We start from the raw sequence: 68,421 nt of genomic DNA, 5'->3' as shown, positions 1-68,421 counted from the left end.
GGCCCCTGCCCCAGCCGCTCCCGAGCTACTTGGGCAGGAACAGGTCCGGGAAGCGGCTGTCAAGCTGTCTCTAGAATCTGCCCTTTCCATCTGGGTGCTGTACCTGAGGCTCCTTGGCCACTCCATCCTTTGCTGCTTCCCTGAGGGGGCTGCTTCTATCTGACCCGTGTCTGACCCCAGCTGAGGCAAGGGCTCACCCGTGTTGTACCCAGGTTGTTGTGACCCGTGGTTGTACCCAGGCAGCAGAAGGCTGAGTCCCACCCCATCTCACACACTTTATGTGTTCCAGTCTCAGATCTGGCCAGTCACGTCCTCAAGTACCAAAGAGAGGTCATGAAAGGAGGATTTCTTTTGGACTACGTGAAGCCCACTTGATTGTTTAATTAGAAGACAGACACTACACACACACCGAGGAAGCCATTGTTATAGAATGTGAGCTTCCCATGTGCGCTAGCGGCTTCCACAGCGGCTCCACAGGAGCCTTCCTCCTGGCGTCCATGCCCTTGGGCTCCCTCTCTCTGCCCCGTCTTGTACCAGGGTTGGTCTGCGTGACGAATAATATGTGAGAGAACTGGCTGGGTGCCCCTTCTACGATTTGGTTGCGAAGGATACTTCTGCATCTGTCCTGGTTACTTTTCTGCCTGTCTCAGATCATTGCCCTGGGAGGCCAACCTTTCTGTCAAGCACCCTTATGACGAGGCCCATGTGGGGAGAAGTTTCAAAGTCTCCTGCTAACTGCTGTCCAGAAATTACAGCCTCTATCCTGTGGGTAAGCCAGAGTGGGTGAGGCCTCAAGGAGACTGAACCCCTGGTTGACATTCTGACTGGCCCTTTGTCAAAGCCACCCAGAGAAACTTGCCGATTTCTAACCCTCAGAAACTGTGCAAGACAGTAAGTGCCATTTTAAACCACAAAGAGCTGGGGCTAATTTGTTACACAGCAAAAGTAACTAATGCTCCCTGTGATTATGTGCTAGTATCTGAGGTACCGACCACTTCCTCCTGCCTCAGTGCATAGTGGGAGCCTGGTGTACTGTGGGTAGCCCTCAGCTCCAGTACAGCTGATTGGACCAGGGGAGTCACCTGATGCCAGCTGAGCCTATTAAATTATTCCTTCTAGTAATTTTTTTCTTCCTCCTTTCATCCTTCCTCTTCTTTTCCTGCTTCTGTCATTTTCTTCCAACAGAAGAAGACTGAATCAAATCACAGTGTCACTGAGCAGGAATGGGAGGTCAGCTCTGGCAAGGAGCAGCCAGGCTGGTCTGCACAGAGAAAAGTTTCATTAGATAGAAGCTGGGACAAGGGGGCATAGGTGGCACTGAGGGCCAGGCAGGTTCTATGCTTGGGCTGTTGAATTCTGGGAAATTCCTTGGATGCTTAAAATAACCTCCTTTTGGTTTGACCTTCCTGAGGTGTCTGCTTTTTTTTTTCTTCCCTAATCAAATGATCTTATGGCAGATAACTTTGTAGGCACCATGTTTGAGCAAGTATAGAATGCCCTGCTGAGCAGGCTGCCCTGCCTTACTCGGTCTGCACCCCATGTCCTTCTGTTGGACGTTTGTTTCCAGTTTCTGTATTGTAAACAATGCCATGACGAACATCTTTGGTACTCAAAACCTTTTTCACATATTTGGTTTTTATTACTCAGGTATCTTCCTAGAAGTAGGATGAGTAGGCCAAAGAACACAGACCTCTTTGGGCTATAAAAATACCCCGCCAAATGACTTCTCAGAAAAATAGCACCAGTGCTTCCTTCCACCAGCGGTAGATGAAATCACTCCCCTCTCTCACCCGACTAGGTTGGGGTTATGGTCTCCTGCTGCTTTTCAGGCCGCAGTGACACGCCTGGGATGGGGCGGGGACCGAGGAGGCCCTGATGTCACACAGTTTAGGCGGCGGCCATGTGGTGCCAGGCCTCTGGGGGCTAAACAAGTCAGCAAAGATCTATGTCGCTTTATGTAAAATGAAGTGGATTCTAAACACCACTTAAAAGTACATTAATAATGGTGTTGGTGTGTTATTCATCTAGGAGAAGTGACAGATGTTTCCCTCCGCAAAATGCTGCAGTGAGGAATGTGAGAAGGAGTTGGAGATTGATTAGCCTCTGTCAGGGGCTCATTACCTCTTGCCTAGGCGACCTTCTTAGTGCCCCCCTGTCCCTGATCTGGCACCCACCCTCCCCTGGCCCAGGCGGTCCTCCAGGCAGATGTGGAGTGGTTGGGAAATTGGCATGGCGCTGGGCTTGGGGTCAGGAGGCTGGGTTTGGTTTGGGGTCTGCCACTAAGGATCTGGGGTCCCTTTCCTCGGAGCAGCCCTCTGGTTTTCATTTGGGTCACATCTGCTCCTTTCTCAGTCCTGGAGTGGCATATGGGGCTGACACAGCTCCCCTAGCCCCATCTCAGGGGCAGGCATGTTATACCCGGGAGCTGCCTCTGGGACTTCTGTAGGCCACCAGCCCAGCCATTGTTCAAAGGTGGTATTTGTTCCAAGTTGAGCCAGCCATCATGCGAAGCCTGGATCCAGCTATACCTGAGGTTTACCCCTCCATGTCCCAGTTATGTGAGCCAAATCCTTCTTTCTTTTAAGCAAGTCTGCTTGAATTGGGTGCTTGTCAGCTGTAAACAAAAGAGCTGTAAACGATACACAGGATGACCTTGAAGAAGTCCTTTCTCTTGCACGTCTCAGTTGCCCCACCTGAAAATGGATAGATCAGATTCTCTGAAATTCTTCCAGCTTAGGAGGTTCGTATGTCCCACCTGGGCAGCGGGATTTGAGCATTGTAGGTCACAGATGGAGGCTGGCTCCTGTGGGGACTCAGGGGCATGTTTTCTTGAGACCTCCAAAGGGCTGCCCTGGAGTTAAGGTAGTGGTGAAGCAGGGCCCCCCGGGTCAGAGAGAGGCCCAGGGACACACTGGCGTTCCACAGGACACAGCACTGTGACCAGCAACGACATGTGCTGCTCCTACTCTCTCAGGGGCTCCCTAGTACCTTCAGGATGAAGGCTCCTATTTTGACCCTGATGGAGAGTGCCCTACTTACATGGCACTCACATGGTGTCTTGGTTACTTTTCTCTCGTTGCTGGGACAAAATACCTGATGCCCAAAATTAAGGCAGGAAAGGTTTATTTTGCTTACAGTTTGTGGAGGTTTCAGTCTCATACTTGGCAGGTTACAAGGCAGAATGGCACATGGCAGAGGGCTACAGCTCATGGCGGCAGAACACAGCAAAAGCAACAAGCACTAAAAGGGAGGAATGGCTGCAAGCAGCCTCTTCCTCTCCCTCACATATGCAAACTATCCACCCCAGGGCGGGTGTAGCTCTCACACCCATAATCAATCAAACTCTAAAAGCCTGCCCCATGACCGCATGAGGCTTTGGGGGGACACACAGACATAAACCATAGCACATAGCCTGTGGGATATTGACTGGCCGAATGAATAAACTTCAAGGCCAAGCTCCTTGCCCGGCCCCCCAGCTCTGGCCTCAGGACTACCTCCTCCATCCTCCTCACACCACTGCTCTTGCCGTGTTCCCTGGCAGCCTTGAACTTCCCCTCCAGCATTCAGCCCAGGCTCATGGGCCACTGGGCCACTAGTAATTTGTGGAGCCCTACTGCGTGCTGGGCACTGAAGAGGGCAGGCGAGGCCTCACTCGCTCTTTGGTGCTTAGTCCTTGCAGGGCGAGGAGGTGCTGGTGGGGATAAACGCTGTGCAGAAAATGAAGCAGGGGAAGAGCCAGGGCGTGTTGGCAGTGGGTGCTTTTTCTTTCTTGCAGGTGGCCAGGGAGAGTTTCTCCAACATGATGACATTTCGGTGAAGACCCAGAAGATGGGAGGGTGTGAGCTGTATAGATCTGGAGGAAGGTGGTCAAGCAATGGGGATAGCAGCTGCAAAAGCCCAAGGTGGGCACCAGGCTGGAATGTTCTGGAATGTTCTGGAATATTCTAGACCCCAGTGGCTGCAGGGAAGGGCCAGGGGATGGGAGGAGGTCAGAGGGCAGCAGCAGCGGGCGGAGGGGCAGCTGTGCTGTTGTGGAGGCCACATCCTGGCCTCTGCCCTGCGGGAGGGGATGAGGCACAAGCAGGGAGACGGTTGGGAGGCCCTGCAGAAATCTGGAGTGGTGGTAATGGGGGTGGCAGGAAGGATCAGGCTCTGGATGCATTTTGAGGGTGCAGGCTGCAGGGAGAGAGGGGTGCCGGGGAGGCATCGTAGGTCTGGGAAGCGGACTGGAGTTGCACCTGACAGGAAGCTGCTAGAGGGCTTTGAGCTTGATTCAGTTATTTTTTAAAAAATGCCCTCTGGCTCCCGAGAGGGGCACTCCGGAGGCCTTTGATCCAAGCACCCTGCCACATCCCTTCCCTTACCCAGGCCCCTCTGGCCCCCAGCCAGACCTGGCCTCCGCCCCACTGCCTCTGCTCGCAGCCAGCTGCACAGGCCCTCGCCACCCTGGCAGCTGAAGCTGGGGACGGCGCGCATGCTGGTGGCATGAGGTCCTTTGTCCCAGGCCCCCGCTGCGGGTTCTAGTGGGGCCTGAAGTGTCCTCTGACACCCACCAGACAGGGATCAGGGAGTGACCAGCTGTGCTATCTGCCCAGGGGTTGCGAGACCACCCCAGGGCCAAAGATGGCAGAGCCCGGGGCTGTGCAGGTCTGTGCCTCCGGGGAACTCACAGAGCGTTCACTCACTGTGTGAAGACACAGCTGGTCTCTGGGCTGCCCCCAGGACTCGGTTCACCCTCACTGCCGCCCCTGTAGAGGAGACTGCTGCGCTGCTCCTCACACAGGTCAGGGGCCTACGGCGGGGCTGGGGCCGCACCCGCAGTCTCCTCCGCACTCACTTTCTTATGCTCCCTGCAGTGTCCCAGGGCTGGACTTGGCGGGGTCACTCGAGATTGAGTGTCGCAATTGCCACTATGTGCAGGGGGCCCGAGAGGGCAGAGGGACGCCCAGGTCACACAGCTGTCAGCAGCTGGGCATGTCTGCGCCGAGAGTGGGTTCCAACCCCAGCTCTGCCTTGTGACTCGTCTCTCTGGAGGACAGTGACCCCTGTTATGGGGTTGCGGGCTGACGGCTGGGGCAGGGACGCTTCCGTCAGCACAGTGTCCACCGCAAGGCGTGCTCTCGAGGGTGAGTCCCTTCCTTCCCCCTCCTGCTTCCGGCTCACGGCGACACGTTCCAGGCGCTTTGCCTTGACGGTGTTCTCTGGAACATCTCAAGACGCCGTGGTGTCCCAGCAGGGTGCCAGCCCCACGCCGGGGGAGCTCCTTCAAGCCTTCAGATCCAAAGGAATGCATCGCTGACAGTGACGTGCTCAGCCCTGGGCGGGTGGCAGAGGGGGTGAGGAAGGCTGGAGAGTGTGAGAGGTCCCCTCCCAGGTCCCCAGCGTGTCAGCCAGCCCTGGCGCTGGATGGGGCGACCCCTGGAGCGCACTGAGCTCCTCACTTACAGCGATAAGGGTGGGGGCACCTTGCACCCATCCGCCAGGTGCCGCTGCTGTTTTTCCACCAAGCTGGCTACCAAATGTCTTTTCCTGAAGGGGAGGTGTGCAGGGCCTCTGTTTCCCATCCTCCCTACCCTTTCCTGCCTTCCTGGGAGCTGCTGAGTCTCACACTGGCTCCGTCCTGGCTGCCTGTGGGACAGGTACAGGGTAGGTACGGCCTGCTTCAGTGCAGGCCCCTGGAGCACAGATGCACACGATCCAGTCACGCAGCTGCTGATGTGTGGGCTCTGACATCCGGGCTGCACCCTTAGCCTCTCCGTGCAGCCCTGGGTCTGATGGGGAAGCACATCTAGGCAGAGGGCAGCCCCCCGGGAAACGGCTAAAGCGCCGAGGGGACTGGAGTTAGCGCTCACACAGGAGAGCTCTGGGTGCCAGCAGCCGTTCCACAGCCTCTTCAGGGAACAGGGCCTTTGGCTCTGCTCTTCCTGACTGCTGGGTTTTGTCCTCACAGTTGCAAAGTGCCTGCAGTGCCTCCGGCACTCACACTTGCATTCTGGCTGAAAGGCAGTAGAAAGACCAAAGGCCTCTTTCTTCTTCCTTGTTTTTTTATTTGGGAAGTGAAACCCTTCCCGGCTAAACCCCATGATGTCTGACTAGAACGGACCCTGGTGACCCATGTTGGGGAGGTAGTGAGGACAGAGCCTCTGGAGGAAAGGCAGTGTGTGTGTGGGGGCTGGGAAACGTGCCAGGGGCGGGGCTGGGGGGCAGCGTGGCCCAGGCTGCTTCGGCCTCTCCCCGGGGTCTCTCCACCTGCTCCTTCCCAGAAGCCCCCTTCTCCTCAGACCCCAACCCCAGCCTCGCATTTCCTAATGTGCCTCTGCCCTCCTGTCCTGGCCAGGGCCCCAGGGAGTTTGCTCCGGGAGCCGTTCAACTTTGTCCATGGGGTAAGACTGTGGATTCACGGTCCCATCGCAGAAGAGGAAGTGCAGGACCCGGGGAGAGGCGGAGAGGTTCATTAGGCAGAGCGAGGAAGGCGGGAGACCACGGCAGGGGCTCGCTGGAGGCTCTCTGAGCACAGGGCCAGCCTTTAGGGGTCCGCTGAGGTGCGGCAGGGCCAGGCGATCATGGTCTCAGTTCCGCTTCCCGGTTCCAGGGACCCTTCTGGCCAGATGGGTGGTTTGGGCGGCAGTGAGGTCCCCTCGCCTCAGTTGTCCGGGGGTAGCAGCTCCTGCCTGGGCAGTCTTCTAGGCTGTGCTTCTCCCCGAACCCAGGTGATGATGGGTTTTAGGTAATAGCTGGAGATGGCTAGGCATGGCTCCACTGGGCCAGGAACTGGACACATGGTGGATGTCCCTGTAAATCCTGAAGACTAGTGACTCTTAGCTAGCTGTCCCCAGTCTCGAGGGGGATGGCACAGACGAGGTGATGCACCTCTCAATACCAGCGTCCCAGAGGCTGAGTGGAGGGGGGTCTGACCCAGGGAGTCAAGGTGATAAGGGAGACCTGGTTTTATTTCTTCTCTCCTATTTCAGTCTGAGATCTGGGCAGTGGCTGGAAGCTTGGAGTGTGGGCAGATGGCCCTGTGCTCTCTGGGCCTTCTTTTTCTCATCTGTAAAATGGGGCCTCCCGCCTGCCTGCATGGCAGGATGGCAGGGAGGAGCAACTGAGGCAGAGTGTGGAGAGAGCCGCGTGGTGAAGGGATCCAGGCCACGGGGTGGTCCCGGGGGCCACAGGAAATTATGCACCAAAGAGCTTCTGCGCTGTGTGCTCAGATCCTCTCTTGGGGATGGGTTCCAACAGGATTTGGCCCTGCAGAAGGAAGGTTCGAGGTCCATGTAGGGGTTGGGGGTGCTACTTCCAGCAGATCTGGAGAGGGAAGCAGGGCTGGGGGCTGGGGGTGGGAGCTCCCTCGCACCTCCTCTTTCGGCTCCAGCTGCCCCCAGAGAAGGCGGCAGGGACCCATCAGCTGGTCCTGCTTCAGCGGCCATTGGGCCGATCCCAGCTCCCTCCACGCCGCTCCTCCCATGCAGGGGCTCCCTGCTGGGCTTTGGGCTTTGACAGCGGAGGCCTGGACAAGCCCTGTGTCCCAGTGTGCGTCCTTGAGGAGCAGAGGGGCTCCTTGGGTTCCCTCCCGAGGGCTTTACCTGTTCAGAGAAGACAACCTCTGGCTCTCCCTTATGCGGTGCCTCAGTTTCCCTGTGAACACTGCAGCGCCTCCACACAGCTCTGTTTTGCTTGGCCCCAGTCTTCTCCGGAGTGCTCTGGAGAGAAGCAGAAGGTGTGCGTGTGCTGAGGACCTGTGGGCCATCAGACTTCTGCTCTGCTCTGCTCTGCGGTGCACGGTGGGCGGGCAGGCATCTCCAGTGGGCAGGTCCCTGATCCAAAGCCCTTTTCAACTGGGACAGCTCTGTCTGGTGAATGCACGAGCCCGGATGTCATGCACCCTGACCATGGGCAGCTTCCACTATGACCTTCGGGGCTCTGTTGAGGAAGGTGCTCTAGGTCTATTACCCTCATTTCTGTTACTTCTTTTTTGTTTGTTTGTTTTGAGATAGGGTCTCTTTCTGTAGTCCAGGCTGGCCTTGAACTCACTATGTACCTCAGGCTGGCCTCGAACTCACAGTGATCCTCCTGCCTCAGCCTCCTGAGTGCTAGAATTACAGATGTGCACCAGCTCACCCGGCTCTCTGTTCCTTCTTATCCAGAACAGGAGATTCGTTGGGTTCCTGGGTGCAGAGTGCCCCCTGGTGGCAACTAGGAAACACTGCTCTGTCCAGGCCCCAGCGGCCAAATTCTCTGCTGTGCAGTGGGAGGGCGGGATGCGGGGGTGGGGGGTGGGAGTAATGGTGGTGTGTGGGGAGGTGAGGCAGGGAAGGCAGTTTTCCTACCTTTTCGGGGGCGAGTGGAGGCCAGGCTGCTCCATTTCCTGGGACACGTGATGGCTCCCAAATGCATACCTGCCACCAACATCTGTCCTCAGAGAAACCCGGGCTGGCTGGGACCTCCCCCTTGTTTTTCAGGTCTCTGGTGAGTTGAGGCGGGCGTTTGTTCCTGCGCTCTGAGCGGCGCGGAACCCACTTTGTGGGCGAGGGGCCTGAGCGCGGGAGACCCCAGTGATGGACCCTGCAGCTGCCCAGGCCTCGGCCCTGACCCTCCCCTGGCCTCCCTGGGGACTCAGGCCTCCTGCTGGACCAAACGCCTGTCTCCCTTCTTTGGAGAAAGGTCCATCCTGCGAGTCTTCTCTCAGATGCCCTTTACATATTCTAATTTTAAACCATGGCAACATACGCACAACATAAAATCCACCATTTTAACTCTCCTCCATGTCCAGTCCAGCAGTGCGAGGTGTATTTCAGTCGATGGGGTAGCCATTGTTACTATCCATCTCCAGAATTTCTCGCCTTCCCAAACTCAGACTCTGTCCCCATCAAAGAACTCCCCTCTCTCCCTCCCGCTCCTGACAGCCACCACCCAACTTCTGTCTTTATAAATGTGGCTGTTGTAGGGGCTTCATATAAGTAGAATGATATATTTGTTCTTTGTTGTTGGCTTATTTCACTTAGCATCACATCCTCAAGACTCAGCTATAGGCCCGGTATGGTGGAGCGAGCCTGTGATCCCAGCAGTCAGGAAGCTGAGGCAGGAGGATTGCCATGAGTTTGAGGCCAGCCTGAGCTGTATAGTAAGTTTAAGAGTTCAAGGTCAGCCTGAACTACATAGCAAAAACTCATCTGAAAAAAAAAAAGACTCAACTCTAGTGAGAGTAGTGTGTGTTAGAATTTCGTTCATTTTTAAGGCTGGGTGATATTTTCTGTATGTCTGTACCACATTCTGCTGACCCCTTCATCCCTTGATGGATGTTTGAATTACTTCCGCCTTTTGGGCTATTGTAAACAATACTGCTGCTGTGTGTGCGGACTGAACAAATATCAGTTCAAGTTGCTATCTCCAGTTCTTCTCGGTACATCCTCAGGAGTGAGATTGCTTTGTCTTCCGGCACTTTTATGTTTGATTTTTGGAGGGATTGCCATACTGTTTCCCACGCAGGCTGCACCATCGTATATTCCTGCCAGCAGGGCACAGGCTTCCAGTTTCTCTGCAACATCACCAACATTTATTATTTTCTAGCTTCCTTTAAAATATATATATATATATATATATATATATGTATATGCGTGTGTATATGTATGTATTGGCCATCCTAATGTATGTGAAGTGGCATCTCATTGTGCTTTCATTTTCTTGTGTGTTTATTTGAGACAGGGTCTCACTATGTACCCCAGGCTGGCCTCAAACTCATGGGATCTTCCTGCCTCAGCCTCCCAAGTGCTGGGATTACAGCTGTGCACCACCATGCCCGGCTTCATTGCGTTTTTAAATATGCACTTCCCCAATTATTAGTGAAGTTGGATACCCTTTCATTTGCTTATTGGTCTGAGAACTTGTTAGAAATGCAGATTCTCAGGCCCTTCCAGGGGCTGACTGAATTGGAAACTCTGGAGCCAGATATCTGGGTTTTAAGCTGCCCTCCCTCCAGGCCTGCCTGATGCAGTCATGTTGGAGAACCACTGGTGTGGGCGTTGGGCCAGGCACTTTGCATTATTTCATTTATGACATTATCATTATCCCACTTGGCAGAGGAGAAAACCGAAGTTTAGAGAGGTAGAGTCACTTGCCCCAAGTCACAGGGCTAAGCCTCTCCTCCGTGTGGTCTCATCCCTGGGGTGCATCCCTGGGATGGGTTTTCCTGCATGGCCAGTAGAGGGAGCGCTTGACTCAGGACTCAGCTTGTGGAGCAGGGGTTGTGGTGTTCCATGCTGCAGGAAGTGTGGAGAGCAGAACGTGGACTCTAGAAGCTGGGCAGGCACTCAGGGCTTGAGCTCAGCCGGTCAGCCCCGTGCCTCTTACCCGACTCTCGTCTCTCCTTGCGCTTGTAGCTCCTGAGTGCAAAGAACTCTGGGCTGGGGACTGTGAACCACTTGATCAAAGTTTGTGAGGTCCCACTATCCAACTGTGTGGCCTGGAGCATGTTGCTGATCCATGCCGAGCCTCAGTTTTCCCATCTCTAAAATGGGGGCGAGGATCCACGGGAAGATGTTCCTGAAAGGGACTTAAAGTCGGGCGAACCTTCCCAAGGGTTGAGATGAATGATGCCTATTTTGGGGACTGGAAAATTGGATGTTTACTGGGTGCTATGTGTGTGCTGAGTGCTTTCACTGTGGGATTTTCTCATATGCCGACATAAAATAGGGGCATCATCCCATTTTACAGGCTAAGAAACTGGATTCAGAGAACACACTGCTGGCTCTAGGATCACATAGCCAGGAAGCGGCAGAGCTGGGGTCCAAAGCCGGGTCCTGCCTTCCTTGGGCCACTGTGCACAGTGAGGGCTGATGTGCGGTCCCGAGAGGGCAGGGAGGCAGGAGACAGGCTCGGTCTCTAAGGCCAGGCTGCTGCCTCTGGCTCCTCTGCTGCCGGCTCTGCGCCCCCGGGCAGATCACTCTGCCTCTGAGCCTCCGTTTTCTCACGTGCACCAGAGATCATGCACCTTGGGTTGCTCAGGATTTTAGCAATGAAAGGGAATGTCCTGGCTCACTGCGCAGGAAGCCCGAGGACAGAGCTGGTGTCGGGGATGGCAGTGATGGCGGAGCCTTCTCTCCCTGTTACTTCCCCATCAATCTTGGTTTCCCTTGGTTTCTCAGTCTACCTCTCAGCCCTCGTGGTGGTGGTGATGGTCTCACTTTGTCCCTCTGCAGAGTGCTGAGGACAGTGGGGGAAGACAGGAGGACAGGGCCACAGGCATCATTGTGCTTACTTCTTCCCAGTTTAGCCAGTCCAGGGAAAGAGAGCTTCTCCACCAATATCCCAGTATAAAATCCCAGAAGTGTCTGATTGGCTGGCCTTGTCCACTCCTGGGCCAATCACTGTGGCCAACTGGAGATGAGGCATTCCAACTGGCTGGATGTAGGTCAGGTGTGTGTCTGTGTGGTTGGGAGGGGGTTAGAACAATTAGCATCAGCTAACCGGTCAGGTACCCGCAGTGTTCTGAGCACCTTACTGCACCCATTCATTTAATTTTCACAGCCACGATCCCATTTGACAGGTGAGAGGCCGGAGGCTAGTGAGAGCGGTGGCCCTGGGATTTGAGCTTGTCTGGTTCTGCAACTTGTTTCCATGCTCTGGTTCATCTGCAGGGAGGAAGTGCTGATTGGCAGATGAAGGCAGTGCTTGTCCTCTGTCCCCATGAGATCCTTTGATGGCAGGGTGGACACACAGCCTGGGCCCTGGCCTCATGGACCTGTGGAGTGAAGATCCTCTCCTTTTCCTTGAGAAATCAGGGTGGACCAGCTTTACCTCCAAGGAGCCGGACAGAGCTGCCCTGTTAGAAGCCTCTGTGGACACAGCACCAGGCTGGAAGCTCCATATGACAAGGCCCCCCACTGGGAACCTGGAGCAGAGCATTCGGTCCATTCCCCGCTCCACTGGACAGAGGCCTCTCAGTGTGCGGGAGTCTGGGTGAGGGGTACAGGGGCCCCGGGGCCCGGCTCTGGACAGCCCCTCCTCTTGCACGGTGCTGCCTGCCGTGTTATCCTTGGAGCTGGGGCTGGGGCTGGGCCCTGGGCCGTGGGCTCACCAGGGACCAGGTGGGCCTCTGCTGGGTACACAAACACCACCCCTCCATCCAGCGCTGGGGAACAAGGCGAGACTTCAGCAGGACTTGATAAGGTTTCCAAAAACAGGATCAGGCGCTGGGAAGGCTGCATTCCTCCTCCTGCCGGCAGCTGCTAATTTATGCTAATCAGATGCGTGAAAACCCCAAGTCCCCAGTGGGTCTCCGGGGTATGGGGAGGATCCAGCTGGCTGGGCAGGAGGATGAAGCGGACCTGTGTTCCCGTGCCTGCCCGATCCTTGCCCTTCCCGGGGCCCCTGTTCCCCGGAGCTCCTGCACTAAGGGGCCAGGGGCGCTGAGGGCCGTGGTCTCCGTGCTGGGCGCTGAGGAAGGGTCAGGGCCACTCTGCTGCCTGGTGGGAAAGGGTGAGGCGAGGATGAAAGCCAGGCTCTGCGCTGGGCCCGTGATGGGCGCTGACCCACTGCTCCCCTCCCAATCCTCACGGTGGCCGTGGAGAAAGTGAGGCGGGGGTAGTTCCAGGACTTGCTCAAGGTCGCCTGGAAATGGAAGCATTTGGGGACAGCTCTAGCATCGGGTGACCATGATGAGCTCCAGGACTGGCCGCGAGCAGCTGTGCCTTGGACAGGGCGCCCAGCCTCGGCTCTGTGCCTCCTCAGCGGGGGTGGCAGGAGTGCTCCTGCAGGCGGCGCTGCGGTGAAATGCAGTGTGGGCCCCTGGGGACCAGAGCACAGGGGAGCGGCCATGGCTGTGGAGTTGCGCTTCCGCCTGGCCGCTCTGGAGCCCGGTGAGTTCTTCTGAAGGCCCCAGGCTCTTTCCTTCATGAGGAAATGCTCCCATTGGACGACCCAACGCAGAGTGGGGACAGAGGAGTCCCTGGACCTGTTCTGGCGCCTCTGTATATCTGTCCAGGAGCAGCCTCAGCCTCCGCCTCCTTCCCCAGGGTCACCTTCTGCTATGGGTGCACAGGTTTTGGGGACCCCTCTGGTCTGCGGTGCGACCTGGGCCGCGCTGCCCCGGCGTCTCACCTTCACCTCACTGGATCGTCCCAGAAGCCCCTTGCGAGGCCTCCCTACCGCTGGAAGGTCGGCCCTGTGGACTGCCCCCCGGCAAGCCCCAGTTCCTTCTGTTGCCGTGACCTGGCTGGCAGCCCAGATTCACTCACTCACTCACTCACTCACTCACTCACTCACTCACATACTCTTCACTTCTTCCCCTGCCCCCCTCCCGTCCTGTGGCGCGGCCCTCCTCACCCACCCGAGTTGCTTTCTGCAGCGCTCCTCTATGCGCTGTCACTCACACACCCGCTTGAGGTGAGCTGGCCTGCTGGCTTGGCACCCTGGCTGCCCCCTATTTGTGTCTTCACACAGGGAAGTGACTACTGAGCCTCCGTTTCCCCAGATACATGGGTAGGAGGGTGCCACAGGCAGTCCAGCCCCCCCGGACCTTTGGAGGACTGAAGTGAAGGCCATGACCGCACTGAGCCACCCTAGGGACGGCCCCCAGGCAGAGGGTGGTCCTTCCCGCTGTGCCCCGCAGGCCTCGAGGAGTGGGCCGGCTCAGCCCTCCCCAGGCTTCTCTTGAGGGAGCCCCGAGACGAGCAGGGCTCCCTGGGCTTCCAGCACTTCCCTGGGCTGCTTCCATAGCCGCTGGGACCGGGATGGATGAGCCCTCTGGGAGCCTGGACCTCACACTCATGAGGAATTAATTTAAAATTTCCATGGAGGATGTGCTCCCATCTCTGGCCAGCTGAGTTGTTTCAGGACATCTTGGCCGGGGCACTGGGCCCTCCTCCAAACACACCTGCCCTACGAGGGGGCTTAGACACCCCCGCCCATCCTTGTGTCATCCCTGCTGAGCCCTGAGGCTGGTCAGCGGCCGAAATCCAGAGTCCTGGACCCCCTGGCCCTGGCTGGGCGGAGTGGGCCCAGGACCGTGAACTGTCCCAGCTTATTAATGGCAAGGCGATCTCTGGGACAAGCAGGGGCACCCTGAACTGAAGAAAAATAAAAATAACAAACAACCACCCCATCACGCTCTGGGAGGCTCCCACCATGTGGCAGGGTGTGCGCTGCAGTGTGAGGTCAGGAGAAAACTCATTATGGTCGCCTGATCGCCGGGACAGGCCTCCTGGGATGCAGAACAGCTCAGAATGGGCTGCGGCTGACTGTCCAGGTGTCCAGGGCTCCCGCTCCTTCCCACCATGGTGCTCCCAGCCAGAGGCTCATCCCCAGCTCTGAGAGGCGATGCCAGAGACCAGTGTCCTTGGCTCTCCGGGAGGGCCACAGAAGGTCCCCTTCGGGCTGACCTGTGTCTTTCCAAACCCAGAGATACACCCCCTCAAGATGGGGCTTCCTAGAGTATCTGAGGGGTCCCGTCACAGTTCGGGGCTAAAAGACCCACTCCCAGCAGGGAGGAGGGAAAGGACAAGGCTCTAACTGTCCAAGAGGAGCTCCTTGTCTTTCTGTTTTTTTTTTTTTTTGAGACAGGGACTCACTGTGTAATTCAGGCTATACTTGAATTCACTCTGTAGCCCAGGCTGGCCTGGAACTTGCAGGCAATCTTCCTGCCTCAGTCTCTCAAGTGCTGGGATTACAGGTATGTACCATGACACCTGGCTTTGTGGAGAAAACAGCAGGGGAAGCAGCTACCATTTATTGAGCATCTACTATGTGCCAGGCACAGCCTTATTTGGTGTCCAAGCATAGCCCCATGGGGCAGATTTGTCTGTGCAGAGTTTGCTGGTGAACACAGCATGAACGGCTGGTCTATATGTAGCATTTGGCACTTTCTGTGGTGTAAACGCTTCCGTGAGGCTGAGGAGAGCCCTGGGTGCAGAGGACGACACGGGTACAGTGAGCCCCCACAGGTGGGGTGACCATCTTGTCCTGGGAGCTGCTGCTCCCACGCTTGCCCTGTCTGAGCCGGGATGGGCTGAAGTCTCCGTGCAAAAGCCTTCTTTCTCTTTCCTGAACATACCTTGATTTCTGTTTTTACCTTCATTCTGCTAAGGGATGGAAACCTCAGCCCCAGTCACTCTGTGCCCTCTGGTCCACCCCCCCCCCCCCGTTGTCTAAGGCGCAGGTCATGCCTGGGCTCTGAAGGGGACAGGCACGGTGGACCAGACAGCATCGTCACCTCCCCGCTTTACCGTGCTGGCCCTGTACAGCCTTTGTGGGACGCTCACCACTGAGTCTTCTTTCAGCCACCAGCTCTTTGGGGCCACGTTGGTGCCATCCCCGTGCCACTCTGGGTCCAGGGGAGGCATCTGATGGCACCTGCTCTTCCTGGGCGCCTGGTCAGCACCTGGCCTCTCCCTCGGTCTGAGTCTCCAGCGTCACCCAGGACAACTCTCACAGGGTGCTGGGGACCCTCGCTTTCTCCACTGCTCCCCTCACCCCTTCTTGGAGCCACCCTGTCCATCATGTGGGTCCTCACATGGGTGAGCCACGGCAGAAGCCAGTGGATCTGCCCACATGGAGACTGCAGGCCGGGGCCAGGCAAGAGGAAAGAGAAACCCTGGAGAAGGTGGCGCTGGTGACTATTTCAGTGCATCCCTGGGTAGAGAAAGCAAAGGGCAGAGGGACCTGCAAGGGGCCCAAGGCAAAGCAAGCGGAGCCCGCATCCCCTGGCCCCCAGCTTCCCAGCAGCTGCTGAGAGCCTGTGGGACTGAGCTCGTTGCTCTGGGTTCCATGGGACCATTGCTGCGGGGATCCTGGGTGGGCCGAGGGAGCAGGGAGTGGGAGGACACACCGGAAGGAAGGCGTGGCTGCTAGCGCCCCCTGCCGCACTGCTGTGTGGCCTCAGGCCCATCTTCGACTCTCTGGACGTCCACCCCTCATCTCGTTTCCTGGGGAGCTTTGAAAACAGAGGGGCAGGGGTGCAGGAGGAGGCACCCTTCTCACTGGCGCTTGTCTAAGCATCTGGGCTTTCGGCTTAGACCTGCGAAGCCTCCTTCCCTCCCCGACACTGCCAGATACCCAGGAAAGCGGCAGGTGCAGTACCAGAAGCTTTCTTTCCTTGACCGTTTGAAAATAAGCTGCCGCCAGAGCGCTCCACCGCTCACCCCAACACCTGAGTGTCTGTGTCCGTGACCCAAACACTGTGGCAGAGGAATGTGACACCAGTCCTCAGCCTCCCTCTGGGGCCCCTGGGGGCCCAGGCCTGCCCCTCGAGTTGACTCGCTGTCTCCTTAGCCTCCTTTAGCTTGGAATAGGCTTCTTCACTTGAAGCCCTTGAGCCCTGCAGATGGTGGCCAGGTCTTTTCCGCTTTGCTCCTCCCGCTGGTCTGTAGCCTGGGTTAGATCCAGGCGGCAGCTTCAGTGAGACTGGACCTTGGCAGAGTGGTGCAGGTCTTCGCGCCATATCTGCCGGGCGCCCGAGGTTCTGATTTACTGCGTAGCTGCTGAGGTTCAGCTGGGTCTCTTTGGGCCCAGCCTGTTTCTCTCTTGCCATGGAAAAGGATGTGGGGTGGGGAGGTGCTTTGTGACTTCCAAACAGTCCATTTCTCACCCAAGTCATCTTTTGCTCGTTCACTCATATCACTATGGACTTGCAGTTCCCTGTTTTTCAGTGGGTGATTTAATGGAGTTTATTGTTTGTTTGACATTGAAAAGAGGCCAGAAGACACCCTCCCCTCCCTAGCTTCTTGTCCCCAAGGGCATCCCCATCTTTCTTTGAGTACTTCATTACTTTCTTTCACAAAATAATGCTCTGAGCTGATCTTGTCCTGTTCCTGGCCTGACCCTGCAATCTGCCCTTTCCCCAAGGGCTAATTTTAAATTTTTCATCAGATTCCCATGTGGTTATGGCATCATGAGTGTATGTGTATGTGTGTATGCTGCGTGTGTATTAAAATAGTTTATTTCTGAAGCTCAGTGTTAAAGAAAACCAGACTGTAAGTTTTATAACCGCGGTTGGGCAGTTCTTGTTTGCAGAAATACACTGGCAGCTTTAAGGAGGGGGTGGCACAGGAGAGCGCCGGCTCTGTGGTTTCTGCCTCGCCCCTCAGCCTCTGAGATGCGGAGCCCAGAGGGGCGCAGGTGAGGCTGGGGCCCAGCCAGAGCAAACACAGCCCCTGCGGCCAAAGCAAACAGCCCATTAGCGCTTGCAGAATGGAGGACCCTGCGGCTGGTGCCCCAACAGGCTGGGAGGATTCGGGCACACAGGAACTTGCCGGGGTCTCAGGGCGGAGGGGCTGCCAGGAAACACCTCTTGGCTTCCTCCCTTCTTTCCCCTGGGATGTGTCTGCTTCCCCCCATGGATTCTTTGAGGCGGCAGAGGGCCAGTCGGGGAACCCCGGACTCAGGAGTCCTGAGCTCCAGACTCGGTCCTGCCCGATTCCACTGTGGAACTCTGAGGGTGTTTATCTCAAAGATCCCCTCTCCCTGCAAACGACCGGCTTTGACCTTCTGCGCATCTGCCAAGCCAGGTCTGCGAGATCAGAATTCTTCAAGGCCCAGGCGGATGTGTGCAGAAGCTGGTGGGGAGGCCGAGGGAGGGGGACTTGGCGAGCTGGGAAGTGTGGCTTCCGGTGGGATCAGAGCAGAATGTAGGGCAGGCCCTGTGGCTGCTTCCACGTGCGTGCACCCCCTGCTCCCTCTCCCTCTCCTCGTCACACCGCCTCCTGTGGGTGCTGCAAGGCCGGGCTGTGACATGTGGCCCTGAGAAGCAGGGGGTGGCGGGCCAAGGGCGGGAGTGGACGGCCTCTGCTCCGGCCTTCACGCCACCCGTCCAAGCTCCCCCTGAACACGTGAGCCCTCTGTGCACCTGCCCACTGCTCGCCTGTCTGTGGCCGTGTTGCCTGGACCTCCTAGCCTTCAACCCTAGTTGTCCCCACCCCTTCAGGGGCAGTCACTGACTGGACCACTGGGACACCCTGTCCCTGTGCCTCCTGCCTCATTCCGCCCTCAGGGAAGCCAAGAATCTGCTTCAGCTCAGTGAACCAGCTACAGTGCTGGCCCTCCAGGCAGATCCCGGCTCCACGCCATGGATCACACCTCAGCACGCAGTGTGGGCCTCATGCAAATCCCGCCTCCTCCTGAAGTGGACTCTGATTGCCAAGGCCTCGGCTGAGCCTCTACGGTCAGACTCAGAGGAGAGCTAGCTTTGAAGAATGGGAGAGACAGGGCAGTAGGAGGGGGCCTTAAGAGTACCTCATACACCCTTTGCATACTGACGCTCACAAGGAAAGGTGCTCTGATCTCACACAGGGCTAAGCTGAGGCCTGCAGGAAAAGTCTGGACACAAAGCAAATAAAACAGGACTAACTTCCAGTGCTGTACCCAGCATAGCATCTGGTCTTGTGATCCATACGTCTTCCCTTCAAGTAATTCAAGGCAGCAGCCCAGGTCATGGTGTAGACCAACATGTTTGGACAGCCACGGCATGCCTAGCATCACCCCGGCCTGCTGGAGCCCCCAGCCCAGACCAGCACACCACTAGGACAGGGAGACAGCAAATCAGGGCCTAAAACATGGTAAAAACCAGGACACATAAATAATTCAGAAGAGGGATTGATTCCACAATAGCATGAAAGTATTAAAACAATACAAGCAGAGGTGTTTTTCTAGTCATATCATGGATACTATTAAATTAAAATATCAGTGCATTCCAGTACCCTTTAAAAATGGTGGGAAAATCCTCAAAAAAAACCCCAAAGATTCTTGCAACTTACATTACAAGCCAAGATGAATTTCTTAATATATAAAGAACACCTCCAAATCGTTAAGAAACAAACCAGTAAGCAGAAAAAAAAAATGGGCAAAAGGTAAGAGCAGTTTCTAGAAAAGAAAATGCAGATACTCCTGAGCATATTTATTCTTAACTTTACTTCTATAAAGAATCGAACTGCAATGCAAAACATGTTCACCTATCAGATAGGCAAAGATTACAAAGTTTGATAACTGTTGGTGCGGTTGTGGGCTGCAAGCAATTGTTTTACATTGCTGCTGAGAATATAAATTGACCCTCTATGCAGAGCGATGGGGCAGTATTTATCAAAATTGGAGTGCTCGTATCTTTTAACCTAACACTTCCTCCTTTAGGAATCTAATTTACACATGTACTCAAGCGGGTGAAATTACGTACGTACAATAGCATTTCCTGCTATAATATTTGTAACTGTAAAAGATTGGAAATCAGTATCCTGCCACAATTGGAATATGTTCTCCAAATTTCGTGGGTGGAAAATCTAATCCCTGAATTCCTGGGTTAATGATATTTTGAGGCAGAGCCTTTGGTAGATAATTAGGATTAGATGAGGTCCTGTGGGGGAAACCCCAGGATGCAGTTAGTAGCTTTATAAGGAAAGGAGGGGAAACTAGCCTGCTCTTTCCTTACAGTGCTTCTGCCACGTTTTGGTGTAAGGATGCCAGGGCCACGCCCTTGGACTTCCCAGCCTCTAGTACCCAGAGCCAAAGCAACTTCTATTCTTTTTAAAGCACCCCGTTTGTGGTGTTCAGTAATGGCAACAAACAAGGACTGACAGCTCAGCCCTGGTTAAAGGCTATTTAACGATGAGATGATTTCGGGAGCCCTCTGCAGCCACAACATGCGACTAGATGAAACAATCTCCAAACAGAGGAAGCGAGGAACACGCAACTAGGAACTTCCACGCAGGGACAGGTTGGTGTGTGCACAGAAATGTCTGGAAGGAAGCCGCAGAAGCCAAGTGCTAGCGTGTGCTGCAGGGTAAGGCGGGATGACACATACGGCCAGGGGCAGTGCAGGTACTCCTTCTGCGTTGTACACCCTTTTGTATATTTTCAATTTTGTACCATGTGATTTTGTTACGTGTTCAAAATCAGTGTTTAAAGGCCAGGGACGAGGTAGGGTTTCGTCCACAGGGACAGCGGTTTCGCTGGCCCTCTCGGGCATCCCTAAGGGGAAGGGGAGAAGAGGTCTGCGCCTTTCATTTGTCAAGTTCTTTCCAGTCCTGAGGAGCATTCGGAGGTCCTGGGGTGTGGTGGAGTTCAGTTCTCACACCTGAACTCGGGTGCTAAATTTGCTCCAGGGGACCCAGTCTAACCCGCAGCTGCTGTCTCAGTTCAGGACCATGTGACCGCTGCCTCCACGGGCCTGCGATAGTGGCCACCCCTGCTTCCTCTGCCATCCCAGGGAACCCTCTGCGGTGGGGCCCAGCGCCCTCTGCTCCCAGGCAGGGGCACATGGCCACATCCCTCGGCACAGCGGTGGGGTGGGTGGAAAAAGTCGACATCAGATAGCCGGATGGGAAATGGCGTGTCTCTCCAACCACAGACGCCCCCACACTTCCCTCCCTGTGAGGGGCTGTGGGAGGGGCTGGGGCTGGTGACACTGTGACCTCATCAGGCTTCGTTCCTCTGAGTCCTCTTGGCCAGGGCATCCTTGAGTTGAGAGAGCGTGGCTGGCCCTGTCTGGGGACCTGGAAGAGGTGCCGGGACCGGGCTGTGCCACAGAGGCCTCGGCTTCTCCAGGAAGCCACGGGCAGAGCGGCAGCCAAAAACTCAGGGCTCTGTTGGGAAGGAAGGGGCCCTGCAGGCCATAGGGAGCCACGGAGAGGTCTTGAGCCGGGTAGAGCTTGTTGAGAACCAGCCTTTAGGCAGTGGGGAGGCTGGAGGGTGGGGGAAGCATGGGGCCTCACAGCCACCTGCCCAGCCCGATTCCCGCACCCTTACCTTGTCCTCATAGGAATTCCACAAGAAAGCCTGGCCTGCTGTCACCTCCATTTTCCCAATAAGGACACCGAGCGCCAGAGAGGCAATGAGACTGACCGTGTCATGCAGCTCTCCGGGCAGAGCTGAACGTGAGCCCAGGTTTGCCCCCTATACCCTCTGGAGCCTGTGGACTTCCCCACACCCAGCACCTCTCAGAAGAGGTATTTTTAGCTCATGGGTGTCATCTCGGTCCTGCCTTTTGCTAAGAGGAGGTATGTCACCCACTCCTGGGATGCTTTTACTAATGCTGTGGTTATTCCTGGTCCCCACCTTCTCACTGGGCTGCCGGCTGTGACCCCAGTTTGAGGTACAGGGAGCATGTGTGGAGACCTGGCCCTGACCTCTGTGTGTCCATCACCGAGGCACCACCAGGGCCTAGCAGCTGGCGCACAGTAGGTGCTCAACAAAGACTCTCTGTTCACTGAGTAAATAAATGAAGCAGACACCGCCAAGTTAGCCTATCACACTGTCACCAGGAACAGGGCACCAGCGCAGAGCAGCTTCCCCACACAGTGAGGCCCGCACATGCCAGGCCCCGGAGTCTCTCCCCGTAACTCTGGATGGGGCACCCTCATGCGCCCGGAGCCGGCCTCGGGGCTTCTACAGAGTCACTTCGGGGTTGCAGTCTACAGTTGGTCACCTGTCCTGGCTGGTCCCCTCATTTGCCAAAACTTACTTGTTCAGTATATAGCTATGAACTGGTGGCCCGGCCCACCTGCTCTTGCTTGTTAGAGGACAGAGGACCCAAGGTTGGGGTGTGACAGCAGACCCCAGCCCTCCAGGCTGTGGGACAAAGGAGGAGCACAGCTGGGCCAACGGCCCCTGGAGCCTGCTGTCCTGGCCGCTTCATCCTCTGCCCACAGCTGAGCCCAGGAGAGGTGGCAGGGCTAGACCTCGTAGCAGGGCAGGAGAACGACGGACAGGCTTCCAAGGGGGTAGGGAAGCAGAGTGCCCAGGGCTGGGTGGAGACAGGGGAGGAGAAGGCTGAGGCTGCAGCTCCTGGCTGTGGGAGATGGAGCAGGAAGTATGAGGTTGCCCTGCATGACACATGCAGGGGGTGAGGCTCAGTGGTCTACCGGGGGAGGGATGGTGGCCTGAGGACTGCAGCAGGGTCAGCTCCCTCACAGCCAGGCCTCCAAACCTGCCTGGAGGCCAAGCCCAGTGCTGCCAGGGCAGGGCCTCAGTCACAATTAGACTCTTCAGCTTGCAGCTGGCTGGGCATAGGTCTTTTGGCACTTGCTTACAATTTATGGGCGTCCTTGCAAGGGCTATGGGCAGGAGGCCTCCCAGCTGTTTACCCAGCGCTGAGGAATTTGAGGGCTGTGACAGCCCAGTCTGGCTGGAGGGGGTCCAGCCGGGCGCAGCTGCTTAGAGGAACCTGCCTGGCTCCCGTGCCTGGCTGAGAAGGAGTCACGGCTCAGAGCACGGACTTGGGCCTGTCCCTGAAGTTACTGATGGAAAAACAGGTTAGAGTGTGAGGTGTGACCATCCCAAAGTCCCACGCCAAACCTGCGCTCCAGTGAAGCCCAGAAGCCAGGCTAGGGGGCAGAGAGAGAAATTCCCTTGCTGAAGGGACCTTGTTTGTGTGTGGTGCTATTTATTGGCTCCTCCACTAGAGCATTTGCTCTGATGGTGGGAAGCTTGCGTGTCTTGCTCCTGGCAATGTCTGAACACCTGAAACGTGCATCTTGTTGAATGTAAGAAGAAGCCGGAAGACAAGATGTCCAGGGGAAGGAGTTGCAGAGGCTGGGGCAGAGGCCTTCTGCTGCCACCAGAGACCAGGGCTCTATCCACCTCTCCACTCCCGTTGTTGCCTGAGTGTATGGTCTTTGTCCTCATGGTTCTAAACTGGCTGCTCTTCCTTCGGGTAGTGTACCTGCATTTCTGGCAGGAAGAAGAGATTTAGGACAATGGATAGAAGGTGTGTACTCATGGAACCTGTCCCTTTTAGAGCAGAAAAACTAGTTTCCTAGAAGTGCCTTAATAACACCTTGGCTAAAGCATTCGTTCTCTGACTTGCTTTTTAATTTTAACTTCTCCTCAGGGCACGGCCTATCACTTGTTTGGCGGTTTTGTTGTTGCTTTTATTTGATTACACAAAAATCCCCTATCTGGGGGAAATACCCTGTGAGACTGTTCTTGCTGTCGTATCAGTTGTAGGTGTGCTACTTTCGCCACCAACATCCTAGGGGGCTTGGATCGACAAGGTTCTGTCCCAGGGCAGGGCTACAAACTGGAGTGGGGTGCTGCCAGAGGCTGAGTTTGACGGGGGTCGCCCTCTGGCCCTTCCAGCAACCCTGGAGTCAGTGTGAGGACATGGGTGAGACCAGGGCCAGGTGGGGAGCTGACTTTCCCAGTGCTCGTCTCCCTCTGGGCAGTGCTCGCTGCACCCATGGCCTCAAATGCTGGGCTCTGCGAGTACCCAGAGCTGATCTGCGGCCTAGGGCCTTGGCAGGGCTTTTCTGGCCATCTACAGCCCATGAGCCCTCCCCGGTACCATTCTCCCAGGGCCACCCATGCAGAGACTGAGGCAGCAGGAATGAGTGTAGGGTGTGACAGTGCCCTGCAAGCCACCCCCTTGGCACTGCCAGACTGAGAGTGACAGCCTCAGGGCAGGGCCCTTGGAGGGCCTGGCTGTCACTGGTCTGGGCCTGGGGGTTCTCCTTGTCCTGTTGATCCACAGGACAGGGTGGTCAGCAGCTGCAGTGGCTGTGTGACCCAGCCCTGGGGAGTGGCTGCGGTAGGAGGCAGGGAAGGATCGGGCTGTGGTTTCATTTATTTTCCAAGACCTTAGCTTTGGCCCTGCAGGTCCATCTGCACCTCAGGCCAGAGCGTGAGAGGAGGGCAGTTGGGAGGGAGTCACAAGCCAGCGGCCAAGCAGGAAGACAGCCTGCAGCAGGGAGAGATCCCGGATGCATCCCTGGGCCGCCCTCACCCTCGTCCCTTCCAAGCCACTGTCCCCAAGGAGGATCTGCTTTCTAGAAGGCTCACCGCTGACCAGCTGTGTGTCCTGCGGCAGGCCACTGCCCCCTGGGGTCAGCACATCAACACCTCTCCCTTCTTTCCTCCTGGCTGGGACGGGGGGAGACTCCCCTGGGAAAGGGCTTAGTTGAGACAGAAATAATCCTGGCAACAATCACAATCAAAATAGTCCCCATTGTGCAGACCGTGCTATGACCCCAACCCTCCCAAATGCCTTATCTGGACTAATCAAAAAGACACATGACCCCAGACTCTGTTTAATCATGAAACCTGGCAGAGTAGGGAATTCTATTTTTACCTCCGGGCTTGTGGGCGGGGAGGGAAGTTCCAATAACGTTCTTCAGGCTTCACAAAGAAAGCAAAAAAGTAATTCTGCCTTTGAGGAAACCAAGATGAATGTTTAAATATTAATATGCTCTGGCAGTAGACAATGGAGCAGGACAGCCAGTCAGGAGCGTGGACTTTTCCGAGTAAAGATGACTTTTCAGGATATAGGGATCATCGTCAAAGTCAAGGAGTCCTAGAAGACTCCTGGGTCAGAGATACCGATTGCAAGGACAATTTCCCAAGCAGCATTGACTCAGCCTGTCATGGTGCACAAACAGGGCCATTTCTTCTCAGGTGGATCAGTTTGGTGGGTCTGAGTTTCCCTGTCACCAAGGAGGGGATAGAACTTGGTTGGAGCTCGATATGGTGGTGCATGCCTGTAATCCCAGCACTGTGGGAGGCTGAGGCAGGAGGATCACAAATTCGAGCTCAGCTTGGGCAATTTAGTAATTTAGTGAGACCCCGTATCAAAATAAAAAATGAAAAGAGCCAGGGATTAGTTCAGAGCAGAGGTCCTGGGTTGCATTCCCAGCAGCTCAGAGCATGTGATTTGTAACGAAAAGGACAGAGCGTGAATACGGGATGATTGCAGTCTTGTTTCTGAGTGTGTGTGTTTGTATTGATCCTTACACAAGAGAAGGGTGTTAGCATCACCTCCACTCGGTGCAGAAAGGAAGTGAGTTCCAGAGAAGCTCACAGCTTGCTTGGCATCACGCAGTGAGGAAGTCATAGGCTGCACTTGTGTGCATGAGACTGTGGTCTCCATGGAGAATATTTGGGCGCTCCAGTTGCACCATGGGCTTTGCTGGATTCATTTCTTATTGGTACTCAAACAAATGACCACACACAGCACCAAAAAAATTTTTTTTTAAATTTTTGAGACAGGGTCTTGCTATGTAGTTCAGGCTGGCCCTGAACTCACTATATAGGCCAGGCTGGTCCTGAACTCACTGTAATCCTCCTGTCTCAGCCCAAGTGGTGGGATTACAGGTATGTGCCACCATGCTTGGCCCACAGTACACGTCATCTTACAACTGTAAGTTATCTTACAGTTATGGAGGCCAGAAGTCCAAAATGGTTCTCCATAAGCTAAAATCAAGGTTTGGAGCCTTTAGAAGAAAATTCATTCCCTGACCTTTTCAAAAGCTTCTAGAAGCCACCTGCATCCCTTGGCTTATGGCCCCTTTCTCCATCTTCAGGGACAGCAGTGTGGCGTCTTCAGATCTCTTTTGAGGAATCCAAGATAAATTCCTCATCTTGAGACTTTGAATTTACTCAAACCTATGAAGTTCCTTTGCCATGTGAGACGATGGACATGATCATACACCACAGGTTTCAGGCATTAGGAGGTCTGTGTGTGTGTGTGTGTGTGTGTGTGTGTGTGTGTGTGTGTGTGTATAAGGGTAAAGACTCCTACTTTTGGGATAACGGTCATTCCCTGCTCAGGGAGTTGTGGGGAGGCCAAGCTTGTGTTCCACAGGGACTGAGTAAGGACCCCAGCAGGGACCTGCATGTGCTAGAGGCTGGGTCCCAATTCCAGCTCTGTCTCTGCCAGTGGCCTAAGTAGGAGAAGGAGGAAACAAACAGATGCACTCATGTGACCTGATTTCATTTTTACCACAGTCTTGCTGGGGCACTTAGCAAATGTGGAAACAGTAGCTCCGAGAGATCAAGTGGCTTTCCTGAGATGGTGCAGCTACTCAGTGGGGAGCTGGGGTTTCCCATGCCTGTGATTCTCAAGCCAGTGATGCCCACTCCGCCTCCACGGCTGTCTGCCCCATCTGCGTGCGTGCTAAGCTTTCTTAGTACTTTAAATTGGCTTACTGCCTTTAGTTTAATTGTATCTGTTTTAAAATGAAACTATATTACTCCTATAAGTGGAAAATCACAGAATTCATGGGAGAGAGATATAGATATTATAATATACTATATACTCTCATACTATACTATTATACTAATATACTATATACTATTATACTATTATATATAATATAATATACATTAAACTAAATTTATCACTGTCAAAATGAAAAATATTCTTTTTTTGTTTTGTTTTTGTTTTTTGAGACAGGATCTCACTGTGTAGTTCAGGTTGGCCTTGAACTCACTATGTAGCCCAGGCTGGCCTCAAACTCACAGCAATCCTCCTGCCTCAGCCTCTGGAGTGCTGGGACTACAGGTGTGCGCCATCACGCCCGACTCTTTATCTAGATATGGGTTTGGCCACTATCCTGGCTTCCAAGGGTGGTGGTGAGCGTCCTGGGTGGGGCACACTATGTAGCCCAGCCCTAGCAGGGAAAGGTGCCGAGGGTCTAGGTTCTGTCCTCCCCTGGCCCCCTGAGGTGGCAGGTGGCCTGCAGAGCTCTCTGAGGCCGCTGTGGTTCTCTCCCCTCCCTTCCCCACCACCCCACCCAGCTGTGACGCCTGTGCCCCTGCTGTCTGGGGCAGGGCGGAAGTAAGGCCGGCAGCCTGCAGCTTCCCCTTTTCTGCCTCACTCGGGGCGCTGGCTCCTTCCCCTCAGTGCCTCAGAGGAGGGGACGCAGCACCATGGCCCCCCACGCAGCCCCCATCCGCCAGATCTGCTGCTGCTTCAATGTCAAGATTGCCACCACAGCTCTGGCCATCTACCATGTGGTGAGTGTGTGGCCAGCCAGGCGTTGTGTGTGCGTGTGTGTGTGCGCGTGTGCGTGTGCATGTGGGAGACCTGTAATCTGCTGAGTCTCTCCAATGGGAGGACTGATGTCTCCCACCTCCCCAGGGCGCCCTGGAGAAATCCTTTCCCGCTTGAGTCTCAGTCTCCCTCTGTCAGAGGGGGAGGGAGAGCAGCAGAGCAAGGTGGAGGGAGAGCCTTCCTTCCAAACCTTGTAACTTACCTCTCTCTGAGGCTCAGAACTTGCCTCAGTCAAATGGAGCAGAATGCAGCCCCAGGGGCATCACAGCTGCAGCAACAGATGTGAAAGTGCTTTGGAGGCAGGGATCTGGGAGGAGTGCAGGCAGGGGTTGCTCCAGGATGTGCCATGGGCCCAGGTCTGATTCTTTCCTCCAGGTCTGGACCGGCCTGGGCTGCTCTGAGGTTGAAACCTCTCCTTTGTGCTTCCACTGGGAGGCAGGGGGCTGAGCTCTCCTCCTACTCAGTCCAGCCAAGCTCTGGCTTGCCCCCAGCCAAGCAAGCTTGAGAGCCTGTGCAGACCCGTAAGTGCCTGGCCCCAGCTTTCTCAGAGCCAAAGGGAGCGGTGCCAGCGGTTCCTCTTTGGGGGGCGGTGGCCTTTGTCTGTTTGTGACCTCAGGCAAGTCACGGCCTCAGGTCAAGTTTCCCTACTGGACTCTGGTGGTGGAAGGTCAGGGTCCCTGTTGTGTCCCAGGCCCACACCCCACCCCCAGCTCCTGGCCACATGCAGCTGCCCTAGCCCCAGGCGTCTTATTGCTAGGGCTGCTCAGAGCCTGTGGCTAACAGTTCTCTCAGGGGCCTGGAAGGGCTTCCTCAAATGAGCTCAAGGCAGCAGGCTGCAGTGGGCTGCTGAGACTGCTGAGAGCTGGCTGATTTGCTTCTCGTCACAAGCAGGGTGGCCAGGGCAGTGTCAGAAGTAAGCCTTCATGGCCTAGCGCCACTCAGCAGTTTGCAGACAGCTCTGGATCCAGACTCCTGGGTACAAACCCTGGCTTCCTCATTTCTTAGCTGTGCAGCCTTGGCAACTTATTAAACCTCTCTGAGCCTGTTTCCTCAACTGAAAAATGGGGAGGAAAATAATGCCTGTCTGATAGGGTTGTTGTGAGGGTCGGGGAGTTAATGCATAGGACAGTGCTTGGCGCATAGTGACTGCTTTATTAGTGGTGTGTCAGACGTACCACCTGCTACCAAGGCACTTGGACCCAAGCTGTCGGGGTCGCAGGATGCCAGTTGCAGGAGGAGCTCAGCTCCTGCCCACGCAAGACTTGAGAGGCAGATGACACACTGTCTGCCCCACGTGAAGTCCTTTGGGCCTTCAACCCCTGAGAGTGCAGCACAGTTAGAAAGACAGTGCGGTGGGCAGAGACGCGCCTGCAGAAGGCCCCTGTGTCCTTACCCCAGCTCTGCCTCTAACTGTGTGGCCTTAGACAGCCCTGTTTCTCAACCTGGTTCCCCTTCATAAAGTTGGAGGTATTGGGGGGTGTTTGGGGGTTTGCTGCCGCGGGTGTCGAAGGTGGTGGCCTCTAGGGTTCAGGCAGCTCATGTGCGCGGCTTCAGCGGGCAGAGGGACCTGAGGGGTGGGGGTGGGGTTCTTGCTCCGTCCACCCTGGTGGCCGCTGTGTTTCCGGTGGTGGTTGCGGCAGAGGAACGTGGACGCTGGCTGTGGCGCTTCTGACTTGTGCAGCAGCAGGACTCTGGCTTTCGTGGCTCGGCTGCAGGTGCTTCAGTGTCGGTGACCAAGGCCAGGTGAACGCCCGTGCGGGCTGCACAGCACGACTCTGCATCTCCCCTGCGCTCCTATCCGGGTCCTCACCCGTGGGCTTGGCAGGTTAAGCCACGCGCAGTCCCCGTGCACAGAGCTGGCAGCTGTGGCCAGGTGATCAGGAACACACGTTGGAGCTGGCACTGTGTGGGCAGGAGGTGCAGCCTGGCCAGGGGGGCATGGGCAGGGGAGGAGAAATGGTGTGCAAAGGTGTGCGTGTGTGGGACTTGTCCAGGGGCCGCTGCAGAGACCAGCTGGAGGCTGGGGGAGGAGGGGAGAAGAACTCTGGCGGCGAGCTAGGAATCTGGATCTTCCCTTTAGAGCACCATGCACGTCTGAGGCTGGGTAGTTCTTGTTCGTGCAGGAAGTTGAGCAACATCTCTGGCCTTTGCCCACCAGATGCCAACAGCACCACCCCATCCGCCACCTATGTCCCTAGATCAGGAGCAGGGTGGCTCTCACCAGAGAATCACTGCCTGCAATGTGGGTCATGGGGAGTCATGGAATGTTCTAGGGCCAGGGGAGGCATAAGAACTTGGAAGCTGGATGCAGGCCCAGCCAGACTTCTTTAGCCGACTCCAGTGGGGGCTTATCTTCCTGTCATCTTGTCGAGAGGCCCCTGCTCCTTCCCAGAAAGGGCGGGGGCTGGGGGCTTTCCCGAAGCCCAGCCGTCGGGTGGCAGGTGTACTGACAAGTCCTTGAACATCTGCATGGTAAGCGACGCCACCATGCAGATGTGCCAATTGCCCAGGTTGGTCGTCATCTGGAGCCAACCATGGGTGACAGCTCTGTACGCTGTGAGCTATTTGTGGATGTGACAAACCCTCTGGGGAGGCTTAAATTGGGCCCTTGACGTCCTGGGAGAGTGCCACGCTTTGCCGAGCTGCAGGGACGTTATTACGAGAAGTGGCTTTCGAGCCAGTCCCTTGGTCTCTGGCTCCGGGGGCTGGGATCCTGCTGGGTTGTGGGGAGCATTTTCTGGGCACTTGCATCTGCACACAAAGGAAGTTGGGGGCTCTCAGTCCTGGCTGATCATCAGCCATGAGTGCCCTTCACTGGTGGCAGGAGATGGGGAGCCCAAGGGGGCCCTTTTGCCTGGAATTCTCTCCCTCCCTGGCCTTTTCTGCCTTGTGCGCCTGGAATTCCATCTTAGAAATGCATGTCAGGGTAAAAACTTACACCTGCTGTGATAAAAAAACAAAACAAAACAAAACAAAAAAAAATCAGATTTTATCTGTAGAAACAGGATATAGCAAAACCAAGCGAGGAGGAAATGCACCAATGCTAACGGTGTTGTCTCTGGGCTATGATCTTGAATGTTCTACTTTTTTTCTACTTTTCCATATTTTCCATATTTGGTGCAACAAACAAGTACTACCACCGGGTGTGATGGTGCATGCTTGTAATCCCAGTATTCAGGAGGCTGAGGTAGGAGGATTGCTGAGTGTATGAGGCCAGCCTGGGCTACATAGTGCGTTCAAGACCTGCCTGAACTAAATAGCAAGACCTTGTCTCAAAAAAACCAAACCAAACCAAACCAAACCAAACCAAACCAAACCAAACCAACCAAACAAACAAAAACAGTACGAGTGTGTGTGTGTGTGTGTGTGTGTGTGTGTTGCATGTTCCCAGAGATCAAACTCAGGGCCTTTACAGAGCTAGCTTACACAGAGCTACATCTGCATCCTCAGTCTTTTTTTATTTTGAGACAGGGTCTTGCTAGATCACTAAATTGCCTTTTGATCCTCCTGCCTCAGCCTCCTAGAGTGCTGGGATTACAGACATGCACCAACCACTGCGCCTGGCTATATGTCCTACTTTTCAAAGTAAACTGCTCATCTTTCGTACAGCTTTAGATTTATAGAAAAAGTGTGCATGTAGCACAGAGAGCTCCCTATACCCTTAGAAGGTGCCACCATTAAAGTCCACGTGGTGGTGGCACAGTTGCTGTAATTGGTTGTTGGTGCTGATGTGCTGTTGTTACCTAGAGCTCCTGCTTTTCCCTCATTCCCTCAGCTTTCCTCATATCCTCTCCTGCCCAGAACCCCACCCCAGGCCCCTCTGGGGTATTCATTACTTCTTAGCACCCTCTGTGCCGGGACAATTTCTCCGAGATGCTGTTTCTGGCGACCTTGATGGTTGTGAGTCCTGCTGGCTGGGTGTTTTGTTGACTGCTGCTCAAGGGGACTTTGCCTGGTGGTTTCCTGTGACGAGCCTGGGATCACGTACATTTGGGCGTTTGTTTGTTTGAGACATGGTCTCGCTGAATTGTTCAGCCTGGCCTTGAACTCAATATGTAGCCCACGTTGGGCTTGAACTCAGGGTGATCATCCTGCCTCAGCCTCTCACTGTTGGGATTACAGGCGTGCACCACCATGCTCCAAGGCAGATTGTGTGCGTTTGGGAGGGAGAATGGGGGCGCTGAGGCCTGGCCCAGCCCGGAGGGATCGGACCACCAAGAAGAGGCGCGGTGACCCTGCCTCGGGGCTGTATCCACCAGTTACCCTCTGCCCTGCCTTGCTGGGCTGTGCCCATCAGAAGGAAATCCCCGCACAGCCCACCTGCATGCACAGGAGCCGTGTCTGCGGGTGGAGAAGCTCCATGGGTTACTGGGGGCTCCTCACAGGCGGGAGGGGGCTCATCTGCTCCCTCCACTTCCTGTGTCCCCGAATGATGCATTTCTGTGTATTGGAGGGACTTGCAGGTATTTGTTTATTTATGTACTGCTGGGGATTGAATCCGGGAACTTGGCACTGAGCTACATCCCCAGCCCTTTTGTATAGTTTTGAGACAGGCTTTCCCTAAATTGCCCGGGCTGGGTTGGAGCCCAAGTTCTTTGCTGTTGTTGTTGTTTTGTTTTTTTTGAGACATGATCAGGCTGGACTTGAACTCACTATGTAGCCCAGGCTGGCCTTGAACTCGCAGCAATTTTCCTACCTCAGCCTCCTCAGTGCTGGGGTTATATGTGTGTGGGACCATGCCATCCTGGGCTGGAACTCTTGACCCTCCTGCCTCAGTCTCCCAGAGTGCTGAGATCATAGGTGTGTGTCACCGCACCCTGCTTATTTATTTTTATGCTTGGGGTTGCAATTCCAAGCTGATTTATCTTGTGGCTCAAATGCTCTGCTTTTCAAATACGGAAGAACAGTGGAGCCCGATGACTCCCAGAGAGGTTGCCCTGCATTCTGAGTTGTGCCTTACAGCAGCCTCAGGCCAGGAGGTGGCTGACTCCCCTGTTTCTGAGGAGGCCCAGTCCACCCTGGCAAGCTGTGACAATGCGACAGATGACACTGCTGGCTGCTGTGGGGGCACTGGGAGGTGGGGGTTCAGGGAAGGCTTCCTGAAGGAGGTGTCACCCCCAAGGATGAGCAGGATTCGCTTTTCTGTGCCGGGTAAAGGGCACACCAGGTGGAGGCAGCGGCGTGGGCCAAGGCTGGGAGGCGGCAGGCGGCTATGGTGTTTGCAGAAGCCAGAGGTGCGTCAGGCAGGCTCAGGAGGGACCCCCGGGTGTGGGCCTCACAGCTACAAGGAAAGCTCGCTCGTCTTTTTAGTGATGAAAAAGTGGAGGCCCAGCAGGGCTTGGATCTGCTGAGGGCACACGGGGAGGAGGCTGGAGGCCGCCTCGGGCTTCCAGAGACTGCACACAGGTGGGTGAAATGAGCAGGGAGTGGACAGAAGCCTCCTGTCCGGTTCCAGGCCGGGGTTCCCATCCTTGCAGGCTGCCCTTCCCTCACTTGGTCTCCCAGCATTTGTGTCTTCTCTGGTCCACCTCAGGGGAAGCTTCCGCCTCCAGGAAGCCCTCCTGACTTGTCTGTCTCAGAACTCTTGGAGCTCCTATCTGCCCCACTTTGGAGGCAGAGCCTGAAAAGAACAAAGGCCCATCTCTGTCACTCCATGGCCATGTGGTCCCGAGCAGACCAGTGCCTTGGTTGTCTGGGCCTCAGGTTTTCCATCTGTAAAATGAGGCTGTGAACCTGGCCTCAAGGCAGAGGGGTGTGAAGCTGCGTGGCCCTGGCAGGTGGGGGATGGGAGTCTGCTGCAGGGGCCCCTCTTCTTTTGGAAACTCATCTGTTTGGGTCCCGAAAATGGGTCCTTGGGGCTGGGAATATAGCTCAGTGGCACAAGCACCTGCCTGGCAAGCACAATGTCCTCATTTCGATTTCTGGTACAAAAAAAAAAATGGATCTTTGGAAAGTCCCCTGGTCAGGGTCTGTGAGAACCTGACACCTTCATGCCTGATGCCCTGGGCTGGACAGAGGCCTGGTTCTTCACCTCTGCTGCTCTGCGTCCTTCCTGGGGGAGGAACTGCCTCCCTCCCCAGTGCACGGCCCACGGCCCCGACAGAGCTGAGTTTTGCACCCCACCCTCCGCTGACACCGGTCCCTTGAAGAAGCTGTGTCCACGGGACCTAGGAGGCTCTGAGGGGCAGGGATGGAGGCGGACCCTTACTGTTACACGAGGCTCAGGGGCCCATGAGAGTGGTCACTTCAATGTGGGATCCAGGTCAGGACAGGCCAGAGCCCAGGCTGGGCCCCGTGTCCTCCCCACTTCCCGGTCTCAGGCTCAGACCCAGGTGCTTCTGGGAGCAGAATGAGATGGTAGCCCCAGCAGTTGGAGGTCACCTTAGTTGCTGTCAGAGGGGCACGGTTGGGGGAGGCGTCCACCTGAGGGGGCCCCACAGGGAGGGCCTGGGATCTCTTAGATGTGCCCCTGGCTGGAGGGCAGAGGCTGGCCAGGCTGAGGATGCCCTGTGACTGCCTGGGCCTGAGTGCCCCAGGAAGTGAAGTTTTTATTTTGAGCCCAGAGCAGTGGCCCGGAACCAGGACATTGCTCTGAGATCACTGTGAGGCCAGCGTTGGACTCCCAGGGGACCCCACCCTACCTGAAAGGGGGCACAGAGCCCTGTGAGGCAGGAAGCGGAGCGGCAGCTGCTTGCGAGTGGCCAGGACGGCGCTGCAGCCTCAGTTTTCTCCCTGTCAGCCCCCCTTGGCAAGCACCTCTAGGCTACAGAGGAGGAAACTGAGGCTCCAGGGTCTGAGCAACCTTGCAGCTGGTGGCAGATAAAAAACAAAACCAGTGGTCCTGCTCCAGCCAGGACAGGGGAGGGGCTGTCTTCACCTGCAGGGAGCCTGTTGTCTGAAATCAGCACCTACGTCTACAGATAGCACTTTCACCTGCCGGACAGGAAACGGGATAGTACCAAAGCTGCCTCTGACGTCTGAGTCCAGGAGGACCTGGCATCTCTCGGGCGTGCAGTAATAATAGTGACAACACTCAGTCACAGTTGTGGATCTTTGCTGTCAAGATCCCTGGGGACGCGATGGCTTGGGGAATGGTTTGTGGGGTGGGTATTCAGGAAGTGGAGGGTGACTAGGTCTTGGGCTGAGCCTGGAGACCAACTCTGACTCCCCGTACGGCTGCCCCTAAAAAGAGATTTGATGACCCCCCCCCCATGGCTGTCTGTGCCCCTACCTAGGTCAGGGACCTCAGCCCAGTGTCCTGAGCCTGCGGTGGGGTGGGGGTGGCCTCTCTGCCTTCTCTCCCAGGGGCAGGCTTGCTGGGAGGGCGCTCGACACTGCGCTGGCTTTCCCAGCGCCCTGGGCTGGAGCTGGCTGCTGGGCTCCAGGTGCGGCCAGTCTCACCCTGCAGGTGGCAAACTGTGTCAAGCCCCATTGGCACTGCCATGCTCTGTGGCTCTCAGGGTCTTTGCACACGCTGTTGCTCTCCAAAATGCTCTTACTGCGCCAGAATCCCCAGCCCTGCAAAGCCTGTGGACCCGTGTGTTTCCAGCTACATTCTTCCCACCCACCCTGCAGCACACCTGCCGCCGTTTCCCGGGCGGGGGGGCACTCCAGGCCCGGCACACGAGTGACCCTGAACACAAAAGAGTCTCACGGTTTCCCGGCTGCATGGCCCACACTCTGGCCTTCGCTCACGCCATTTGCTCTGCCTGGACAGCGTTCCCAGCGTTTCGGGAGAAATCTGGAAGACTTGTTCCCTCCGAGAAGCCGTCCCTGAGTCCCTGCATGGACCCTGAGCTCCCAGTGTGTCCCAAGCCCTGTGCACTGGGACCCGTGTGTCATGGTGTCTGGCCTGCAGGCTCACGCAGGGCTTGGCCGTGTGCCTCTTCAGGGCTTCAGGTCCTGTAGGAGGTGTCAGCTGATCTCTATTTTATTTCTGTAAACCTTAGCGCATTGTTTGCCCGTGGAGAAGTTTGGGTCTCTCCAGGGCACATCTTGAGGACTGCTCACAAAGTAAGCACACCCAGGGCCCCTCAGCCAGGACTGAGCCAGCAGACAGGACCAGCGTGAGGACGCGGCATCGCTCCTCATTGCCCCCCAGCTTCTCTGCCTGCGACCTCCAGCTCAGAGCACTGGCAGCTGCAGAGCCGGACGGATGCGGCTTCTTTCTCAGCCGTCACGCTCGGGGCCGCACCGTGCTGCATAAACGCTCCGTTTTCTCACTGTGGGGTAGCATTTCAGGGTGTGAACTGGCCAGGATGAGTTTGCACGTTCCCTGCAGAAGGGCGCTGGGCTGTAACAAACGGGGCCCGGCACCCGGACCTATGTTGGTGTCACCAGCCCGTCTCCCTGAATCACTGTCTTCAGCGCTAGACAGATGTCACCGCATTCACTCGCCACGGCCACTCTCCCAGGCTGCTTCTTTCTCTTCTACAGCTGGGGAAACTGAGGTGGAGAAGTGAAGGGGCTTCAGGAGAGCCACAGAAGGCACCGGAGGCTGCACCAGGATGGTTTTTTTCTTTCTTTTTGAGACAGGGTCTGGCTATGCAGTTCAGGCTGCCCTTGAACTCACTATGTAGCCCAGGCTGCCCTTGAACTCACAGCGATCCTCCTGCCTCAGCCTCCTGAGTGCTGGGATCACAGGTGTGCACCATCACGCCCGGCCTTGGATTGGGCTTCTAGCTGAGGTCTGTGAGCCTGAGTCTAGGTAGAGGGGGGCAATTATGTGAGGGGTGCCGGTGGGGGAGGACGAAAGGGGCCAGAGATAAGGGGAGAGGAGCAAGGCTCTGGGCGGTGAAGGCAGCTGGCTGGCTTGCAGCTGAGGGTGTCGCCCTGGGACGGGGAGTCTTGATGCTATCTGGGCTCCATGGAGAGGTGGCTGGGGAGATACAGCAGTGGGGGAACGGCCCGCACCCAGCCGCCCTTGATAAGCTGGCACAGGAAGTGTGGGCAGGGGGAGGGCTTCCTCTCCCTGCTGACGCATCAGGTTGTCATCTGCCTTCTTGTCCCAGGCCACCAAGGGGGACCCTGGGGAAATGGGGACAGGTGAGCAGGAGGTGGTAATAACCATCTGACATAACGGCCTCAGTGTGTGGCAGCCTAGCCGCTCCCCCCCACCCCCCTGCCAGCGGGGACCCAGGGACACAGTGGGCAGCTCTGAGATAAGTGGCAGGAAGGGGTATGGCCTCGGGACCGGGTTGCCAGCTGTGCTATCTGTGGCGAAGGGTGAGGCCAGTTGCTGTGCCAAGTCACGCAGGCAGAGCCGCTGGTCTTCAGGACAGCGGGAGCAGCCGTGAAGTTAACACCCGGGCAGGCGCCCTGCAGGGGCCGGACCACACACACAGTTCAAACTTGACCCTGAGAACCACAGAGGGACGAGGGAGGAGCGTCTCCCCCGCCTCCTCTGAGGCCGGGACGGGTCCAAGGTGGAACTGGGTGAGCTCGTCTTTCCAGGGAGGGAGTTGGGCTTTGAACCCTCGAGTTGGGGGGTCTGACGTCACCACCCCACCTGTGTGATCTCCGTCCTCACCATCCTACCGCGTCCCCACTAGCATGGCCTCCAACAGCGTCATCAACGTCCCTGCTGCGCCGTGCGCCCCCTGTGGTGCACCTGGCCTCCTCCCGGGATGTCTGCTGGTGTCCCTTCCGCTGCCACCACCCCTGCCATGTTTGCTGTCATCTTGCCGTCACCAGCCGCTGCACTGCCCCCGGTCACCTCGCATCAGGCCGTGTCAGCTCCAGCAACATCACGCAGCTCTCCCCTCCAGGACGGTGGCTGTCGCCCGTCACCTGCCCACCACTTCCCTCCACGTTTCAGCCCAACTGTCCCCTCGGCCACGCTCAGTGTCACCCTTTGTTCCCTCCTGTATGACCCCTACCTTTCGAGCTCAAGCTGCGGGCTGCAGCTCAGAGCCGCCAGCAAAGAAACCACATCTTCTGTCCCTTAGCCACTTCCTCTCCCGGGCAGCTTAGGGAAGCGGAATGGGGAATTGAGAGCAAGGAGGACTGAGGAATGGGCGCAAAAGGGGAACGGAGAGCGGCGTGGGGAGGGCTGGGCTGAGGGGGGCTGGGCGGCCAACGCGGAGCTGGGAGGGCTGAGCTCATTCTGACTGTGCACATCTGCTGGGTGACTGTGAGCTGGTCCCCGTCTCCCTCTGGACCGCACATCCCCACTGGTAACATCCCCTTTCTCAAGGAAGAGACAGCTTCCCCTGGGAGATACACTCTATCTGCACAGTCAGGCCCCTGGGCCTTTGCACGTGATGCTGCCACTCCTGGGATGCTCTTTCTCATTTCTCCTGGAAAGCTCCTACTTCCAGCACATGCTGTGTTCACACCTTGGCTTCCCCTAGAGACTGACACCTGCAGGCCAGAGTGGGTGGCTAATCTAGACGACGATGGAAGCAGTAGGTGCTCAGAGTGTTTCTGGGGGTAAACAAGGCCCATGTAGAAGGAGGCCGCTGCTCCCCACTGCTGGCCCAGGGCACCTGCCCTCCCCTTTCACCTCCCACAAAGTGGGGCCAAGGCAGGTGCGGTGATCACCCCCAACCCCCAGTCCCTCGGTGAGGAGCCTGAGGCACAGGGAGGTTAGTGGCTGACTCGGGAGCACAGAGCTTGGGTTGGGCCCAGGGCCGTCTGATGCCAGCCCCCAGCTCTCAGGCACAGTCTCCCGCCAGAGTGAGAGAGCAGGGGGCAAGCTGACAGTGGACGGGGACAGCTGGGTGGCAGAGGCTGTCTGAACACTGTGGAGAGGAGCAGCCTGGTGCCCAGGGCAGCCCCAGACTTGGGGCTCTGGACCGCTCCCCCAATCTGGGTCTGCTTGGGGACTTGGAGGAGCCGTGCCCTCTCCTAGCGGGGAGGGCACGGCTGGGTGGCTGCACGAGTGGGAGGCCCCGCAGCCTGCGTGTGGTTCCCACCGTGCAGGAGATCTAGCCCCATGACCTTTGTTCAGCGGCCCCAGGTGCAGATGGAGAGGACTCCTCATCCGGGGAAGCTGAGGCTTCCTGGCCCCAGCTGTTGTCCCTGGAGCTCCTAGTGTCCGTGTTGGGGTGGCTGCCCTGGCGAGGCTGTGACAGCGAACCGCACCCAGTGCTACCAGCCCAGCCCTGAGGGGCCTCTGGCTGGGGAGCAGAGGGAGCAGGGTGCTCGTTCCTGCCAGCCAGGGGAGGCAGGGAGTAGCTGGGCTCAGCCTCTGCCCCTCAGCCTGGTGCACAGGTTGGAGCAGAGAAGTGGGCTTTTCTCCATCCCCTCTCCCGGGAAGGAGGCGGGGGAGGGCTGAGCCTACCTCCCCCTCCCCCAGCAGGGATCGGCTCTTCTGCTGAGGCTGGGGGAGGTTCTGAGGGCGCCTTGCTTGTGGCCTTGGGCTGGTTGCTGCCCTCTGTGAGCCTCAGGGTGGGAATAAGTCCCTCTCCCCGCCTGCCCAGGGCTGTAGAGAAGGGGAAGTGGGGTAGAAGGAGGCTGGGGTCGGGCACTGCCCTTGGACTACCAGAGGAGGGAGCCACGTTTGTCTGACTCACTGTGGGAGGTGGTAGCGGGCTGGGGACAGGCAGGGAAGCCCAGGAGGAGGGGCTGCAGGGCAGGGAGTGGAGGGCTTGGGACACTGGCTTGGCTGTGAATCCTGGTCCTAGAGAGGACCGGCTGGGAGGCTGTGACAAGTTCCTGGACCTCTCCGGGCCTCGCTCTCTCACCTGTGAAGCCCAGTCCCTGGCTGGTTGTGCCCGGGTCCCTTGGCATGAAGTTAGGCATGCCAGGCCCTTTCCAGCCCCTTCCCAGGTCACCGGTCAGAGGATCTTATCAAATAAGTGGATGGAGGCCCCTTTAGAAGTGGCAGTTTGCCTGATTCTGGGCTTTGCTTTGTATCTCAGATAGTTCTGGGTTCTTGGGACTTCGAAAGTCTCCTCAGATGCACCTGGTAGATGCCATGTGCCCTTTCTAAGCCCAGTGGTGACTCGTCTGTGCTCTGCTTCCATACTCCCCCTGACGGGGAGCTCACCTCCTTGCAGGGCAATGACTTCTGACTTGGGCTGAACTATCATCTGCCTCACTTTCCCTTCTGCTCCTTAGGGTGAAACTGGGAGGAGAGGAGCTGGGGCTCCCGCCCTGGGGGCTGAGCAAGTAGCTTTTGTCTCCAGGCTGCTTCCTGTGAGCATCACTACAGCCCCAGGCCCCTGGCTCCTGTGAGCAGAGCCTTCCTGGCCCCTCTGCACCAGGGGAGGGGAGGCCAGCTGAGCTCAGCTCCTCCTGCAAACTCCCAGCGGCAAGTTTGCTGGGTGCCTGAGCTCGGTGCTTTGCAAACACGACGCAGTTTGCTCCTACTGCCTCCCAGGAGTGCCCCTTCCCAGAGAAAACTCAGGCAGGTAAAGTGACTCGCCCAAGGCCATGGAGGGAGCTGGGTTCGAATCCGGCTCAGTTGGACGCCAGAGCTCTTCTTCATCAGTCTTCTATGCAGGCTCTTTCAGAACCCCTGAACAGGAAGTACCATGGCAGGAAGACAAATCAAGATCTTTGTCTGACCTAAAGAAGAAAAAGAAAAAAAGAAAAACCCATAGAATCAGCTAGGGCAAACAGATGGTAGTTGTCTGTCAGCTGAGCATGATTTGCCAGTACAAGGCCACCTAGAAAGCCCATGTAAATTGGGCCCTATTAATAAAGGTAGAGCACCCACTCAAGGGAGGGGATAATCATCACAGGAGCCAGATGAGGTTGTCTATTGTGACTTGGGGGCAGGTGCTCTCCAGGGCTGCCTATGCCCGTGCTGATCGCCGCAAGGACGCTGAGCTCCGGGAGGCTCAGGGGCCAGAGCCTGGCGTTATACCAGGGCCAGACCAGCCATCGTGATCACAAACAGCCCTTCCGGAGGGCCAGGCCTGATTCTGAGCCTCGCTGCCCAGTGGCCTTCTATGGTAACCAGTAGAATTAGCCCTGTTTGGCAGATGGGGAAATAGAGGCACAGAGAAGTCCAGTGACTTGCCCACGGTCGCACCACCGGGAAGCAGAAGGACCAGGGTGATGAGCTGGAGCTGTGCGTCTGTCGAGCCCACTTTCTCTGGCTTTCTGCCTCCCCCCCCAGGTCATGAGCGTCCTGCTGTTCATCGAGCATGCGGTGGAGGTGGCCCACGGCAAGGCCCCCTGCAGACCGTCCAAGACGCTCTACCTGCGGATCGGTAGGGCTGAGGGCGTGCGGGATGGGGGCGGCGGGTTGGGGCTGAAGGCTGGGGTCTGGCCCACCCCGCCGGGTGGCCCCCTTGTCCCCTGGCATCTCCTGGTGGTAACAGCTGAGGGTGGCACTCAGCACATCTGCCAGCCCGTAAAGGTGGTACCGCGCTCCACCTGGCAGAGTAGAGGGAAATGGAAAGTCCCGCCGGGGCCCCGCGGCCTCCCTGACTGCACTCCAGCCCTGCTGACCACACCGGCCCCAGCCCCGGTCACCCACACGCCTGTCACTCACAGGCCACGCCTCCAGGCCACCTGCCCCAACCTCCTTGGCTGAAGTAGGGTTGCCGCCCACCCACCACCTCTGTTACACCCTGAAGGGCTCTGCGGCCTTTGTCCCTCAAGGCTGGGCCTGCACCCGGGCAGGCTGGGTTTCCCTGGGCACCCCATGTCCCCTGTGAGCTGCCCCTGAGTGTGGTCCCTGGAGCCCTCCTGGGGCTCCGTGCCACCTTGGACCCCTCACCCCTCCCTGCCCCTCTTTCAGCGGACCTGGTCTCCAGCTTCCTGCTCATAAGCATGCTGCTCGTCATCAGCCTGAGCCTGCTGGTCGGCGTGGTCAAGGTAGGAAGGGGCGCCGGGGCCCGGCTGCGTTGCTGCCCCTCCTGTTCCTGCTGAGGGTGGGGAGGTGGGCCCTGGGGGAGCCCAGGCTCCGCCTGAGGGGTTTTCACAGCTTCCTTTGGGAACCTCCTTCCCCTCAGGGCTCCCTGGGCCGGTGGTACATCCTGTCACCCTGCCAGCGCAGGCAGGGATTTTAAAAGAGAAAAGTAGAAAGGGTGGCGTTGAGGCCCGGGAGAAGGGGCAGCGGTGCCGGCTTTGTCACCAGGGATGGGAGCCGAAGCATCAGAGTGCAGATGCATCTGGCTCGGAAGACAGATCCATAGACAGACAGGGCGTCCAGCGTGACAGCCTCAGGTCCGGCCCAAAGGAAGGCTGGAGGAGGCAAAGGCAGGCAAGAGGAAACCACATTTCCCTCAGCCCCAGGGAGGCAGGAGGCCAGCATCATCACACTGTCACCAGAAAGAGTGCTCTTCCTTGGCTGATAGGTGGCTGGGCACTGGTCGAGAGGGCAGAGTGGGTGGTGGTTTGGTGCTGGTCCGGAAAGTCTCCACCTTGCCCGAAAGCTGTGATTCATCCCTCCATAGCCCACTGTCTGGGAACCCAGGCCCCACCCACCTCAACTTGAAGTCCTCATTGCACAGAATGGCTGCAGAAGCTCTTGCAGAAAATTGAAGGGTCCTGCTAAGAAGGTGGAGGAGGCTGCCCCCAAAGACTGATTCAGTTGGGTTCCCCCGTCACCTCCTGGGTGGTTTTAGACACCCATATGATACATTAGGGAGCCATCTTTTCTGTGATTTGTCCCCAGCTGTGGGTGCACATGCAGGAATATGGGTCACTCACTTTCAGGTGAAGGACAGGGACTCCGGCCAGGCCTCCTGGGGCTCCTCCTATGACATCATGGACCCTGCAGTGGCTGACAGAGGGAGGTCACTGATACCAGGGCAGCCCTCCAACCTGAGCTTGCACTGACCCTTCTGCCTGCAGGGCGAGGCCCAGCTCCCTGGCCTGCTCCTGGATGCTGCCCTGGTGTCCCTGTCTGGAGTGTCCCTGCCCGGAGTGTCCCCTCTGGTCCTTTCTCTGGAAGATGGGCACAAAGCCCTTCCTTGAGGGATTTCTGGGGCAAATTGAGCCAGGTCCTTCTCTTAGAGCCCTGGTGGGGGGGGACAGTCCCTGAGGTCCCCCGAGACACAGAGAACCCTGCCCCATCCTGGGAGTCATTCAGAGGAGCGTGTGACGCGGGCGAGTGCTGGAGGGCTCAGCAGCCAGGGAGGGAAGGGACACATGGCGCCGTGGGGGCACTCTGGCCGGCTGCAGTGACAGTGTGGGGCCTGCCTTCCAGAACCGAGAGAAGCTCCTGCTGCCCTTCCTGTCCCTGCAAATCATGGACTTCCTGCTATGCCTGCTCACCCTGCTGGGCTCCTACATCGAGCTGCCCGCCTACCTCAAGTTTGCCTCCCGGACGCGGCCTGTGAGTAGCCGCCGGCCGAGCGGTGGGGAGCGGAGGCCTGTCCTGGCTGGCGCCCGGTCTCCTTCCTGGAGCCTGTCTGTGTCTGTGCGCAGGGCTCGTGGCCTGTCCCAGAGGACCCCGAAGGGAACCTTGGAAGTTCCGCTAACTGCAGGCCATGCGGGACCCAAGGCAGGGGCGTCCACGTGCAGCCATAGTCCCAGCCCTGGCCCCAAGAAAGACAGCAGAGGCGGCCAGGACCACTGCACACAATCACCCACTGGGGGTGACCGTCAGTGCCGCGGTCCCTCCAGAGTCGCTTTTTACAAGTGCCCGACTGTTGTCCTTGAAGAGACTGAGGTGCTACACGTGGGAGCTGGGGTGCCCTGGCCCGGCTTCATGAGACGCCAGTTCTAGTCCTGGGTCTGCGCACATCCCTGGCTGTGACCATCAGGCCGTCCCTTTCTTTTTTCTTTCTTTTGTTAAACAATCAGGTTTTTAAAAATTATTGTTTTATTTACTCACTCACACCTTACAAAACCCAGGGTAACACTGTTTCCTACTGGAAATGTTCTGTTTTGCTGACCAGAGCCTGCCTTAATTCATGAATGCCAAACCAAACCACCTATATCTATAATTTGTTGTAAGATTATCTCTTGCTTTGGTATAAAATCAACACAACCTGTATTACTTTATTCCCGTTAACTACAATGAATTTGACCCCGTTAGAGTATATGCATACTTTTCTTTTCCCTTCCTTCCTTTCCTTCTTCTCCCTCCCTAGTTCCTCTTTCTTTTGAATAATTTCTTCTTATTTCACAATTTCTATTATACATTTTGGTTTTTAGTTATACTTTCGGTTTCTCACACCAGAGAGACAATGCAGTATTTACACATGTGTGTCCGATTTATTTCACTTAAGAGTATGTTCCCAAGGTGCATTCATTTAGCTATAAATGTCTCAAGGCTATCCTTCTTTATGGCACAGTAGTACTCCATTCTATAAAAAAACTGCATCTTTTTTATCCATGCATCAGTTGATGGGCATTTGGGCTGTTTCCAAGATTTAGCTATTACAAACTGTGCTGCTGTAAACATGTGTGTGCATACATCGCTGTGGTATGATGTTTATAATTCTTTAGGGAAGATGCCAAGAAGAGGAATAGCTGGGTCAAATGCAACCTCTAGTCCTGCTTTTCTGAGGAATGGCCACACTGATTTCCACAGTGGTTGCCCCAGTCTACACTCCCACCAACAGTGGGGAAGGGTTCCTTTGTCCCCACAGCCCCTCCAGCATTTGTTATTGGTTGATGTCTTGATAACAGCCATTCTTTCCGGGGTGAGATGGAATCTCAGTATTGTTTTAATTTGCATCTCTCGAATGACCAGTGATGTTGAACTTGTTTTCATACACTTATTTTCCGTGTGTACTTCTTCATTTGAGAAGTGTATCCGTTTCAGAGAGGGTGTCCCTTTCTGCCTGTGGACGGTAGACTAGAGAGTCGCCACGTCCCTGGCCGAGCAGATGTGCCCACAGTGGCTGGGCCTCCGGTCTTCACTCTCTCTCTTCCTCCCTGACCTCCCCAGGGCCCTTCCAAGGTGCCCTTGCTGACCCTGCAGCTGCTGGACTTCTTCCTCAGCATCCTGACCCTCTGCAGCTCCTACATGGAAGTGCCCACCTATCTCAACTTCAAGTCCATGAACCACATGGTGAGTCTGGGCGGAGCCTGACTGTGTGGCTTCCCTTCTCGGTGCCCTGTGTCTTGGGCTGGGCTTCCTGGAGGAACGGTCACATGGGAGTGACCCGTTGAGGGAGCGCTCTTGGGAAGAAACTCGTAAGGAGTGAGGGAAGCAAGTTCCAGAAACAGGGGAAGCCCAGCAAGGAAAGGGTGGCTTTGGGGGCATCTCTGCCTGATCCCAGGGTCCCTGGACTGGGAACCGTACATGGAAATAGTGCTAGTTTTTTTTGTATTATTGCCTGACAAATTATCCCCACACATCAAGGGGTAAAAGCCACAAACACTTATTATTCCTTATGCTTTATGAAGACCAGAGATTGGACGTGGCTGGCCTGACTCAGTCTCCCCCGAGGCGGCAGCCAAGATGGCGGCCTCCAAGATGGCAGCCCCGTTTGGGCGAATCTGAGGGGTCTGCCCTCCAGATGGCTCCCTGTGCGGCTGCTGGTGCCTGGCCCCAGTTCCTCACGTGTGGCCCTTTAGTAGCGTTGCTCAGTGTCCCCAGGATACGGCTGCTGTGAGGACCATCCAAGAGGGAGAAGTGGCAGAGCAGACAGCGATGCCCTTTACCCTCTGGTCCTGGATGTCACTCACTCACTTCTGCCACATTCTGTTGGCTAGAAATGAGTCACCGAGCCTAGCCACACTCAAAGGTGGAGGAAACAAGTTCCATATTTAGGAGGAAGGAGCGTCCCAGAATGTGTCGACATATTTGCCAACCAACCACCCTGGAGGTTTTCTCCTCAGGGCATCCGTCAGGGCGTGACCTCCTGGGGGTGACAGAACTAGGCAGCTCCTATGGGCCAGAGCTCTCCCTTAGTAAAGACACGGGCACCATGGGCAGCTAATGCCACCTGCTGCGGTGTGTCCAGCAGGGCGCGGGGACCCGGGAGCAGCCACACCTGTTTCCTGGGTTGCCACCTGCCTGATGGGGCTGACAGTCACACCTGCCTCCTAGGGTCACCGTGGCCAGTGACCTGGGTGAAGGCTGTGCCACCCTGTGCTCCTGCGGGAGGGGAGTGCAGGTTCCTTGTCCTCCGTGGTTGGGGGCGGCGGGAGGTCCTCAGGCCGGAGGTGACGGGGCCGCATCTGTTGCAGAATTACCTCCCGAGCCAGGAGGGCATGCCGCACGGCCGCTTCGTGCAGATGATGCTGATCTTCTCCGTCGCCTTTGTCAGCGTCCTCATCCTGAAGGTGGGTGGCCCTTTCCTGACGCCACGGTCCCCAGGCCCCTGTGCCCGACTGTCGGGGGGCAGGGATGTGCATCCCTGCTGCCTCCTGCCCGGCTTTAGCTCTTCTCCAGCCCTTCTCATGCCAGCTCCTCCTCTCGGGGTCCTTGGGGACGCCCATGAACAGGATGTGGATGTGTTCGGGTCAGGGACTCAGTGCAACACCCAGAGACGCCCTGGCCAGGCGATCTGTCTGGGCTCAGCCTCTGGCCAGCCGGGTGTGGGCCTGGCCACCCTCGCTGGCTGTGGGGCCAGTCTCAGACGGCCACTTCCCTCTGGGCCCAGGTCATCTGCAGCATTGACGCCCTGTGCCTTGTGTGGCCCACTGTTTTGTGTGACTCAGGCACCACAGTGAGACAGACGGGCGGTCATGAGAATAGCAGTCCGGTGATGAGAAGGGGCTGCAGTGTCAGGCGCGGAGCCCCGAGTCTGGCTTCGAGCCCCAGTCTGAGAGGTGGCCACACCTAGGTGTGCGGAGCAGTGCGAGCAGCCGAGCGACACGGCAGGAAAACACAGGCGGTCAGGGAAGCCGCCGCTGTGCAGCTAGAAGAGAGGTGACACAGGGGGACGTGGTAGCTGTGGCTAAAGACCCAGCCAGCGCAGGGGAATTCTGGGATGCTGGAGGCCACAGTCAGATTGGCTGTCACTCAGCAGGTGGAAGGACCATTAAAAACCAGGCTTCTCTAGTGATGAGAGACACGCAGGGCCACTGCAGATATCCAGGAACCACAGAGAGCTGAAGAAGGCCCTCGGCCAACCCACCAGTGCCCACAGCCGCCCAGTGTCACTGCTGCCTGGTGGCATTCCCTCTGCCCTCTTTGCATCAGGGTCTCCAGGTCCCACCGGCCGTCGAGGCCCCAGCCGCCTCTGCCTCTGCTCTCACAGGAGGCCAGCCTGGAGCCTGCACTGGGCGCCTCCACACACCTGCTCCAGGGCTGCCCCTGCACAGATGCATTAGTGAGCCGCCCGGGAACTTTCCCGAAGGCTTTAAGGGGAGACAGAGCGGGGACCTGCCCCCCTCCTCCCTACTTGGCTCCCCGACCTCGTGCCCGGGCTGTCCCTATTGCTAAGCACCAGCAGAGGACACCATAGCACAGGACTTTCGGGTGTTGGGCTTGCTCCTCTCTCTCAGGGGCAGTAGGGCGCCATTCCTCCTTGAGCATTTGCTCCTTGGGACTCCATGGCCCTTGTCCCCTTGAAACCTCCCCCGGTTCTCACTTCCACTGCTGGGAGGGAGCAACGGCTTGTGTCAAGGGGCAGAGATATGCACCTGCAGATGTGTTTTTAATTTATGAGAACACGTAACATGCTGAATACTGAACATGCTGCTTTGTTGTTTGCTTTGGAAAACAACACACCAGGTGGTTTTGAAGAGGACCCTCCCCGCTGTGCACTGTCTCCACATGGGCAGGGTCCTCTGGAGTAGTGAGCTCCTCATCACTGGGGTGGCCAAGCAGGATGGATCTGCAGGACTACGGCCCGGGAGGCTGAGGGTGGGAGAGTGCTGGCCACTCAGGATGCATTGGCATCTGCCCATGCTTCTGGGCAGTGAGCAGTAGGACAGCACGGCACAGCTGCCCCTGCCCCTCCACAGGTCTACATGTTCAAGTGCGTGTGGAGATGCTACCAATTCATGAAGTATATGAACTCAGCCTTGGAGAGGAGCCACTCCAAGATTCCTCCGAAGGTGAGCCTGGCCGCTGTCCAATCCCTGCTCCCCTGCTCGCGTACTGTGCCATCTGGGGCCAGTTGCTTTCCCTCTCTGGGCCTCGGTTCCTCCACATCAAGATGAATCAGAAGAAATGCGAACATTTCCAGCTCTGATAGTAGAATATTTCATTCATTCATTCAGCATTTACTGTCTGTTGCTCTTTTGGTTTTGTATCCAATCCTGGGTGCAGAGAGGACCAAGATATGCCCTCTGCCTGAGGCATGTGGCGTCCAGGTAGAGTCCAGGTGAGCCCAGGTGTAGATACCAATGCAACTTGATGTGAAGCACAAGGACAGAGAAGGCATCTGGGGCACCAGGGAAGGCTTCCTGGAGGAGGTGACTATGACCTGGTCCTGCATGGTCAGCGGGTCCATTCAGCTGGGAAAGGGGAAGGGCGAAGACAAGGACAGCTTACACACAGCCGGCTGCAAAGTGCGCCTGGTTTAAATGACTTCCTCCTCTTTTGAAGTGAGGGTTGTGTTACTCAAGGTATTTTTGGTTGCAAGTGGCAAAGATCTAATCCTATCTAAGAAGTAAAGAAGAGAATTTACTGCTTATGCAGCTTACAAATCTAGGGTTGGTCTGGTTCGGCCCTGGCTGAGCCTTGATGTCAAGGTATGGCCCTCTCCCTCTCCTGACTCTGCTTTTCTCCTTATCGGTCCCATTCTGGGGCAGCCTTTTCCTTTTCGTGGTAAACTGGCCCCCAAGACCCTCAGCCTGGCACCCTACCTCTCGGTTCCCTGCCAGGAAGGGGAGTGTCTTTGAGTGATCCTTCTCGGGCCATGTATCTTTCCCCAAACCCATGATTCTAGCCAACAGGATGAAATTCTACTTTGTCCGGCCAAGCTTGGCTCACATGTCTACCCCCCGGAGCTTTATGTTCCCTGTTGCAGTACTGGGGATTGAACCCAGGGTCCTCACCCCAGACCTAATTTTTTTTTTTTTTAGATTTTGAGACAAATTCTCTCTAAGTTGCTAAATTGCCCAGACTGGGCTCAAACTTCCAATCCTCCCCTCTCAGAGTGCCAGGGTTACAGGTGTGCACCACCATGTCTGGTGGGACCAATTCCTTTGCAAGCCCATGGGAAGAGAAGGTTTCCTTGGGGAAAGTGGGGCGTTAATTGGAACGTGGGGAACTTGATGCTGAGCTGGGCCAGAAGCCGCTGTCTCCACCTTCACCACTGCGGTCCTACAGTTTGGGCTTCTGGTCTCCCCGTTCCTTGTCGGAGCTGTCATCCTCCTCGGTGAGTCTCAGCCCTCTTGTCTCTCTTTCCCAGGTGGTCCTGCCGTCCTACGAGGAAGCCATCTCTCTGCCCTCCAAGTCTCCAGAGGGGGGCCCGGCACCACCCCCATACTCAGAGGTGTGACCCCGCCAAGCCCCAGCCCAAGAGCTGGGAGGGGCAGAGCTGCCTTGTAATCTGCTTCTTTGCTTTGGGGGCTCCCGTGGGCTGGGTGGCCCAGCCGGCTGACTTCAGGACGATCTGCTTGTGTCCCCTCCCTGGCCTGCTCCTTGCGCAGGACTTAAAAGATGCTCACGATGGGGTCAACCCTCAGGCCGGAGATTTCCTTGCATCCCTCACAGATTCGGCCTGACTGGCTTATTTCCACCAGTTACATTTCTGTAGCTGGCTGATCATTCCACATTGGTGAGTCTGGTTAAACCACTATCAGCCTGGTCAGTTTCACCAAGCAACTGCCAAATCACAAAGGCAGATCAGTAAAACAATTTGGCCAAACAGCAGTCCTCTGCATTAATTTGTGAATAGTTGTCGCTTCACAAGGGGAGGCTCAGTGAGGTCATCCAGCAGTCACTCCCACACCCCCAAATATACACACACAACCAATTTCTTCAAGTCGCTTGCTTAAACAATTAGCAGTGCAGCCAACCATCTGTTACGGAGAATAGCGATAGATAGAAGAGGGATAGAATTCAATAAAAAATTAAAGTATCCTCCAAACCATTCATTTCCAAGGAGCCCAGCACCTGGCCGCCGGCTCTGCTCCTTGACTGCCTCCTAGTGGCTGGAGAATTGTTAATTCCTCTGAGGGGACGGAGAATTGTTAAAACAGTTGCTGGCTGTCAGCCTGTTGCAGGAAATAACGGTTGTCTCCATCCTCAAACAGTCACTCCGTGCAATTGTTTTGCTAAAACAGTTGGAACTGCCCACAGTCAAATGCTGTCCTGGCCGCTCCTGGCTTGGGCTCAGTGGGGTCCCAGTGGTGGATTCCGTGACCTCGCCCAAAGTTGTCTGGAAGAACCAGCTGTCAGCCCATGCCGCTGCCGGGCTGCTCAGGCTGGAGGCCCGGCAGTGCTGCCCAGGGCTTGCGGCCAAGCAAAATCCAGCCCTGAATCAGGCACGGCCGTGCTGGAGTCGGCCCAGGCCGGTCAGGCGTGTGAAGACAGGCACGGCCTCTGTGCTTCTGTGGGTGCACACGGGAGGCGGTGCCGTCCACACCTTCCTGTGGTGGGGGCCGGCTGCAGCACAGGTCCTCGGGTCCTCTGTCAGCGTGCAGGGAGAGGCTGCCTGGGCTCGGGAGGCTCCTGCCACACCTCACGTCGTTGCTTTTTGTGTGACCGGGAAGGGTTTCAATAAAACAGGATGAAGCTTTGTTCTGACTGATGTGGATCCTGACAGATGGTATGGAAGGGCCAGGGGGGCTGCCTTCTGCCTGTCACGCCAACACACACACACACACACACACACACACACACACACACACACATTCAGTCCGGAAAGCCTAGCCCTGGACCTGCCCAGCCAGGGACCATCCTGACCGGATGCTGTTTCTGACCCACATGCACCTTGGGTCTCGCAAGGCCCCTCAAGGCGGGGGCCAACTCCACCACCTGGCCAGCGCCTCCCTGCCCCCAAGCCAGGGCCTGCTCTGCCCTTGGAGCTGCCTTGCAGCCAGTGAGTCCCAGGCTGAGTCCCGAGACAGATCCATGAATAACTATAACAGTCCGCGGCAGACACCTCCACAGGGCAAGTCTGGACACGGGGCACAGGGGGGCAGACAGGGCTTCTTGGAAGAGGGGTCTCCAGCTGTCTGGAGGGGCCTGGCTGTCGATGACCCAGTCCCCGTGGGGGTTATGGAGCTGCTTGCTGACAGCCTGCCTGAGAGCCCAGGGCGGTCTGACTTGGGGTCTGTCACCAACACCATAAGAGCCCTGATAGATAGAGCTCTGGACACCATGCCGAAAAACAGGAGGTCTTTGAAGAGTTTTGGGCAGGTTCAGGTTTGGGTTTTGGGAAGGAGGGGACCAAGCACAAGGACTGTGACATGGCTGGTGAAGCTGTCCTGCAGGGCAGCAGAGAGGACAGGTGTGAAAGATGCGGTGCTGCCCCTTTGGTACTGTCGCCTTTTCTTGGGGATGGTAGATTTCTCCACAGATTTTATCTGCTCTTGATCAGATCCCCAAGCAATGGATGGAGAATGAGTCTAACAGAGGTGGGAACCGAGTTCCCGTTCCTACACAAGGGATCGGAGGTCCAGAGATACCAATTGCGTTTCCTGAGGCCACACGGTTGTCAGGATTAGACTCAGCACCTCTTCTGTTGAGAGGACTGAGGTCTCAGCCATGTGAGCTTGTAAAGATCTACAGCAAGAGGGATCAAGGTCCACGGCTGTGTGTCCTGAGGACCAGGCGACCCTGAGCTGGCTGATGTACTGTCTTGTCCTTCCCAGGATTGTTTACCCGCCCCTCCCAGCCCTGACCTAGAGCCAGGGAGCAGTCTGAGCTGTGTGGCAGGATTGTGCCAGGCAGCTGGGATGGGGTGGCCGAGGGACAGGAAATAGCTGGGTTTGGGGAAGTCTGTGTGGCCGGCCAAGCCAAGCGCACCAGTTGCTGGGCAGCCTCAGAGGCCGATCTCTGCCCACTTAAGGCACACACAAGGGCCTTTGACAGAAGCCCTTGGAGAGCCCCAGTGGAGGTGGATGCCCGGAAGTTGCCAGGCCAGGGGAGGGGGCTTGTGGGATGGTGGGCCAGGGGGAGGGAGCTGTGGAAGGAGCCCAGGCTGCAGTAGTAGCAGAACTGAGGGCTGTGACAGAGACGGGAACAACCTCCCTGAGTCACCTCCCCGAGTCTCCCACCGCCTTGTAGGCAGGTGTTACGCTGTGGCGAGTCCTGATGTCCGGGGAAGGGAAGGTGCACCCACAGTCGCACTCCCACTCTTGGCTCTGGGGCTCAGGGCCACAGGGAGCCCCTGGGAGGACAGGACATTGGCCCTGGCCACGGAGCACTAGGATCTTGGACCGGAAGGGAGCTTGGAGGCTGCGGGGTCCCTGATTCTGCTGCAGGCTCCTGCTATGGATGGGGAGCCCCTGTCTTCCCAGCTGGGCTTTATACGGGGCTGACCGCTGTGGGCAGTGAGCACTTTCACCTCCTGCCTACCGTGCTGGGAGCAGAGACAGCAGGCTCTGTCTGGGGCTGTGCTCATGGGTGCAGCAAGTGAGAGAGATAGGAGCAATTGCAAACTGACATGATGGATGCTGGGACAGAAGCGAGCAGGGTCAGGGCAGGCTTCCTGGGGAGGCGACTCCTGAGCTGGAGAAGGGCTTAGTTAGCCACGCAGAGGAGGGTCAAGGATGTCCCCTGCATAGAAATGGAGACCTGGGGGGGCTTGGGGTAGACAGAATGGGGCTGCATGGTTTAGAGAGGTACCCTGGAGTACCTGGATCCAAGTGCTCCACCAACAATAGGCCATGCTCTGAACCTCAGTTTTCTCATCTATAAAATGGGGTAACAAGGATCCTCCACTTCACAGGATTCTTGAGAAGCAAACAAGTTAAACATGTAGATGCTTAGAACACAGAGTGTGTTCAGTCAGGAGAATGAAACAGCAGAAACCCACACTTTAGCGTCTTGGACAATTTGTGGTATTTTTTTCATATATAGCAAGAAATCTAGATATAGGCAGTTATGGGTGTAATTTCATTAGTATAAGAATATTAGAGCTGAAATCTCTCAATTGCTCCTCATCTTTTCCTCATGCTCTTAAGATAGCTGCTGCTACTCCTGCCAACACATCAGGTTTCAGGCAGGACGACAAAAGCCTTCCTAGAAACAGTGCACTTTCTCTCAGCAGCTCTTTTACTTTTCACTGGTCAGGGCTGGTCACATGGTGCCTGCTAGCTGTAAGAAGGTTTGGGAAACAGGAGTATTTTGCAAGGGAATTCGGAACAACCCACCTAGCAGTGCCTTCTACAAACTTTGAATAGCACTTGCTAAATGCATGGGTAAAGGTATCTGGTGTTAGGTCCATGGACCCGGAGCTGAGGATGCATGTATGGAAGAGAGCAGCGGTGAGCTGGCTGCAGACCCTGCAGGGTCTTAGGCACCAGCCTCAAGACTGTGGATGTGGTGGCCCTGTAAGCTCTGGGCCCCTGAGGGATGGGGGGCAGAAGGGCAGCATGATTTCAGACCTTAGTATTCTCCCCGATGACAATCAGCCTAGGCTTGGCCACTGCTGAGTCCCTGGGTGGAGGAGGCTGCTTCCTAAACATGTGGGGGCCGGAGGAAGCGACTGCTTCTGGGAGCCCTGTGCGCCTCCTGCCAGAGGATGAGGTGTACCGTGGCCCAGGCAGAGGCTGACGGGAAATGGTCCGGAGGAGCTGGCCTGGGGCTTGAACTCGGGCACAGAAACAAGAAGGAGGAAGCCATGGTGGAGGTAGGGGCCCAGGTGGGAAGAGCATTTGGCAGCTGAGGACACAGATGGGATGAAAGATGATGTGCTAGGGTTTGTGGGTTTGGGTTTGTGCTGCCTTAGGGGGTACATGATCAGAGGGGGTCAGCGGAGTGGGAGAGGATGAGGTGGGCGGGCGGGGATCACCCAGGCTCTCAGAGTTGTGAGCCCGCTGGCAGGATGTGATGCTGCCCCTCGGGTGAAAGTGCGTGGCTCCTTGGCCCCTGTAGCTTCGGGCTCAGCTTGCCGGGCGTGTGTAGGGCCTGAGACCCAGACGGCACTGCAAGGTGCCTTGAGCTAGGGTTACTCTGCCTGGGAGACCACCCACCTGTGTTTCAGATGTGCTCCTTCGCTCCAGGCCTTCCCACGCTGAAGGCGCTGTCCCCGGACCAGAACGGGCTGGCTCCTGGTCAGTGTCCTGCCCTTCTTCCACCCCTTTGGTATCCTCAGGCACCCCCGGGGGTGACCCTCAGTGACCCTCATGACTGCTGCCCTCGGGTAATTCCCTCCGCTTGAGTGCAGCTGAGGGATATGGGTCCTGTGATTAGGTTACAGGATGCGGCGCAGCTTTTTAAGAAAGAGAGATCAGCCTGGGGGCCCGTCAGAACCCGTGACTCGTCTGAAGGGACAGCGCTTTTCCTGAAGGGGCGCTCAGAGCACGAGAGGAACGTAAGTGGTCACCTCACAAGAAAGCTCCGTCCCTTGAGCGGCCCCAACAGGAGAACAGCAGGGAGGGGGGCTCAGTCTACAACCTCCAGAACTCACATTCTGCCAGCCACCAGGGAGTCCTGAAAGAGCACCCCAGCTCCAGGAAGGAACACGGCCGGCCGGCTGGTTTCTTGGGCCCAGCTTTGTGGGACGCTAAGCAGCGGTTGGTTTAGCTCTGCCCTGATTGCTGGCGGGGGAAAGAGAGAGAGACCGAGGTGAGGCACTGGTGCTGTTTTGAGACGCTGAGTTAGTGGTCATCTCTTACAATCAACAGGACGTGGATGCCCAAGCCTTTCCCCAGGGGGAAGAGGTTTTATTTTTTGCTCAGTAAACTTCTAGCGGCAGCCAGAGCAATCCGAACGTCTGAGACCGCAGAGGAAGCATGGGAGAGGGGAGCTAGCTGAACCCTCTCTTTATGTGGCCCGAAGCTCTGTTTTGAGGCTAAGGGGAAGGAGCAGGGCTTGGAAATGGAGGGAGAAAGATCTCATCTTCTAGCTGGAGGAGTACATCAAATTCAGAGCTCAGATTTTTAAGAGTTTCAGGAATTGAAATGACCCTGGGAGAAAGTACCAGGGTGCAGAGGGGCTGATGGCCGCATGTCATCAAGGACAGTGGTGGGAAACCAGGTGTTTTTCATTAAAGAAAAGCCGACTCGATGGGGCAGGGCCGTGATCACCAGGTCACTGGACCTGGCGCCCTTGGGCCCCGCTGAGCTCAGGGCTGAGCAGAGGTGCCTCCCCCACCCCGGCCGGTCAAGCCTGCCCAGGCTCCTAGCAGGGCCACCTGCTTAGGGATGCACAGTCCCCAGGTCTGCGGTGCAGCCCGGGAGTCTGTATATTCCTGCTGTGAAACCTTAGCCAGATGTTAGCAATAGTCTGACGGAACAAAAGGGAGTAGGCCCCAAGGGTTCTGCTCCGAGCCTCAGGGCCCAGTGGGCTGGGCCTCCCTAGCAGGGCCCTGTTCTCCCGCCCTCCCCAGAGGCCCCAAGCACAGGCTTGCGGTGGACTCTGGAAGTGGAGCAACCTTTTCAGAGCAGCCCTAGCAAGGATGTGGGCGCAGGAAATTCCGGGAAACGCAGCGAGAGCAGAGAGAGGGAGGCAGGGAAGGGATAACCGCACATAAATGGCCCGTTTATAAGCAATCCCCTCCGTGTGTGACAGAGGGCCGCCCCTCCTGGAGCCCTCAGAGGAGCCCCAGGAGCACATCCTGAGTGTCCTGGGGTGGAGGTGGGAGGCTGGGTATTTGTCATCAGCTCCTAGCTCTGGTTGAGGGCTTACTCCCCAGCACCCTACTCATTGTGTGTCCCCGGGAACTGCCTGGCACAGGCGACCTGCACTCAGAGGTGGGTTGCAGGGCCATGGGGTGGGCAGCAACCAGCAGGCTGAGCTGAGGATGCCAGGGCCAAACCTACGCCTCCTGCCTGTGCTCACCTGCCCTTCCACAGGGTCAGAGCCACTCAGTACATGAGGTCTGATATGGAACTGGCTCCAATTAAGGGAAAAATGTTCTAGCAGGGACAGAGGACAAAGTGACTCACCTTGTAGCAGAGAAGAGAGAGGATGGATGGAGAGAGGCAGGGAAGAAAGCGAGGGATGGGGAGACCAGCAACGGCCTGGAGAAGCGGCCAGAACACCGGGAAAATCTTTACGTTTCCCTGGGGGGGCAGGTCTTGCCATGTTGCCCAGGCTGGCCTCAAGCTCCTGGGCAAGCCATCTTCATACCTCAGCCTCCCAAGCAGCTGGGACTACGGATCTATTCCACTGTGCCCAGCCCAAGCCTGAATTCTGATATAGAGATGATACAGGGAGGGTGACAGAGGCTGTCAATGCTTTCTCTTTTTGTTTTGTCTTTTTGAGGCAGGGTCTTGCTATGCAGTTCAGGCTGGCCTTGAGCTCACTTTGTAGCCCAGGCTGGTCTCAAACTCATGATGATCCTCCTGCCTCAGCCTCCCGAGCGCTGGGATTACAGGTGTGCGCCGCCATGCCCGGCTGTTGTCAATGCTTTCTCAGTGCCCCATCCCACCCCTGGGCATCCAGGAGCCAGACCATGTGCAGTCCCTGTCTGAGAGCTAGGAGTGACACTGCTGTGTCTCTTAACCTTGTGGGCAGACGCGAGGACACAGGGCAGCCAGCAGAAGCTGTTCAGGAGAGGTCACGCAGGGAGGTTCTGCTGGCTGTTGCACTTCATGGGAGAGAAAAGAAGCCTGGGCAAAGTCAGTGGGTCTTGGGGGCATGTTTGTTACCGCTGCATTTCTTCTGCTGACGAGTACAAGAAGGCCTGGGAAGAAAAATACACATCTAGGCAGCATTCACCGCATTTCTTCCCACAAGCAGCCTGTGACATTAATGTGGGGACCCAATATTATAGATTTGAAGTGGACAAGCAGAAAAGGGAGGAGGCACAGACTTACGAACTCAAAGAGCTCCTGAGGGCCGGTTGTAACTCAAGTTGTCAATGGGAGGCTAGGGCTCCTCTACACAGCCTTCAAAGTCTCTCTCCTGTACACAGGCCGATCTCAGTGTCTTTAGAGAGACCCTGGCCCAGAATTTCTCCATGAACCCCATACAGGAACCCTTTAAGGGTTAAATCTGAATCTGAGACCATCTGGAAGCACAAGCAGCTGGATTTGGGTCATAACTCCAGACTTTGGTTGTAAGTTATACCTAAAATTCCAGTCGGAACCCAAGTTATCCGTATGTCAGGCCGATATGACTCGAGGGTCCACTGTGCCTGCAGTCCCTGCTGCTGGCAGGTGGCGGAGGCCGGAATCAGCCCAGCTGTCCAGCCACGAGGTCCTCCCTCGTCCCAGGATCCCTCCTCATGGGGCGGGCGCACTGCCCGCAGACGCAGGAGGAGTGTTCCCGCTCCATGGAGAAGTTAGAGTTCATTAGTTTGAATTTATCTGAATGTACCCTGGGATAAACACACGAACTATACCTCGAATGGGGCATTTCACGGTCATGGCTAACTAGGAGGAGGATAAATTTTACATTTTAAAAATTTTTAAAAAGTGGGTTGTCCCCGAATTCATGGAAGATCTTTATCTTTAATTAAATAAACAATACTAGTGCAAGGTTGCCGGGATACAGCAGGACTGTACCAAGGATGGCGAGGGACTGAGGGGATGAGGCACGAAGGAAGAGCCTGTGACTCCCATCCTAGCGGAGCCAGGGGCCAGGTCTGCTCTTTAGAACGAGGCTGGGAGTGCTGGACTGGGGATACCTGTGCCTCCATGGAGCGCCCCTGCCCGGGGCCCCTCACAAACGCTGTCCCTGTCACAGATGTTGGAGCTCTCCTAGGTTTCTGGAAAGCCAGGTGGTGAGCAAGACAGGAGCCCCCTTGCAGCAGTCGCCCCAGTGACCCGCAGCGGCCTGGGAGGGGCCCCTTCCGCACACGCACGTTTCCCTCTGGCTAATACCGGACACACTGTTCCCCACTTTGAGTCCTGGGGGAAAACGTTTTACGTTTTAAAAAATACAAATATTTATCTTCTCTCCCCAACATATATGCGGAACTTGCACCCCATTGTGGCCTCGCTCTGGAATGTGCCGGGGCCTTCCCCCTGGAAGCCCGGCCCGGTCCTGAAAGCCGGCCTGCGGGCCGGGGAGAGAAGGCGCCTGTGTTCCCTGTGGCCGCAGCCACAGACCCACCATTCACACGCGGCTGAAAGGACGACTTCACGGACCCAGCTGCCTCCCAGCCAACAGGGCTTTGTACCCTGTCCTCAGGGAGGGGCTGCCGCGCAGGACCCCACTCACGTTCCCCTCGTCCACCTCTGCCAGGCCGCATGGCCAGCGCCGGCCCCTGGGTGACCTTCGGTGGGTGACAGGGGACTGGGAGCCGCTTGTCACCAGCAACTCCTGTTCATTCATTTCTTCATTTGCTCCCTGGGTCCCCAGGGGTGCAGTGGGGACAGATGTGTCCCTGTCCCTCAGGGAGAAAGGGACACATTCACAACCCAACCTGGGGAAGGGTGTGCACCACAGTCCCAGACCTGCAGAGAAGAGAAAGAGATCTCTGAGGTGTGGAGGGAAGAGGCTTCAGATTTGGGAGAGCTGTAAACAGGGGCAAAGGAAAATTAAACAGAGGAGGCCGAAGAAGGGCTCCACACTGCCTTTTCACTAATGCAGGCACACAGGGGAAGGAGGCCTGTGCTTCCTGGCTTGACTGCTCCTAACCTGGCTGGGCAACTTCAGGCTAGTCAGTGAATGTGTCTGGACCTCAGTTTCCCATCTGACAAATGGGCTAACACACTCCACTGGATCTGCTGACCTCACAGTTTTGTTGGGAGAACAAAGGAGTGATTTTGCCATGTGGGAAGAATTGTCATTTTTATTGCTGGAAACTCTGAGAACAACTGGCTGGATCTGGGTTTCTTTTCTTTCATTTTATTTTATTTTTGGTGATACTGGGGATTGAACTCAGTGCCTTCACACTGAGCTACATCTCAAAACCTTTTTTGTTTTCTATTTTGAGACAGGGTCTCACCAAACTGCTCAGACTAGGCTAGAATTTGCGATCCTCCTTCCTAGGTCTCCCATAGTGCTGGTGCATTGACAATCATGTTCTATTTGCTTTTGGATTTTTTTTTTTTTGTCTTTTTGAGACAGGGTCTCACTGCAGTTCAGGCTGGCCTGAAACTTACTTTGTAGCCCAGGCTGGTCTCAAACTTGCGATGATCCTCCTGCCTCAGCCTCCTGAGTGCTGAGATTGCAGGTGAATGCACCAGCACCCAGTCCTGGGCTCCCCCCGACCTTATCTGATCCTTTTCACCTCCCAGACTCCCCACGTGTGAACACCATAGCTCACTGCCCCACTGTGGGAATTAAATGTCAGCATACAGGTCTTTGGAGGTCACCAACCCATACCCAGCCACACACAAGCCTTGACCTTGGCCTTCCCCATGCCAGATGCAGAAATGAGCTGAGTAGAGTCTTTGGCTTGTGTGCCAGGCAGAGGGGCACTGCCAGGGGCCTAAGGGAGAGGTGGGCATGGAGGAGCCAGCAGCAGGGCCGAGAGCCAGGCCCGGGGCCCTTTCCCTGCAGTGATGCTTCTCAGCTGTGTGACTCCAGGCCGGTCACAGCAGGTCTCTGTTCTTCAGCTCCTCTCCTGTGAGTGCAGGGAGTGACAATGTGGCCCCCATGCTGTCGGGAGGACTGACTCCGAGAGGTGACCAACTCCTCTACACCCGAGGAGGGAGGCACTGCTTCCTCCGTCATTTCCAGGGGACCCTCTGGGCCCAGAGAGGTGCAGTGACTTGCCTGTGGTTGCACAGGTCATGTTCAGCAAACCCAGGCGATCCGGTGCCCACATCTGCTCCGCACCGTATTCCCCCACCTGTGCACAGGAGGGTGTGGCTCTGTGCCGGCTGCCTAAGGTTTGTGCTGGGCAGAGTCAGCAGCGGGAAGCGCCTTTGGGCAGGGGACCCCGCATGTGCAAAGGCCTGGTGGCTGTGGAGGCGATTTGGGGGGCAGCTGGGGAGGAGAAGTAGGGGCTGCCAGGCTGCAGGAGGGAAGGCATGTGGATGAGGATCTGGGATTGGACCTGCGGGTGGGGAAGGACAGGGGTGTGGGGTGAAGGTGCAGGACAGGCTGGTGCGGGGCCGCTGCCCTCAAGGGTCGCTGGACGGCAGCTCCAAGTCGGCATGGGCTCAGCTGCTCCCGCCCACCTGAGATTTCCTGAATTCCAGCTGCAGCTCCGGTTGCTTCTGCAGGCAAAGGAGCCCTTGTGGCTGGAGGGGCCTCTTGCTGGCCAGGACCGGTGCTCCTTCCCTCCCCGGCACACACACCTCCATTCAGCCTGGCCCCGCCCCTGGGCTGTCAAGGGGGCCGCCTGGCCGGTGAGGTTGATAAGCCTGGGACCGCCGTCCCCCACACCGTGCTGGCCACTGCCCGCGCCGCCTGCACCATGAGGGTCATCTCTGGCACCAGCCTGGGGCTCTGCGCCCTGCTGCTGCTGCTCCAGTCCCCACATGGTCTCGGCCTTGTGCCCCAGTCCAGAGGTGAGGGGGCTGCGTGATGTGGGACATCGGGCCAGAGCCCCCCATGACAGCTGGAGATGGGCAGAGGCTCCCTGGGATCCAGGACGGGGTGGGGGCAGGGAGGAGGAGGGGCAGTGGCAGCAACAGAGATGGAGACCCTGACTCGGGCCAGGGTGGGCTGAGTGCGGAGTGCACCGGACTCAGACTTCCGGAGCTGCTGGGGCTGGGGCCCGGGGCTGTGTGGATGGCAGTAGGGCACTGCACTGGGGCTGTAGCCTCAGCCTCCTCACCCTGCCTCTTTTTTTTTTTGATACTGGGAATTGAACCCACAGCCTTTGCACTGGAGTCCTGCTTTAATTTCTTATTTTGAGACAAAGTCTTGCTAAGTTGCCTGGGCTGGGCTGAACTTGGAGTCCTTTTGCCTCATCCTCCGGAGTGCTGGGATTCCAGGTGTGCTCCACTGCACCCTGCTGTCCTGGGTCTTCCGGGAGTGCAGATCTGGGGGACAAGGGTCCCCTCACCCATCGGCTCCTCCCACACCTCCGTGTTCCTTCCGGCATGTGGCGCAGTCTCCCCGGGTCTGCAGCAACGCTGTGCCTCGGGCGTGGCTTGGAGCACAGCTGGTCAGACTGTCAAAGTGGCCACTGGGATTCCTGCTCCGGGCTCTGCCTGGGGGACCCGAGCCAGCGCGCCCCACCGGGCCCCAGGGATCTGCCTCCACTCTGCCCGATTCACTTTGATGCCCAGGTGGATGGGCACCACAGGGACCCCGAGGCTGTGCCCAGCACCCTCCCTGCCCACCTGCCCACCTAGGACAACAGCTGCCCTGCTTTCTGGCAGCAGAGCTGGGCGGACACATGAGAAGTGTGTTTTGCAGGCTGTCCTTGCGCTCACGCGCTGGCCTGTGTGCCCTCCTGCTCATCCTCAAAGGCTCGGGTAAGGGAAGGGTTGTCAGCCACCGCACGGAAGAGGAAACTGAGGCTCAGGCAGTAAGCGAGGGGCCCCAGGCTGGCCAGGACACAGTACTCCCGCAGGCCAAGCTGAGGCCTTTGAAGCTCCTTGGTGGTGTCTACACATGGACCCTCAGACACGGCCGAGGTCCACGGTCCCCGCCCCGAGGACTCAGAAGCCCTGACCTTGGACCTCAGCCCTTAGGCTATGCTCACCCCCTCCAGGCCACCTCTGTCGGACGCGGCCCACGGACCTGGTGTTTGTTGTGGACAGCTCGCGCAGCGTGCGGCCGGTGGAGTTTGAGAAGATCAAGGTGTTCCTGTCCCAGGTCATTGAGTCGCTGGACGTGGGGCCCAACGCTACGCGGGTGGGCGTGGTCAACTACGCCAGCTCGGTGAAGCAGGAGTTCCCGCTGCGCGCCCACGGCTCCAAGGCCGCGCTGCTGCAGGCCGTGCACCGCATCCAGCCGCTGTCCACGGGCACCATGACCGGCCTGGCTCTGCAGTTCGCCATCACCAGGGCCTTCAGCGACGCCGAGGGCGGTCGCAACAGGTCCCCTGACATCAGCAAGGTGGGTGCGTCAGCCCCGCGCGGGGGCTCTAACGGTGTTTCCCTTTGCGCTCACATCTCGGAGAGGAGGCCCCTCCAGAGCCGGGGGAACTGAGGGTCCAGGGCGAGATCAGCAGGCAGAAGTCCCCAGCTGGGAGTGACAGAGCCGGCTTGGCCCTACCTTGTCCTCCGAGGGCTGGAGCTCACACTGGGTGAGCCTGCAGCCATTTGCTAGCGGCTCTGCGGTCAGTCCAAGTCCGGGGAGGCGGAGCAGGGCAGGCAGGTGCTTATGTGATGGGGAGAACTCAGCCCTGCCCTCCCTCCGTCTGGGTTCGACCCACTCCTGCAAACCGCCACGGAGTGTGCTACTTCCGCCCATGGTGCCTCAGTTTCCCCATCTAAGAAACGCCTGGCCAGGGCGCTGATCTGAGGGCCAAAGGCATTTGCACCGTGAGCTCAGAGCAAGTGTGACACGCAGCAGGCCCTTGGCGTGTCAGTCCAGGTCACCATAAGACCCCCACCCCCAGCATGGGGCTCAGGAAAGCACGGCGGAGCCCCTGGCCGCCCAGCCCCCGAGTCCTGGAGCCCGCTGGCTCCGCACCCACACGGACACCGTTTCAGGCCAGCAGCTGTCTGCACCTCCCCTAGCGGGAGCCACCCTTCACTTGCCCAGAGCCCCAGGCCGGGGGCTCCCTTTTATCCTCCTTCGTCCACCATCTCTAGCGCACAGCAGACGGTGGCAGTCCTACTCGGAGGGGGGATCTGTGCTGCACGGGCGGGGAAATCGAGGCACAGCGAGCTGAAGCAATTTCCCAGCTACTCGGTGGAAGCAGTGCTCAAGCAGTACGGCACCCAAACCCAGCCGTCCCCGCCCGCCAAGGGAAACAGCAGCCGACCTGCAGGTCTTCCGTGGCGGGGCCACTTGGGGTCCCCACAGGAGGTGCTGTGGCCGAGACCGATGGTCATGGCCTAGAGGACTGATGGCCGTGAAGGTGCGGGTGATGACCCTGCAGCTGCACATCTGCAGGGTTAACCGGTGGCCTGGGCGGGCAAGGCAGGACTGTACTCCTCCAGCAGGGGGCGCGGAGAGGCTTCGGGAACCCGCGCCGGAGAGGAGGTGCTCAGCCCGCGAGGCCCTGCGCACAGATCCGAGGTAGAGGGAAAGTCTCAAGGCTGGGGTGCAGCCTGAAGGGCCAGCAGGCCTCTGGGGAGTGTGGCAGCGTGTTTCATGGAGTAGTCACAGCTAGGTGTTTTGTGCCAGGAGCCTGGGTGCTTGGCAGGGAGGAGGCTTCGGGCAATCCCTCCCCAGGGGTTCTGGGTAATGGTACTGAAATGAACAGTTGCCCCTTTTCTGGCTTCTCACCATGAGGCGTCTCTCTCGACCAACCACAAACCCTTTGCACAGATGGAAAAACTGAGGCTCTGGAAGGTGGAGGTATTCCCCCCCCTCACCCCGCTGTTCTAATCACAGAGCAGCAGGACAGGGCTCAGGCCAGGACCTAGGGAAGGGCCCAGGTGTTGGCAGCAAAGAAGCTGGGGGCCAGCCCAGGCTGGGCGGAGTCATGTGGACCCTGGCCAGGCCACAGGAGGGTGTATGCGCACGCGCAGACATATTCTTCTCCTCTCTGAGAAGGGTGTCAGCATCCTAGGGAGTGGAGGAAGAAAGGGGCGCATCTTCCCTCTCTGGCTTGAGTCCTTGTAGGGTTGGCATTTTCTCCTGGGGCACGGGCAGATACCACCAGCCTGGTGGAAGCCGCCCCATTCGTTGTCCTCGGCCGCCACCTGGTGGCTGCAGTGCAGAATGCACGGGGTTGGAGCCCTTGCTTGGCCGTAACAGGGAGTAACCAGGCCTTGCAGCCTGGCGACACCGTCCACGCTGAGCTCCTGGCCGCAGAGATGCGTGCAGAGCAGAGGGCACGGTCCAGCCTGGCGTGGCTTTCAGTAGCTCGAGGTTCCTGCACCCCCTAGTCTCAGGCGAAGCTGTACTTAAGGCGGAGAGGAAGCAGATCGAGGAAGAGCCCCGGGTTGATGGGGAGGCATGGCCTCCCCATGACCTCAGGGCTGTCCGTCTGCCTGGGAGGAGACAGATGTTCGAGACCCGAGTCGGATGGGGCCTCCCGAGCCAGTTTCCTCCCCGGGGTCAAGCCCTGTGTGGCCCTGGGCCGGCAGTTCTGGCTCCTCTTCTGCCAAGGCCCGCGGGCTTCTCCCTGGGCCCACGCGGGGAGCGGAGGGCTGTTCTCACTGGGCCCCACGTTCCGCAGGTGGTCATCGTGGTGACGGACGGGAGGCCCCAGGACAGCGTGCGGGAAGTGTCTGCGCGGGCCCGGGCCAGCGGCATCGAGCTGTTCGCCATTGGAGTGGGCCGCGTGGACAAGGCCACGCTGCGGCAGATGGCCAGCGAGCCACAGGAGGAACACGTGGACTACGTGGAGAGCTACAGCGTCATCGAGAAACTGTCCAAGAAGTTCCAGGAGGCCTTCTGCGGTGCGCGGGCGGGGCCGGGCCGGGGTGGGCGGGGCTGGGTAGGATCCTCCCATTTGCGAAATCGGTCTCAGAGGAGCAGGGCCCTTCCTGTGAGGTGACTGAGATAAGGCAACGTGTAACGCTCCACGCATAGAGACAAACACATTTTCATCGATGTGGTTCTGTGTGCTGCGTTCAATTCTGTGTGCTTTGTGGCGTGCAGCAGTGGCCTTTACCCTTTTCCAGGGCCTTTGTTTCGATCCTGGGCATTCTCACCTTCTTCAGGGAGTTTGGTCCAATGCCGGGAGTCCTGCCCTTGGCTGAGACTTCCTCTGGTGTGTGTGGGGTCTCAGTTCCCCTGAGTGTGTGAGGAGACCCGGTCTCCGTGGCCAGGGAGGGAGGTGTCCAAAGACTCCTCCCTGTGAGATCTGAGCCTCCCTCCCTTCTCCCAGTGGTGTCAGACCTGTGTGCCACGGGGGACCATGACTGTGAGCAGGTGTGCCTCAGCTCCCCGGGCTCCTACACCTGCGCCTGCCACGAGGGCTTCACCCTGAACAGTGACGGCAAGACCTGCAATGGTTAGCGGGCCAAAGGGGTGCGAGCCCGGGGGAGGTCATGGGGGTGGCGGTGAGGCTGGGGCTGCCCCCCTGGGCAACTGGTCCAAGCCTCCCAGCACTTGGCTTCAGGATCAGTCTTCAAAGTATACAGCTGCCTCAGGAGTTTGGTGCCTGCACGTGGCTCTCTTCTGACTTGTGTCCCCCTCTCCATCACGAAGGGAGGTTGGCTTAGTGTGGTGGAAAGAGTCACATGGTTTTGAGCTCAAATCTCAGTGCCACCACCCTGGGGCTGTGTGATTTTTCAGCTGTTCCAGTTACGGTGGGGTCAGCAGTCCTGGTTTAGAGAGGGGTTCCGAGGATAAAAACAGATGATCCCCAGCCCAGAGACTGTGTGTGGCAGGTGCCCAGCCGTGGCCGGGATGGCTGACTCTGTTTTAAGCTTCGTCTGCGTGGCTTTGTGCCCTCCACAGTCTGCAATGGTGGCAGCGGCAGCGCGGCCACTGACCTGGTCTTCCTCATCGATGGATCCAAGAGTGTGCGGCCAGAGAACTTCGAGCTGGTGAAGAAGTTCATCAACCAGATTGTGGACACGCTGGACGTGTCAGACAGGTTGGCCCAGGTGGGGCTGGTGCAGTACTCCAGCTCCGTGCGCCAGGAGTTCCCGCTGGGCCGCTTCCACACCAAGAAGGACATCAAGGCGGCCGTGCGGAACATGTCCTACATGGAGAAGGGCACCATGACCGGGGCTGCCCTCAAGTATCTCATCGACAACTCTTTCACAGTGTCCAGTGGCGCCAGGCCTGGTGCCCAGAAGGTGGGCATTGTTTTCACAGATGGCCGGAGCCAGGACTACATCAATGATGCGGCCAGGAAGGCCAAGGATCTTGGTATGTGCTATCTGGATGCCACTGACAGCGAGGGGTGCATATAGTTTATCTGGGTGCTTTCTGATTTGTGCCTGAAGCCCGGCTAAATTTAAATGTAGAGAAACTTGTCAGCCAGATCTGTCTTACATGGATGACAGAACTGAGGCCCCAGAAGAGCGAGTGGTTTAGCTTCATGATTCTTTTGTAGGTGAGGTTTGAAACTTCCAGCTGAACATTTGTCCTAAAGACACCCCAGCTGTTGGAGGCAATCCCACTCAGGGACAGGACCTGCAGTTTTATCACAAAATAAATGAGGAAAATAAAAACCACTAGATGAGTTTGAAATTGCGCTCCTGGTACAGGGTCTGACACATTGTAGAACTTCAGTAAATATTGGTTTCCTTCTCGGTGTTGTTCTAGGCATTGTGCCTGTAATTCCAGCAGCTGCCAGTAGGAGGTGCCTGGTGTTGTCTGCTAGATCGTTCCATGGAGGCTCAGGGGTCCCTGTAGCCAGACTTTCTGTATTGTTCCTCTGGCAGGTTTTAAGATGTTTGCTGTGGGTGTGGGCAATGCTGTGGAGGACGAGCTGAGGGAAATTGCCTCTGAGCCTGTGGCAGAGCACTACTTCTACTCCGCTGACTTCAAGACCATTAACCAGATCGGCAAGAAGTTGCAGAAGAAAATCTGCGTGGGTGAGCAAGGCTGGGGCGTCAGGGAGAGAGAGGGCAGACAGGGCTCTGGTGTGTGTGTCGCAGCCATTTCCGAACTGGGTGTGGGTGGGGACAGCAGGGGCGCATTTGCATGAGAATCTGGCAATGCCAGGAGGTGGCTGGACGGGACCACTTCAGCTCCCGGTTAACACATGTCAAGTGCTCTTCTCATGAATGGCTATGGTCTCAGTGCTGTCCAAATATTCTGTCAGTTTTCTTGCTTGGGAAGGAAGATCACTGCCCCTATTTTATAGATAGGAAAACTAAGCCTGGCCAGGGTGGAGGGAGCAAAACTGTTAATAACTGGGGAGCCAGGATGGAGGCCTGCCGTGTCCCCTGTCCCCCTGGTGCCCTGGCCACCTGATCCAGGTGGAAAATCTGGGCTCCGGAGCCAGCATGCCTGAGTTTGCACCTCGGCTCTGACACTGGAGGCCACGGGAAGTTGTTTCAGTATTGGAGTCTTCACTCGTAAAGTGGGACTAAGGATGTCAAACCTGAGGAGTCTCTGAGGTGACACAGAGGCCTTGGACAGTGCCTAGCACACAGTAGGTGCTCAGCACAGGAGCTGTTACTGTGGTTCCTTGTCCAGGCTCTGAGGACCCAGGAAGATGTACGGGGTCACCCTTCTGTCACCCTGGGGCGCTGCCTTTCTGCTGTCCCCTCTCTGTCCTCTGCCCTCCCAGATACACTGGGCTCCTCAGCCCCTTGGTCTTCCCAGTGCTGGCCATGAGCAGTGACTCAGCCCGCGTCCTTGCGGCCACTCGGCAGCTTCTGCTCCTTCCCCACTTCTCATCCACTGCAGAGGAAGACCCGTGTGCCTGCGAGGCCATTGTGACATTCCAGGCCAAAGTGGAGGGGCTGCTGCAGGCCCTGACCAGGAAACATATCCTTTTCCAGGGGCCGGGATGGGATGCAGGAGGAGCAAGGGGGGTGGGGACTGGGGGGCATTGGGAGGGAGGCCTGGACCCTGTCAGGTTGGGTTAGGGCACCTGCGCTCTGATGAAAGAAGCCTGGATTCTGCCAGAGAGGCAGGTGCCACCCTCGACGCAGTGTCAGTGCAGAAGTTCCTAGAGGGCGTGCAGGGAAATGGAGGCAGGACCAAGCTCTAGGGACTGGACGCACACAGAGTCCTGGAGATTTCTCAGGCTCACAGTGACATCATGAACACCAGCCCCATTTAGAGATGTCCGGGACACCAACAGCTCCCAGGCTCAGCCAGGATTAGGGGGGACCCACAGGGCCAAGCCAGCCGTGTAGTGCCTGGGCACCCCGGGGTTCAGTGGGTATCCAGAGCTCATGGTAACCAGCTGTGGAGTGGAAAGCACCATTCTGAGCAGGGTGAGTGGGTAAGTTTTGACGGGGGGGTCACATAGGGAAGGGTAGGGTGGGAGAAAGCCCCGGAAGAGGGGCCAAGAGGGAACAGGAAGTGGGGGCCTCTCCTTAACTCAGCCTCCACTCGAAGCTGTGAGTAAGCGGCTGGCCGTCCTGGAGAACAGAATCGTCTAAGGCCCCCACCCCAAGCATGCCTCAGAGTCCGGCGCGTGTCCCTGGAGCCCCAGCTTAGTCTAGCTTTGCCATTTTAGTGAGGAGGCTTCAGAGGGGTTGGGTGCTGGAGCCTCTAAGCCTCCCCAGCCTCTGCCCCCGGGCGGCTGGAGCAGGAGGGCGCTGCCTGCATGTGTCATCGAGTGTGTGCTGTGAAGAGGGAGTGTGCGGAGAACACGTGTGCACCGCTGAGAACATAGGGGTGACTGGGAGAGACTGTGTGTGCATTTTTGTCCAACCAGAAGCTTAATATATTCCTATTTTTTTAACTGACCCTTTCTTAACTCCCAGTGCTGTGAATCTCTTTTCTGATTTCTCTGTTCCCTGATGAAAACCAATTAAATGTGATTTAACTTAACTCTGAGTGGGGCTGGAAGGAGTGTGGTTACTGGGGGGTGGGTAGGAGAGAGGGTTGGTGGGGTAGTGGATGACCGGATCATTGCAGGGATGGAAGCAGAGGTGGAGGTGGTGGTGACAGTGACCACACCCAGACCAGCTCATGTCTGTCCTGCTTTTCAGTTTTTTTATTTTTATTTTTTATTTTTTTGTCTTTTTGAGACAGGGTCTCACTATGCAGCTCAGGCTGTGCTTGAGCTCACTTTGTAGCTCAGGCTGGCCTCGAACTTGCAAGGATCCTTCTGCCTCAGCCTCCCGAGTGCTGGGATTATGGGTGTGCGCCACCATGCCCGGCTGCCTTTTCAGTTATAAACTCATTCATGTGTTTGCACTTCATCCTCCCAACAAGCTCATCCAGAACAGGCTTACACCATCCCCATTCTACAAATGGGGAGGCCGAGTGTCTAACGAAAGGACTGCCCAGCAGCGGGGCAGTGGGGGAGCAGGCCTTGAGTCCGGGGCTGTCAGACATTAAAAGGGAAAGGTGACAGAGGGAAAGGGCAGAGGCACAGACTGACTCCTCTGTGCACACTTTCGCTCATTCATTCAGCTATCACACGCTCCAGGGCATGCCCGCAGCAGGCGGAAGGGAAACTGGGGCAGAAAGACAGAGGCGCCGCCTTAGGGACGCGCAGAGGGGCAGGAAGCTCCCTCCCTGCCCCTTCCGCCCAGCTGGAGAAGAGAATGTGCTCGGGTGGTGTCCAGGCTCTGCGCCTCTGCTGGAGTGTGGGAGCCCCTGGGAGAGAGAATGTGAGTGTGGGTGTGAGCAAGATGCCGGCGAGAGTCCCAAGCCTGGGCTGCCCGGGCCCCTGCCCTCCTGCTGCGCCCATGGAGTCTGCTGTTTCCTGGTGCCTCGCAGGCTTCGCCCCACAAAGGCGGAGCAGCCCCACCACTGCAGGGACTGCACAGGAGAGTCCGGGCTCCCGGCTTCCCAGCCCCACCCGGCTGGGATGGGGTCTGCCAGCCACACCGAGACCCCAGCTGCCTTCCCCTGCGCCTCCGGGGCGCTGCCCCGCTGAAACTCCGTCCCTTGCCTCTCAGAGCGGGAGCTTTTGCGATTTTTCTGAACTCGTTCTTGTTTAATGGAGCGTTTTAGTGTTACTGGATTCACACTCGAGAGCATGTAGAAGGCTTTTCCAAGAAGCTCAGACCATCCCGAAGGATCTTCCTTGGAGGCAGTTTAAGGAGGCAGAAAAACAATAGCAACAGCGCTCCTGAGCCACATCAGTCTAACAGCGCAATCACAGGAGCAGCCTCCCCGTGACACAGCCACCGCAGGCAAGGTGCTCATTAAGCCCTTTCCCTGTGCCGGGTCCTGGGTTAGGGGTTTTTCTGCGGTCTCAGTAGGCGCCCTGAGACAGTCTCCACGTGGTCATTGATCA

At 57.1% G+C, this 68,421-nt stretch overlaps 2 protein-coding genes and 1 long non-coding RNA gene across 4 annotated transcripts; 2 read left to right on the top strand and 1 right to left on the bottom strand.

The window, feature by feature from the left end:
• The first annotated feature begins 26,546 nt into the window (after positions 1-26,546).
• Positions 26,547-49,243, top strand: Laptm5 (lysosomal protein transmembrane 5). Its single transcript, XM_005394999.2, has 8 exons — positions 26,547-26,706; positions 39,813-39,906; positions 40,440-40,516; positions 41,853-41,981; positions 43,545-43,667; positions 44,792-44,887; positions 46,517-46,609; positions 47,911-49,243. Exons 1-8 carry the CDS (start codon positions 26,620-26,622, stop codon positions 47,998-48,000), a joined length of 789 nt encoding a protein of 262 aa, XP_005395056.1. The 5' UTR covers positions 26,547-26,619; the 3' UTR covers positions 48,001-49,243.
• On the bottom strand, positions 34,658-39,806 carry LOC106149749. The gene is made up of 2 exons (XR_001236108.1): positions 36,622-39,806; positions 34,658-35,188 (listed from the first exon to the last, which is right to left on the bottom strand). It is a non-coding gene; the product is annotated as an uncharacterized LOC106149749 (long non-coding RNA).
• Positions 49,244-58,920: 9,677 nt separating the features above from the next.
• Positions 58,921-66,998, top strand: Matn1 (matrilin 1, cartilage matrix protein). 2 transcript variants are annotated; one of them, XM_005394998.2, is made up of 8 exons: positions 58,921-59,026; positions 60,181-60,527; positions 62,767-62,989; positions 63,421-63,546; positions 63,996-64,412; positions 64,931-65,083; positions 65,904-65,984; positions 66,558-66,998. In XM_005394998.2, the coding sequence occupies exons 1-8, from the start codon at positions 58,933-58,935 to the stop codon at positions 66,605-66,607; spliced, it is 1,491 nt and encodes a 496-aa protein (XP_005395055.1). In that variant the 5' UTR covers positions 58,921-58,932; the 3' UTR covers positions 66,608-66,998. The 2 variants fall into 2 exon arrangements, with proteins under 2 accessions (XP_005395055.1, XP_013374923.1); XM_013519469.1 differs by lacking the exon at positions 63,421-63,546.
• The last annotated feature ends 1,423 nt before the right edge of the window (positions 66,999-68,421 follow it).

The sequence above is a fragment of the Chinchilla lanigera genome, unplaced genomic scaffold (genome assembly GCF_000276665.1).
Source record: "Chinchilla lanigera isolate Chin_1 unplaced genomic scaffold, ChiLan1.0 scaffold00051, whole genome shotgun sequence".
Taxonomy (NCBI): domain Eukaryota; kingdom Metazoa; phylum Chordata; class Mammalia; order Rodentia; family Chinchillidae; genus Chinchilla; species Chinchilla lanigera.
The sequence above is the reverse complement of the archived record's forward strand: the minus strand, read 5'-3'. Positions and strand labels throughout refer to the sequence as shown.

Bases quoted from the DNA above. Each gene is read 5' to 3' on its own strand.
- Laptm5 (XM_005394999.2), top strand. From the start codon at position 26,620: ATGGCCCCCCACGCAGCCCCCATCCGCCAGATCTGCTGCTGCTTCAAT. The intron at 41,982-43,544 runs GTGAGTAGCCGC...TGACCTCCCCAG, and splicing joins TTGCCTCCCGGACGCGGCCT to GGCCCTTCCAAGGTGCCCTT. The intron at 43,668-44,791 runs GTGAGTCTGGGC...CATCTGTTGCAG, and splicing joins TCAAGTCCATGAACCACATG to AATTACCTCCCGAGCCAGGA.
- Matn1 (XM_005394998.2), top strand. From the start codon at position 58,933: ATGAGGGTCATCTCTGGCACCAGCCTGGGGCTCTGCGCCCTGCTGCTG. The intron at 63,547-63,995 runs GTTAGCGGGCCA...TGCCCTCCACAG, and splicing joins TGACGGCAAGACCTGCAATG to TCTGCAATGGTGGCAGCGGC. The intron at 64,413-64,930 runs GTATGTGCTATC...TTCCTCTGGCAG, and splicing joins CAGGAAGGCCAAGGATCTTG to GTTTTAAGATGTTTGCTGTG.